Below are 72,089 nucleotides of genomic sequence, written 5' to 3' on the forward strand. Positions count from 1 at the left end.
ACAAGAGATTATCCACCCTAGAGGAAATGTTCCAGAGTTTGATGCAAAGTCAGAAAAATCTAGATCAAAAGATGGATCAAATATGTGAGAGAGAAAAGGGTAAACTTCCGAGCCAACCCCAACAAAAATCCAAAGAGGATATTTCAAACAGGCACAACATCCTGCACTGAAACCTCACCTGATCAAATCCATGCCATTACCACCCTCCGAAGTGGTAAAGTCATCGAGAACAACGTGGGCGAACCTAATGAATCTGATACAAATTCCACGCTGTCTCCACAACCCCAGAAAACCAAAGAATCTGAGCAAGTTGGAAAATCTGACAATTCTACTGCTGTGAATGTCCCTTTGCCAACTCATCTTCCTGTTGCCCCATTTCCTCAAAGATTGATCTATCAACAGAAAAGTACCCATTACAATGAGATGTTAGATCTGTTCAAGAGAGTCAACATCAACATTCCTTTTCTTGAAGCAATCAAGCAAATCCCTGCTTATGCCAAATTCCTCAAAGACTTGTGTACTCAAAAGCGCAAGCTCAATGTGCAAAAACGTGCTTTCTTAGCTGAGCAGGTGAGTTCCATCATTCTGAACAAAACTCCACCCAAGTTTAGGGATCCAGGATGTCCAACAATTTCTTGCACTATAGGAGAACACACGGTCAATAAAGCGTTATTAGACCTAGGTGCAAGTGTTAACCTACTGCCATATTCTGTTTATGAGCAGTTAGGTCTTGGGGAGTTGAAACCAACATCTATCACTCTACAACTGGCAGACCGATCTGTCAAGATTCCTCGTGGAGTGGTCGAAGATTTGATCAAGGTTGACAAATTCTATTTTCCCGTAGACTTCATTGTCTTAGACACTCAACCTGTACAAAACCCAGACTGTCACATTCCTGTCATCTTAGGACGTCCTTTCTTGGCTACGTCCAACGCGATCATCAACTGTCGGAATGGAGTGTTAAAACTGTCTTTTGGTAACATGACGGTAGAATTGAATGTGTTCGATATTAGTCAACAACCTGTGAATCTGATGATGATGATGATGTGCATGAAGTTAATATGATTGAAGGATTAATGCAAGATTCGTTGACTAACATTCTATCCGTCGACCCCTTTCAAGCATGTATGGAGAACTTTAACCCTGATTCCTATGATGATGCATACTGTAGTGACGTCCTATCTCTGCTCGAATCTGTACCTCAAATGGACGTCACTGAAAGGAAATATGAAGTGGAACCACCCTACTCTCTGATTCCAAGCTTATTCCATCCATTGTTGAGCCACCCAAGCTTGAATTGAAAACATTGCCTAGTACGTTGAAGTACGCATTCCTAGGTTCTTCTGATACTTTACCTGTCATTATTTCATCATGTTTAGACACGGAACAGGAAAGTAAGCTTTTAGAAGTACTTAAGGAACACAAAGAGGCCTTAGGATGGACCATCTCAGATCTCAAAGGAATTAGTCCCACCATTTGCATGCACCACATTAACCTTGAAGAGAATGCCAAACCATCGAGGGAAATGCAAAGGAGACTTAATCCTAACATGAGAGATGTAGTCAAAGGAGAGATCCTGAAACTACTTGATGCGGGTATCATATACCCAATTCCCGATAGCAAATGGGTTAGTCCCATTCAAGTTGTGCCTAAGAAGTCAGGCATTACTGTAGTTCAGAACGACAAGAATGAATTAGTCCCTACTCGTACAACCACAGGATGGCGAGTATGCATCGACTACAGGAAGTTGAACACAGTAACAAGGAAGGATCACTTCCCGCTCCCTTTCATTGACCAAATGCTAGAACGTGTGTCTGGACACAGTCACTACTGTTTTCTAGATGGCTTTTCCGGTTATAACCAAATTCACATTGCTCCGGAAGATCAGGAAAAAACTACATTCACGTGTCCATTTGGGACGTTTGCTTATAGACGTATGCCCTTCGGGTTGTGTAATGCACCTGCTACTTTTCAGCGTTGCATGAGCATTTTTTCTGACATGATAGATAGTTTTCTCGAGATCTTTATGGATGATTTCTCTGTTTTTGGTTCCTCGTTTGACGAATGTTTGAAGCATCTTGCCCTCGTGATATCCAGATGTAAAGAAAAGAACCTTGTTCTAAATTGGGAAAAATGCCATTTTATGGTGAATTCAGGAATAGTTCTAGGACACATCATCTCAGAAAAGGAATTGAAGTGGATAAAGCTAAAGTTGACCTCATTCAACATCTACCACAACCTTGCTCTGTGAAGGAGATCAGATCATTTCTAGGTCATGCTGGTTTTTACCGGCGATTCATCAAAGATTTCAGCAAAATCTCCAGACCTCTGTGCAGTCTTCTCTCCAAAGATGTTGCCTTCAATTTCGATGCTGCTTGTGTGAAGGCATGGGAGGAATTAAAAACCCTTCTCACCACCGCTCCTATAGTCCGACCACCCGATTGGAAGCTTCCGTTCGAACTTATGTGTGATGCCTCTGATTATGCTGTTGGTGCTGTTTTAGGACAGCGAGTTGATAGACTACCATATGTGATATACTATGCTAGCAAAACCCTTAATGATGCCCAACTCAATTATTCAACTACCGAGAAGGAATTGCTTGCCGTCGTTTTCGCATTAGACAAGTTTAGATCTTATCTGATAGGGTCTAAGATCATCATATACACAGACCATGCGGCTTTGAAGTATCTTCTTTCCAAGAAGGATGCTAAAGCTCGCCTTATTCGATGGATACTCTTATTACAGGAATTCGATCTCGAAATCCGTGATAAGAAAGGTTGTGAGAATGTGGTTGCTGATCATTTGTCTAGATTAACTTTAGAGTCTATTGATGAATGTGAGCTGATTAGAGAATCATTCCCAGATGAACAGCTGATGTCTATCTCAGACCTTCCTTGGTTTGCTGATATTGTTAACTACCTCGCTACAGGTAGGATGCCCTCACGTTGGTCGAGACAAGACCGCTCTAAATTCCTGGCTGAAGTCAAACATTTCCTTTGGGATGACCCATATTTGTTTTAAGTACTGCCCGGACCAACATTAGGAGATGTGTCCCCAACACTGAACAGAAAGATGTGATATCTTTCTGTCATGACCAAGCATGTGGAGGCCATTTCAGTGCCAAGAAAACTGTTGCAAAGATCTTGCAGTGTGGATTCTATTGGCCATCATTGTTCAAGGATTGCCATGATTATTGTGTTGCTTGTGAACGCTGTCAAAAGCTAGGAAGCATTTCGAGGAGAAACATGATGCCATTGAACCCCATTTTGATTGTGGAGATTTTTGATGTTTGGGGGATAGACTTCATGGGTCCATTTCCCATGTCTGACAGCAAGTTGTACATCTTAGTCGTCGTTGATTACGTTTCTAAGTGGGTAGAAGGAATAGCAACCAGAACAAATGACCACAAGGTGGTACTTTCATTTCTAAAGGAGAACATATTTGCACGTTTTGGTACCCCTAGAGCTATCATCAGTGATGGCGGTTCACATTTTCGTAACAAGTACTTTGAGTCTTTAGTACGCAAGTATGGCATAACTCACAAGGTTGCTACTCCGTACCACCCTCAGACTAGTGGACAAGTGGAAGTGTCTAATAGGGAAATTAAGCACATTCTGGAGAAGACGGTCAACCCGTCCAGGAAAGATTGGTCATTGAGATTGAATGATGCTTTGTGGGCCTATAACAGCTTATAAGACACCAATTGGCATGTCCCCCTATCGTCTAGTGTATGGAAAGCCGTGCCATCTACCTGTGGAATTAGAACATCGTGCCTACTGGGCAATCAAAGAGCTGAACTTCTCTCTGGACGAAGCTGGAATTCAAAGGAAACTTCACTCAACGAGTTGGAAGAATTGAGAAATGAGGCTTATGACAGTGCCAAGCTGTACAAGCAGAAGATGAAGATGTTTCATGACAAGCGTATTCTACGCAAATCCTTCACTCCTGGTCAGAAAGTCTTGCTGTATGACTCCCGATTACATCTTTTTCCAGGAAAACTGCGTTCTAGATGGAAGGGTCCGTACCTAGTACGCACAGTTTTTCCTCATGGAGCTGTAGAGCTGGAGGATGTCTCCAACAAGAACGTTTTCAAAGTCAACGGGCAGAGATTAAAGCCATTCCTTGAGCCATTTCCACCCGACATTGAAACAACCAACCTGGAGGACCCAGTCTATGTGGACTAAACTGGTCCACTCTTTCCCTAAATAACCAAAAAAAAAAGTTTTCCAAATCTTTCCCTAAAAACCAAAATTTTTCGTTTTCCCAACAAAACCAAATTTTTTCCAAAAAGTCCAATCCCATTAAAAACCAAATTTTCTTGTAGATAATGTGTTAGTTAAATTTCCTTTTGTGTATATTTTGTGCTCATCCATTGTAACTCCTAATATGATGGATTTTTGCCTTGAATAACGGAGTTTTAATCGAGCTGCCACCGTACAATCGGGTATTCTCTCTCCTTTTACTCTACTCAGCATGTTCTTCTTCATATATTGTTTTATAATTCTTTCCATATTTTGAAACATTGAGGACAATGTTTAGTTTAGGTTTGGGGGTATAGAGTAGATACCATGATAATATGCCATAATTGAAAACGAACTCCTTCTTCTTTTTGAAAAAAAAATTGATTGAAAAAAAATTCAAAAAAAAAAAAAATTGAAAAATCAAAATTCAAAAAAAATTAAAAAATGAAAAAATCATAAAAATGGAGCTCATTTACCTTGAAATGTTGACTCTTGTGCAAATATGTATTTTTATTAGGAGTCTTAGTCTAGATATTTAGGCACCCTGATTCTAGCACAATTCACATAGTGATAAGAAATTTGCACGCGCACGATCTACCAATACATGTATGGCCTCGATCTTCAAGGTGTTTGATAGGAAGTTACGATTGCCAATCACTTTAGAATACTGAACGAAACTTGACTAGCTTGTTCTTTGGTTGGTTGGGATAGAAGGTGGAGGTTACATTAAGAAAGACAACCATCGAATTTAACTGGGTGCATCAAAAAGGGCTACCACTTGCAAAGTGTCATGTAATTTTTGTTTCCTTTTGTATTTGTATCAAAAGTGTTTCCTATTGCTAAAAAAAAAAAAAAAAAAAAAAAAAAAAAAATCGATGTATATATTAGAAAAAAAAAAAAAAGAGAAAAAAATATCAGAAAAATACAAAAAAATCAAGTATTTATCAATTCCATCATCTCTTGTTCCAAAAATAAAAAGAGAATAGTCAATGTAAATAAGAAGTCATGTAAAGAGTCATCTTTTGTTGTTTTTTGTAATAAGCAAGGAGGGTGTATGCCATTGATGTACAACGCGAGTAATTGTGAAATACCTCCAACTCATTCACAATTTTCGTAAAGTCCGGACAGCTAGCTAGATTTCGACCTCAGTTCTTAGCCTGAGAAACTATCTCTTGGTGATTAGTAGTCATGACTTCAGATCTTTCTTTACACATGTGTAGATACACTTTACACTCTTATCACATGTCTTTTTTTGTTATCAGTGCTAGGATTGTGCCTTCGATAGCTAGATTGACATCTCCATTTTGCTGTGAGCTTAAACTGTTTTGCACATGTCACGTTTGATGGAATCTGAGCTTATATTTTGACCTAGAACTTTGTAGGTACGTTCTAAGCAAACCTTCACGAGACTTCAACTCGTCCACTAGGGACACTTAGTGGTTTAAAAGGCTTAGTGCATATGCTAAATGCATTCGAGAGACCAGCGACAGTGGTATAGTTAGGATTTCCTTAGTTTTGTTTTACTTGAGGACAAGTAAAATTCAGGTTTGGGGGTATTTGATGAGTGCCAAATATTGTATATTTTTTTCCCTTTTTGTTGGCATTTAACTCATCTTTTATGCATTAATTCTACATTTTATTCCATATTCTGTATTTTCATTGTTTTCAAGAATAAATATTTTTCTTACTTAATTTTGCATTTTTAGGTAATAAATAAAGATTGGATGAATTGCGGAGCGGAATAGAGCAGAAAAGTAGTGAAAAGCCAGGAGGAATTACGCAAGGAAGCCGCAAAGAATGGAGCGCACGTCCAAAAAGCTGGAAATGGGCTCAAGAAGAAGAAAGTTGTTCTCAAAGAAGAAGTGGGCTCAAGGTTTTCCAAGCCCAAACTCATTTCCCAAACCCATATTCTATACCCAAAAGCCTAAAACCCAAATCCATACCCGCTTGCGTCTTCAGCCGTCAGATCAGTTCTCAGAAGCATCCGACGGTCGCTCCCTTGCTGTACATCGAAGTTTGATATCTCCGCCTAACACTACAACACCTAACTCCATCTGGCGTCGTTGATTTTGTTGTATTATATAATCCAGCGGTCGCTACAAGCTTCACTCCATCTCGCCGTCAGATTGTTCTGCCATCTTCCCATCCATCGGTCCAGCTTCGCGAAACATCAAAATCCTCTACACCTGCTCAACACCCTAGCAACCTATACCTATACCCTAAACTATCGACCCATTCTTCTCCTCTTTCTTTCTTCTTCCCCCCCCCCTCTCTGCAACAGTACCACCATGTCCGTCTCCATCACCACTACCTTCCCCCAAATCACTCCACTATCTTCTCCCCAAATCACTCTACCACCACCACACCTAAACCCATCATCACTATCACGTTTTACCTCTTTTTCATCAACTAATCTCCTCAATTTCTCATCTCTCATCACTAAAACCCTAGGTGAGAAATTGGGGATATAAGTTGGTGTTAGAGCAGCAATTGGAGCAGGAGATGAACGAGAAGAAGTAATTGGAGAGTGGGTCGACGAGATGGAGCGAGTATCTCATCAACATTAGGTAAATCAATTTCACCTGATTTTCTGATTTTGGGGAAAAGGGGCTGTGAACCCTAATTCTGATAGGGGGGGTATAAATTGGTGTTATGTGGAGTGTGTGAAAGACACTGTGTATCTCTCTGGATTAGCCAGTAGAGAATTGAGACCATTTTTAGTTAATGAATTTCAATTTCAGTTGCTTATCAGTTAACAGTTGAAAGTTGCTTATGCTTTTAGTTATCTCAAATGTTGCTAGTTGTGTCTGAATTATCACATATGATGAATGTTATTGCTTTATCCATGTTTAGCATGAGCTAAATAGCACTAAGCTAAGGCTCAGTTGAAGCCTTGTGTACTGTCAATTGACAGGTTGCTAGGATAGTTCTTTTGTGCCCTGTTTTTCTTGAGCAAATGGGAGATACCAATGCACATAGTGCCTGTGATTGGCTGTGCTGTCAAAAGACAGCCAATGCTAGGGGCAGACTATTGAGCAATTTAGTATTCTTCTATTTCTAGATGTATGCATAGGATCAAACTCAACCTAGAAACATGTCATTTGATTAGGACACAAGGTGGATCCTAAGCCTTGGCTTACCCACCAATTCCTTCTCAGTCACTTACATTTTCAGTTCTGTGTGCTTTCAATTCAGTTATTTTCCTTGCCTGTTTTTCTTGTTTAAATTCCTGAAATTTGTAGCTGTTGTGCACTGAAATCAGTGCACAATCCTCACCTTGCCCTTGGCTTCCAAGCCTTGGTTCTTTGCTGATTTACCTTGCTGTTTTCTTAGCTGTTTCTTTGCTGCTTTACCTTGCATCCTTGGTTCATGCCATTTACCTTGCTTTGCTCACTGCCATAGTGCATTGTCACCATTGTTAGCTTAGGTTTCTTCTTGTATGCTCCCACTCCCTGTGGACTGACCCCCTGCTTACCTTCTATATCATAACTTGGCCTTGTATACTTGCAAGCTTTTGTGTGTCTTTGCTTGTCACACCACATATGCAGTTCATTGCTCTACTACCATTCCACTTTAACGCTTCAAAGACAACCAAACTTTCAGCATACCTGTGGTTCCATGAACTAGTTTACATCCCTTGTAGTTACATACCAAATCAAAACAAACAATACCAACATCGAACTGATGAGAGAAAGTATCAAATAAAGCATCACAACATACCAATATATAATCACTAGGTAACCCCGTATCAGAAGGAGACTCTATAGCTTTAGTGACAAGTGACTCCAAAGTACTATTGTTGTTGCTAAGAGACTGAACAAACTTATGGTTGCTAATTAAATCAGCATATATATTGGGCACCACTCATTTTTGGAGGGGGACCATGATCACTAAGACTATCTTGGTTACACTTATAAGGGGTATCATAAAGTTCGAAAATGACTAACCTACCCTTTACCTATTTTAAATCAATAACAAAACAAAAACAAAATCAAAATCATACCCATCACCTAGCCGAATTTCTGTGTTTGAAACAAAAAAGTCTCATTTTCTTTTGTTCTTCCCTCTTTCAACCATTACTCGTCGTAGTTGGATTCCCGAATTTGATTTTTTTTTCTCATCTTCTTCTCTTTTTCCCACGAACTCATTACTTTTAATTCGTTTTTGGTTGTAAAATTTGAGTAGTAATCATTAAAATATGGTGAAGATGGAAGATACAGATAGTAGTTCGGTTAAGAGACTTATTAGAAAATCCTAGTTTTCCTAAAAAAAATTTTGTAGATGAAGGAACAAGAAGAACACATCGGTTAAGAAAAAAATTTGCTCCAAGTTGACTCGCAAACTTTTTTTCTTAACCGAACTCCTCTCTGTATAGGCAAATGTTGGATTCAGTTAAGTCGCAATTTTTTTTTCTTAACCGAACTCCTCTCTGTATAAGCAAATGTTGAGTTCGGCTAAGTCGATATTTTGTCTACTAAACTGAACAGAAAGTTCGACCATATAGGCAAATTTAGCACGCCGAACAAATATCTTCCAGAGTGCGCGTGGAAAAGGTAATCGAACCTAACACTGATCAGGTAGTGAAAACTCCATTAAAGCTAAGTTCGGATACTTGCATTAACTGAAAAATTATTCGAACTACACTTATAGATAAGTTCGGATGCATGTTCTTCAGATATTGTAGCCGAACTTTCTTAACCTAACCGAAATCAATTTGTAATTTTTTATTTTTAGGAATATTTTGGCCAATTCAAGCATCATTAACTAAATTTGAAGTATCACCGAGTACCTAAAACATTATACCCTGGTTGTGGCTCGTAAAATAACAGATCTAAATATTATTTTTTTCCAAAACCTTCTTGTTCTTTTTCTCCCTCTCAATAATTCTACTTTTAAGCAAAAATCAACTTATTAATTTAATCTCAATAATCATTAATTAGCTATACCTTAACTCACTACTCACTACACTAACTTAATTAGAAAGGCTAGTTTTAGCGTTAAGGTAATATTTGGATAATGGGTGCTATACTTTACTTCCAAATGACCTACTAAGAAGAAAATCATGGTCCCTCTCCAAAAAGGAGTGGTGCCCAAAAAAAAAGAACCATAATTTTGGGCGTACCAAAATCTTTCAAGGCATACTGAATGAAGACAAAAAAGGTTGTTGAATAGCAAAATCAGATAACCCCTTAACCCAAATTTTTTTTAATGGCAAATCTGCCCTTTACGTATTAGTTTTAATAATCTTGATTAGTGATTAAATATTTTGTTTAGAGATTAAGATAATTTTCAGAATTATAAGAGTTGTTTAGATGAAAAATATGAGGAAAAAAAAAATCAAAGTTTTGGTTTGATTAAGAAGGAGAGAAAGAGAAGGAGAAAGTGAGAAAATTATAATTCTTGATTCAATGGAGGATGAGGAGGGTCATATATCATCTAAAAAACCTAGGAAAATACACATCAACTACACCAATGATTCCCAAATGGCTGATTTCTTAGATTATGAATCATGGTTCGGCGAAACAGGTTGAGGTTCGGCTCACATCTATGAGCCGAATCTACCAATTGATGAACGGTTCGGCTTACTGAATCTGTTTACTGCATGCGCCGAACCTATAATTTCCAATTCCCATCCTTTTTCTAGACACTAGTTCGGCTTATATGAAAGTTTCATAGTAAGCCGAACAACATCCTGAATAGCCCGGAATAGAATCATTACTAATTCGGCTTACATATCCAAATTCTTATGTGCCGAACATAATTTTTTAATTTCTGGGTTGAAATATTGTTACTGGTTCGGCACATATGGAGAATATCGTATCAGCCGAAACCTCTTATGTTCAAGGTTCGGCACATAATATGATTATCGTCTGAGCCGAACATGAATTTGTTAATTTTTGGGTTAAAATATTGTTCGCGGTTCGGCACATATTGAGGATATCGTATAAGCCGAAACCTGTAAGTGTTCATAGTTCGGCACATAATGTGATTATCGAATGCGCCGAACCTGAAGAACAAATAATTCGGCGTGTAACTAACATTAGAGGATAATCCGAACTCTGTAAATTCGGCACATAACTGTTAAGCTATTCATTAAAACATGAAATTGACGGTGTCCATAACCCAATCCCAGCACCATTAAAAACAAAGTTCAGCACCTTAAAGCAAAGGTGTTTGCAACACCATAAAAGTGTACTTAAAAGGGCATTTAACCACGACCCCTCTTCTTAGTTCCACGACCACCTCTTCTTCCACCTTGGTCTTCATCTTCCGACGCATCATTACCGGGTTGGACGGTAGCACCAACTTGGCTTGTACCTTCACAAACTTGTCGAGACCTCTTAGTGGTAGGCCTTTGTTCGGGTTCCTCGGGTCCTTGTCCTTTGTTGATGATTGCATCCCACTTGTAGATGAGGTATTTTTGTTCTTCCACGGTCATTGTTGTTTTGCAACCAAGTTTGGCCTTCATTTTCTTCAACATCTCCCTACCCGCGGCAACCTATTTTTCATTTGAGAACAACGTATAACCATGAGGTTGAAGACATTTTTACCATAACTAATATATGAAAACAGTATAAAATGAAGTCATTCTTACCATAACCTTGAAAGCCTTGACTACATCTTTGGAAGTAGACTTGTTGGTGATCTTGATTGGCCTCGCCTTCCCCTTATCAGATATCTTTTTCCTTTTCTTATTGATAATGAAGGGATGAGAAATTTGGTTATACCAATCCATATAGCCCGGATCCTCTTCACATGGATCATCAAGTAAAGGTGTTAACTTGGACGCATCTAATGTGTGATTGTCTAAATTATTCCAAAACTCAACGGTGGGATCAGGATCATACTTTGGTTCCCAAGATGAAGTGGTGATTTTAGTTCCCTTACCACTCTTTGGTAACAACCTGAATTTCTCGTCAAATAAAGGAACCTTTTGGACACATCCTAATTGACGGAGTACTCACCTAGGATCGTATATAACATAACCACCGGGATACCACAATGGCCCATGATACATACCTACCGGCATATCCTCATCTTCAACAACTTCATCTTCTTCATCTTCATTCTCATATGGTTGAAAAGCGACATCATCAACACCAAGACAGTCTAACGTCTCTCTCAAACTTGCCACCAACTTATTTTTGTTCCTTTTCTTGGAGTCCTCGTACACGTACCGTGCTGCAGTTGGCTCAGTATCAACATAATCGACATCTTTCTCAAATACTTTGGCCAAGTTCAAAATTGGGAAATGGTCATATATCCACACCTGCATCCAAAGAACCACATTAAAAAATCAAAGGAATTGAATTGATAGAAACAAGTTTTACTTGGAAACATCAAAGTAAGACTAAAGTTTGCAAACTCAGAGAACTGTTCGGCTTATATGGATCAAGTATTATAAGCCGAACCAAGTAAGAAAAAACTTCGGCTTAAAAGGTTTTATGGTTATAAGCCGAACCATACTCTGAACTCCCGAAAGTTACCTGGAGCAAAGTGAAGTTCCCTCCGATGTTTGTACTTGTCAACCTAGACGCGGTGGCAAGTTGGTCCAGCAGGTAAGCGAGCGTAGCCGTTCCCCAAGCAAACTTGTTACCAGTTTCAAGATTCTTTACCGATTGGAGATAATTAGCATTTACCTTGTTTCCGGTAGTGTCGGGAAACATGTCTCTACCAGGTACAAATTGTATAGCTCATCCCAACTCATGTCATAAAAACCAGCACATGCAAAATTTCTGAAATTCAAAAAACATATTCGGCACAAAACTAACACCATCGAATAAGCCGATCCTAAATATAAGTCTCTGTGTTACCAAGTTCGGCTCAAAACGGATTTCAGATATACGCCGAGCCGTTCATATGCACTTTCAGGGTTCAGTTTCAAGAACAGCTCGGCGCACATCTAAGATTTTTTTGCGCCGAACCATACCCTGTAACCGTCGCAGAAACATGATTTTGACGAATTAAATCAATCAAACCAATCAAAAACATCAAATACGAGATGGGTTTGTAATACTAACCTTCTTATTCTCATTTGTGGAGTTGGTTCTTCTTCAATCTCTTCTTCCGGTTGATTTTGTGGTTGATTTTGAGTTTCTTCTTCACTCTCTAAATCTTCTTCTTCTTCAATGGGTTGTTCAATCGCTCGATTAGAACGAGATACTGGCTTACGGCGAACCATTATATAGATGAGTTTAATCGTCGACTAAATTTTCACGAATCGACGATTAAATTTCGGCGATGATACGATGAAAAAAAAAGAAGGAGAAGTTGTGTTCGGCTGTGGAGGATGAGGAGGAAGAAGAAGGGGTTAAAACTGTTTTTAGGTTTATGATTATAGATTTTTGTATTAGGGATAGGGATAGATTAGTAGTAAATTAGAGAATTTAAGGGTATATAGGTAATTGAACCACCCCATAGGTACCCCTTATAAGTTCACCCAAATTAGGACTAGTCCTTTGTATGTCTTGAAAGTTTTAGGCATGCCCAAAATTAGTGTTCGAAAAAAAAATGGTTCCATATTTGGTTGCTTTTTAGTGTTAGCCCAATAAGTAGAGAATAATCCATATTAAGCTCATACAAAAATTATGTTATCACTGAACAAGCCCAATATAAAAAAATGCAGCGCTGTCAGCCGAATAATATAGCGCTGCCCGGGGAAAATTCTCTACTCTGTCCACCCTTTTTTAACATCCATAATTGGACGCCGATTGACTTAAATCCGGCAGATGTCATCATTTCATCGATTGCTCACACTATTAACCGTGGACAATGGTAGAAGATATTTTTTTCTCTGGATAAGGTCCAAAATTTTCAACCGAACAACGACAAAGACAATCCACTACTTTTGGCAGGCATTCATTTCAATATTAAATTTGCCACTGTTTGACACATCTAGTTTCCAAACGTCGCCCATCTCATTTGACTCATTAAATCGTTCACTCTAACAGTCTGACTAGATATTTGCATAAAAACCTCATACTTCTTCGCTTCTTCTGCATTCCACATTTTCATTGCTGGTTATTACAATGAAAACCAAACAATCTTCTTGCAAATTCCATGGCTTCATATTCTTCATTTTTCGTGTTTCTTTTTCAGAGTTTCCTCTTGCTCTCTGTCTCTAATGCTCAGCCTTCTTCTTCTTCTTCCCGGCCTGGAGGGCTCTATTTTACTGTTGCCAGAGATCCGGCTACTCTCCAGTATGTCACCAACATCAGCCTAGGAAAGGTCCCCACAAAACTAGTCATCGATCTCGCTGGTAAGCGCTCCTGGATCTATTCCAGTCGAGGTTGCGCATCCACACCGATTTCAAGTGTCGTGACTGCTCGATCAAACAATTTGAAAAACGGGGAATGGATCTCAGGTCCAAATGTTACGGCTCGTGGGATTTCATTCGGTTGTGAAACACCACCGGCATGTTACGCGGACTTGCTAAGGGTGCTAACGGAATCGCTGGTTTTGGAAGATCATCAGAGCTTTCTTTAGCTTCTCAATTTTCAGCTGCATTTCGGTTCCCTAAAAAGTTCACTTCGGAGTTATCCTCAACTGACAGCGGTGTCATGTACTTCGGCGACGGACCTTACACTGACCAACAGTACAGGCACCAACTAGTGTACACCCCACTCATCACCAATCCTCATTTTTCCAGTGAATATTTTGTCGATGTAAGGTCGATCGAAATAGACGGTGTAAATGTCGCAATAAATAAAGGATTACCGACCATTAACAAGAAAAATGGAGTGGGAGGAACGAAATTTAGCACTTTAGTTCCTTACACTACCATGGAGACATCAATATACAAGGCTTTCACAAGTGCTTATATTCAGAGAGCTAAAACCATGGGTATCTCTCTGGTTGCTCCGGTTGCACCTTTCACTGCTTGTTTTAATTTATCGACGATTGTAAACCAACCGGACGGACTTGTTGTGCCAACGATCGTTCTTACTTTGCCCAACAAGGTAAACTGGCAGATGATTGGGCCAGGTACATCTTTGAAGTATGTTAAGCGTAGCGTGCTTTGTTTGGCGTTCGTAGATGGAGGTTCAAAGCCGAAGACATCAATTGTTATCGGTGGTCATCAGATGCAATTTAGTATTATAGAATTTGATATTGCAGGATCAAGATTAGGATTCAGTCCACCAATTCAAGTTTAATCGAAACGCAGATACGTTATCGCTAAGTTTAATGGGAAGGGATAAATCTAGTTTCTCGTATTAATGTTCTAAATGTAATCATGTCCCTTCATCATTTTTTGGTGTGTTTATTTCCCACAACATGGTCTGTAAAATCATCTTGATAAGATTATTGTCAAAAAAGTCACCGGATTATGCTGCCAAATACATAATCTTAGTTGAGCGCCAGATTGATACATATATCTTGATGGGCAAAGGTCAAATGAGAATCATTTAAAGAAAAAAGTGTTGGTTAATCTTCAATATAGAAATCACTAACAAGTTGGTTACGATAAGAATAGGAAATACATGAAGTTCTAAGAATTAGGAGCTAGCTAAATTCTAAGAAAAGGAAAGACATGTAATAAGGTAATAGGACTAGGAAAAGGAATTCATAGTTCTATATATATATGATCACCAAAGTTGTGGTTGATCATATGAGCAAGATTAGAGCTCGTGTTTAGTTTTTGAGAGATTTTCTAAACATCAATAAAGAGAGTAATCTTTATATAAGCTAAGTTTCATCTTGCAGTTGCCATTAATTGGTATCAGAGCGTGTTTCTGAGACATGGAAAACGAAACCACCGTTGTGGGTGCAAAACAGTTCACGCCACCATCAATACAAGTTCCAATCCTCAACGCCACAAACTACACAGTATGGGCCATGAGAATGAAGGTACTGATGAAAATCTACAAAGTTTGGGAAACAATTGATCCTGGTACATTGGACCCAGACAAAAACAATGTTGCCATTGGATTACTCTTTCAAGCAATACCAGAATGTCTTGTTCTACAAGTTGGTGAACAGGAAACTTCAAAGAAAATTTGGGATGCAATAAAGGCACGTAATCTCGGAGCTGATCGAGTTAAAGAAGCCCGTCTGCAAACCTTAATGTCTGAATTTGAAAGAATGAAGATGAAAGACACTGATACTATTGATAGCTTTGCAGGAAAGCTATCAGAGATAGCCTCAAAAGCTGCGTCACTTGGACAATCCATTGATGAAGATAAACTGGTAAAGAAGTTTCTCAATAGTTTACCAAGATCCAAGTATATTCATATCATAGCTTCTCTCGAACAAGTCTTAGATATAAAGAAGACTAGCTATGAAGATATAATTGGAATATTGAAAGCATATGAAGAGAGAATCCTTGATGAAGAAAACAATAGAGAACCTCAAGGAAAACTCTTGTACACAAACTCTTACCAACAAAACTCTGCGACAAGAGGAAGAGGTGGTAGAGGAAACATAGGCCGAGGAAGGGGAGGAAGGTTTAACTCACAAGATAGAACAACAAGTCAGAATGATCAAAACCAAGGGAAAGAAAAGAAGGATAGATCAAACATTATTTGTTACAGATGTGATAAACCAGGACACTTCTCATCTGTATGCCCTGAAAGAATACAAAAAATGGAAGAGACAAACAAGAATGAAACAAGGGAAGCAGATACAACTCTTTTCATGCACGAAGTTGTATTCTTAAAAGAAGGGAAACTAATACCAAAGAACTATGAATCAAAGGATGGAGAAGAAGGAATCTGGTATTTAGATAATGGAGTCAGCAATCACATGATTGGTAAGAGACACTACTTTTCTGAACTCAATGAGAAAATCAAAGGACAAGTGAAGTTTGGGGATGGATCTTCTGTAGAAATTGAAGGGAAAGGATCAATTCTATTTCAGAGCAAGACCGGAGAACAGAAGCTTGTCACAAACATCTACTTCATCCCAAACTTACAAAGCAACATTATAAGTTTAGGACAAGCTACAGAAGTTGGGTGTGATGTTAGAATGCGACAAGATTATCTAACAGTTCATGACCCAAGTGGAAGACTTTTAGTTAGAGTCTCACGCTCACATAATAAACTCTACAAGATAAGTCTCATGATTGGAAGGCCATTGTGTCTGAATATGAGACTGGAAGATCAGACATGGAAGTGGCACGCAAGGTTATGACACATAAGCTTTAGAACTTTAAATACAATGTCTCAGAACAAGATGGTTGGAGGGCTACCACAGATAAACGATGAATCAAGGATCTGTGAATCATGTTTAGTTGGGAAACAAACGCGTCAAGGTTTCCAAAAGCAACAACATTCAAAGCCTCAAAGCCATTAGAGCTTCTTCATGTTGATTTATGTGGTCCTATTACACCACAAACCCTTGCAAATAACAAATACATATTTGTTATTATAGATGACTTCTCAAGATATATGTGGTCTATTCTTATGAAAGAAAAGAGTGAAGCATTTGACAGATCCAAAGCTTACAGATTATTCAATCCAACAACGAAAGGAGTAATAGTGAGTCGAGATGTGGTATTCGATGAAAAATCAAACTGGAACTGGAAAGAAACTAATGATGGACCAAGTAGGGATCCAGGAATGTTTCACATGAGATGGGGTCAAGTAATTGATGAAGGCGAAGGACCCATAATCATCAATACCAATGGAAACAATGATGTTAATCAAGAAGAAGAAGAGAATAATGAAAACACTGAGGATAACGAAGAAGTAGAAGAAGAAAAAGAGGAGATCGATGAAATAACTCAACCCATTCCACTGCGAAAATCAACAAGACAGATACAAAAGCCACAGTATCTGGAGGATTATGTTCTTCAAGCTGCAGAAGAATGTGAGATTATGCTACTTTCTGTTAATGATGAACCAAGGAATTTTCAGGAAGCAAAGGTCTCGACTAAATGGACACAAGCATGTAGAGAAGAAATTATTTCAATCAACAGAAACAAGACTTGGTTTCTATTTCATAAGCCAGGTGGGATAAAAGTGATTGGTCTTAAGTGGATATTCAAAATAAAACGGAATGCTGATGGTACTGTCAATAAATACAAAGCAAGGCTTGTAGCTAAAGGATATGTACAAGAATCAGACATAGATTTTGATGAAGTTTTTGCACCAGTTGTTAGAATTGAAACAATACGTTTATTAATTGCATAGGCAGCATCAAACTCATGGGAAATTCACCACTTAGACGTTAAGACAGCATTCTTACATGGTGAATTGCGAGAAGATGTGTATGTTGAACAACCAGAAGGTTTTGAAGTAAAAGGACAAGTGCATAAGGTTTATAAGTTATTAAAAGCTCTATATGGTCTAAGACAAGCTCCTCGATCCTGGAATACAAAGTTAGATCAAATCTTAAGAGAAATCAGATTTGTTAAGTGCTCTAAAGAAACATCAGTATACAGAAGAGAAGAAAAGGTAACACTTCTTGTGATTGCAGTCTATGTAGATGATCTATTTTTGACTGGCAACTCCCTTAAGGTGATCAATGAGTTCAAGAGAGAAATGTCATCAAAGTTTGAGATGTCATACCTCGGAATACTCACTTATTACCTTGGCATAGAAGTCCATCAAGGAGTATATGGGATTCAGATTAAACAAGAAGCTTATGCAAGGAGAATTCTGAAAGAAGCAGGACTTGAAACTTGTAATCCAACAAAGATACCAATGGAGTTTGGACTTAAAGTTTCAAAGGCACAAGAAGAAGCTGAGATTGATCCAACGAGTTATAGAAGAAATGTTGGATGCCTTAGATACTTGTTACACACAAGACCAGACTCGGATTTCTCTGTGGGAGTAGCAAGCCGTTATATGCAGAGTCCACGCAAGTCTCATGGTGATGTAATAAAGCAGATATTGAGATATCTAAGAGGAAGAATCAGCTATGGATTGAAGTATAGTCGAGGAGGATCAAAAGGAATTGTTGGGTATAGTGACAACAATCATAATATTGACCAAGATGATGGAAAAAGTAAAACTGGTCATATATTTTATCTAGGAGAAGCACCTATTACATGGTGTTCACAGAACCAAGACACTGTAGCCCTCTCATCCTGTAAAGCTGAGTTTATGGCTGCAACAGAAGCAGCTAAACAATCAATATGGCTTCAAGAACTGTTGGGTGAAATCAAAGGAAGAGAACCTGAAAAAGTTCTCATCAAGATTGATAATAAGTCTGCAATTGCACTCACTAAAAATCCAGTGTTTCATGGGAAGACGAAACACATTCACAAAAGGTATCATTTCATACGAGAATGTATCGAGAAGGAGATCATCAACGTTGAACATATACCAGGAACTGAGCAGAAAGCAGATATATTGACAAAGGCATTAGCTCGGATCAAGTTTGAAGAAATGAGACAACTGATTGGAGTACAAGATATGTCACGGGTAAGGTTGAAGCTTAACGGGGAGAATGTTGGTTAATCTTCAATATAGAAATCACTAACAAGTTGGTTAGGATAAGAATAGGAAATACATGAAGTTCTAAGAATTAGGAGCTAGCTAAGTTCTAAGAAAAGGAAAGACATGTAATAAGGTAATAGGACTAGGAAAAGGAATTCATAATTCTATATATATATGATCACCAAAGTTTTGGTTGATCATATGAGCAAGATTAGAGCTTGTGTTTAGTTTTTGAGAGATTTTCTAAACATCAATAAAAAGAGTAGTCTTTATATAAGCTAAGTTTCATCTTGCAGTTGCTATTAAAAAACCCTCATTTTTTTTTCCAAAGAGTTTGACGTGGGTAAAACTTAATCAACCAACCAACCAACCCAATAACAAATATTGTTCATCCAAGAGTTTAAAATGTAATGCATACTGCATAGATAATTTTACATTTCCCACATTCTTAGAGTTCTTTGTAGTTACATAGATGATTATGTTTGTGTAGCATTTACTTCCCTGCCTCCATTATTACATGTTCACTTGAGAAGTTGAGGTAGAGTCTTATTCATCAATATATTGGCTACTATGTTATACACCTTTTCAGTTGGGTGTACTGAATCCCAAAATACGTATTTACTCGGGTCAGGGCAAGGTAATGCAATTCCCGCTTTGCAAAAAATTCCAGTCTCAAATATTCCCGTTCCACAACATCCTTCCTCTGTGTTCTCAAATCCTGTATGGTACACCATGCACAGTTAATAAATGAAATGAAAAAAGTTAGCTCAATAAGAACAACCTGCAGAGCAGTGCTTTAAACTGTTATCTCTGTGACCACGTTGTATCTAAGCATAAGTTCAAAGATTGGTTGAAACATCAAAAACAAGAGTTTACCGTAAAGATTTGGATTATGAATGATATGTAGAGTAGGATAGTAGTTATCTGTATATACTAACTTGATCCCCCTAAGCTCTGTGCTCAAACTCGCTACCACATTTTGTAACTTGAGATTAAAGTCTTTACTAGCTTCATTTAGCTCTTCCAAATTCGGTCTATCAGAAATGTGATTCAAAGTTTTTGTTATTGGTAGGTAACCACTAGGAGGAAGCCCGTTCATTACTATTTTTCTAGCACCCAAACTGTAAAGCTCGATAAGGAAACTTCTGGCAATACCAAGGAGAAAATCCGCGTATTCATCTACCGTAAAGTGAGATGACCGTATAGGCAAGGCGAAGTAATTCAGAACGAAATCATTCGTTCCAATGCTGATAAAGTATAATGACTCTCTTGCTCTCTCTACTGCGCCATCCTTCCCAAGAAAGGATGTTAACTTTTCCAGGTACTCTTTGAAGTATTTCAATTCATCGGATAGAGGTATCACAGCCTGCGTGCACAAGAGACATGTAATTTTTAAGATTAGGCGTGTATATATATGTGATATGCAAGACTGATTTTGATCAACTTACTAACAAGTCTGAAGTAACAACATCATAACCAGTTGCAGCTGAAGCAAAGGTAACTCCGGTAGCAAAATCTTCAATACCAAATGCTGGATCAAGATATGCAGGTACCGACTTTTTAATCCCTAACCTCTCCGCCAGGAAATCGGTGCCCAGACGACCATTGCAAAACCGTCCAGTGGGTTTTCCACCTTCGAAATCTTGTCCGTAAGGTAGGAAGTTACTTTTTGCCAAGGTTAGGATTTGATTGTTATTGCCTGCATCTACAGTTGAGTCTCCGAACACGATAAGTGCAGGAATTTTATTCGTTCCCGTGATCTCCAGAACCGAAAATACAAGTACTTTAAAAACGCATAGTAGTAGACTATATTGGGTAGACATTGCCTACAATTAATTAAGCTTACTTGAATTGAACAAAGTCAATCCCTTTTATAGGAAATTCGAAAAGCTTTGACGTCCCATACGTGAAAAGTGAAAAGCAGCAAAAAATCAAGCTCGCAAGCCACCACCATTGTTCTTTTGAAGTGAGACCTCTACTGTGAACTTGTGATGATATGAAGATACAACAAATAAGCTTGCTTTAAATTTAAAAAGACATTTAACTCTTCAGGGGACCTCCACGTGAAGTCTATAGTGTATTGTTAGTAGATGGATTACAGTTGCTGTTTGTGTGGACTGTAATGTTTTCTCAAACGTGTTTTCAATAAAATAAGTGGTAATATCACATCATTTATAGCCTACCGGCCCCAAAACAGGTCATAGTGTTGTTAGTAGGTGGTTAACTATCATGACGTTAATGGATGATACTGTAAACCAAACTTCTAGTGAGTCAGAGATGTTAGATTTGGAATTTAACACCATCTCGGTAGCTAGGACATGAGCTTTATTAAGGAGCAATCGGAGTACATCCAAAGGCATATATCAATAGTTTCAATACGGTATGTAACTTTCATGATCCATAGCTGTTGTATGTAACTTTCACTTATATAAAGTTTGACCTTTGCCCGACTATCTACGGATTTCATATCAGTTATGGTTGAATTAAACTTAGGCCAACTACTTGAAGAGTCCACTAGAGTGTTCACATTGAAAATCAGTCAATAAGGCCTATTCCTATATGCACATGTCAAATCATATACATTTGTCACTTTTGCACCCATTATGGGTATGACAAAATGGCAAACATATGTGGCTAACTAACAAATATACCATTTAGGCATACGCGATGGAGTTTCTAACGAGCGACAGGGACTCTATCACCCGACGGTCTTAACAACGCTCGTAGGTCTGAAAATCACCAGCGCTAGTCTTTCTATCGCTTGTTGTTATGAACTTCGCTTAGTTATTTTGCATCCAACGGTCAGGAATACCAGGTTAATTGTTATTCCTTTTGTTGACGAAATCTCTAAGATTGTCAAGGAAATGGAAGGGGACAAATCGTCAGGCCCTGATAGGTTCAATGTGCAATTCTTTCAGCGTCAGTGGCACATAGTTGAACCTGACATTATTGCTATGGTGCAACACTTTTTTAGTATAAAACATTTGTCAACTTTCCTTACTTTCATCCCGAAAATTTACATTCTTCTAACTCCTAAGGAATTTAGAGCAATTATTCTTTGTATCTCTACTTATAATTTTATTTTGATGCAAAACTCTACTTATAAAATCATCTCAAAAATTTTCGCCAATAGAGTAAGGCATCTTCTTTCTAAGATTATCTCACCCTTATAATCAACCTTTATATGAAGAATATGAAAATAACCGATAACATCGTCCTTGCCTAAGAAATGATTCATTCTATGAAGAATCATAAAATCAAGAAGAATAAGGAGGATACCTTGGGACTGAAGCTTGACATGGGTAAGGCGTTTGACCGGGTAAGCTGGACTTATCTCATGCTAGTGTTAAGAAAGCTTGGTTTTACCCTCGACTAGTGTGATATGATCTTAGAGTGTATTAGTACCCTATGAATTGTTGTCATATGTAATAGGGTACCAGGTACCTTCTTTTAGCCCTCTAAGGGTCATAGACAAGCGGACGCGTTCTCCCCCTATCTATTCCTTCTGTGCATGGAAGGCTGTCCAGACTGCTCAAGCAGGCCGAGGTAGATCATAAAATACGAGGTATAAAAATCCCTAACAGTAGCATCTCCATGTTTAATCTTTACAAAGGGACCCTGTTTGACGTTGGAAATTTGCTTGATACCTTAAATTGGTTCAGTGCTTCCTTTGGGCAAATGATCAACTTTCAGAAATCTGGAATCTTTTATTCCAATAAATCCATGCCAAACAAATTTGGCAAAATGATCATGTGAATACTTAAGGTTCGAAGAATTGTAATTTTTGAAAAATACCTCGGTACTACAACGTTCATTGGTAAATCTAACGTGAAGTGCTTTGATTCTATAATAACTAGATTCAAAAACTGACTTCAAAATTGGATGAGAAGACTACTCTCACAGGTAGCTAAGACAGTGATAGTTAAGTCGATTTTGGAATCATCATACATTTACCAAATGAGTTTTTATATGATTCCAAAATCAATAATTAACCAACTTACTTCCATCCAACGGGATTTCTGGTAGGGAAGAAGGAAGGTTGTAAAGGCGTATACCTAAGAGTTTGGGATGCTTTGGATAAACCAATTCACTCGGGGGAGTAACATGTAGCTACCTACATATAAACAACCAAGCAAAACTAGGAAGGTTAGCTTAGAACCTTATTACAAACCCGGATGCTTCATGGAATGTCATCCTTAGAGCCATCAACTTCTGCAAATGTCCGCTTGCTAAACATAACCAAGAATGGTTCATGGATTTGGAATATATCCAAAAAGGTTTAATTAGAGAAGATTAGGGCTCATTGTATATGAGAAGCCGGAAGTGAGGAAATTATTCACATTTGGGAGGATAAATGGATCCCATCTATTCAGATAGTGCCCCCATATAGGAATACAAACTTTCTTGGGGTCTTAGTTAAAGACTTAATCCTTCGAGACTCTTTTAAATGGAACATCCCTTAATTTACTCAATTTCGTGTTTGACCCTCTTACTGTTAACGCCATAACCATTATACATATTAATAGTTCAGGTTGGGATACATCTAAATGGAACCCCACTATCTCTGGTGCATTCAACATAAAAAGTCCTTATTATTCTATTAAGAGATTTTATTACAATGGACCTAGTCAATGGGAAAACATATGGAGTACGCAGGCATCCCGTAGAGTCAAATTATTTGCTTTCAAATGTCTACAAAATATGATTCCTACCAATAGTAAACTTGTATATTTCATACACTTGTGCCCTATGTTCTCATAAAAATGAGTCTTTGGAACATATATTCTTCACCCATCCTTTTTCTAGGAGTGTGTGGTTTTCCTCCGATAACAAACCTTTTCCACCTAATTTGTTTCCTTAATCCGTATAGAATTTGATTCTCCAATGGCATACTAACCCTGCGGTGGGAACAACTCCCTAGGACAGTGAAGCGCTAAACGTGTCACTGTCATATGGTACATTTGGAAGGAAAGATGTGATAAAGTATTTAGAGGAATCAACCCAACTCCGAAAGATGTCTGCACAAGAGCCAAAGTGGACTCGAAAGTTGATGCTAACCTAGGGCGACCTCTAGACAATGATTGAACTAAAATTTCTCATAAACTATACGTCATTTGGATAAGACCCCCTCCGGGAATCCAGAAAATTAACTTTGCTGGCACATTTGACAAACACAAGAAGATTGGAAGCACTTCCCTAATTTCTAAGAAACTCTATTGGTTAGTGCAGGGAAGTCAAGAAACTGGAGTGCAGGGTGCAAAGTCATGATGAAGTGGAGGTGCATGCGACACTGGAAGCAACAATATGGTCTTATCAGTTGGATACCATAGTCGTTAAAATTGAAGGAAGTTGTATCAATACCATCAAAGCAATCAAAGGACAAGACTTTCATCTTGGAAATCTAGATCTAGAAGTAAAGACATTCATTAAGAACTCGTCACTATCAGCATGAATGTAGAAGGAAAAAACTTATATCTTTTTGTATTTTGGGAAAAAAGAAAATCAGGTTGATGTTGCATTGGCTTCCAGGGTAAATTTGAATGCAACCTGTGACATTATTTTCCCCCCACCTAGTATGTTGTTTGATGTTTTAAGATTGAATAGTCTGAGTTACCGAGTCTCTCAAGGCAATCAGCCTCCACAACTCTTGTCAACATTTTAACTTTTTATTAATCTAAGGCTTTATTATAAATAAATAAAATCATTTCAACTCATACCATAATTTCTCAAACTCACACATCTTCCATACTTTTCATCACTCTTCCAATTTTCCAAAGAATCCGAAAATATGAACATGGATGAGTTCATAAAAAACCAACATGCTGTGCTGAAAATCAAATAGCCAATGTGCAGAATCAAATAAGAAGTCGGAGTCCAAAATTTACTACTGCGGAAGATGAACGTATTTGCATGTCTTATGTAATGATCGTCTTATCGTTGGTGCTACACCAAGCCTTGACATTTTGGGAAAACATATTTGGGAGATTTGAAGAAGAAACAATGAGCCTCTAGAATCGAGATGCGAGCGCGTTGAGTCACCCCTTCAATGTGATCAGCAAGGAAATTACTAAGTATGTTGCTTTAGTAATATAAGCGGGTCGAAACATGAGGGGTGGCGAAATCATGATGATCATTGAACAAAGGTGTCGGGCGTAGTGGCACTGCATCAACAGAAAGACTTTCAATATGGAAGTTGTTTTGAGATTTTAAGAGTGTTGCCCAAATATAATCCAATGTTTATGTTTTAATTTCTTAATTGTCAATTTTATTAGAAGTTTAATTTCTAAATCGTCAACTTTATTATAAGTTGTAATATTTTTCATACTTTATTAGTTAAAATTAAAATGTAAGACTGAATTAAGAATAAAATATAAGCTTAATTTTCAACATTACGAGTCAAACTTATAAAACAAGTATGCTTTTTTAACATAAATTTCGAATTAATCATTAAAATAGTCATTTTACAAGATATAAAACTAAAAATAATAATTTAAAAATAGACTTTAAAAATAAAAATCAGATAAAATGTTTTTCATCTTGTTTATCTTTTTCATTTCACATAACTTCCAATCAATGCGCTCATGAACTGAGTTTCCTTTGTTTGTCTTCTTATTTGCGTTCAAATTTGCTTTGCCTTGAATTCTTCTTTTCCTTTTCTTACCTGCAGGTTTGAGTTGGTTAACATCCAAAACTTACAGATTTCGTTGCTTTTTACCTATTTCTTTATAACTATCACATATCTTCTTAACAACACCTTCAAGTACTACTCCATAAAAGTCAAGCTGCATTGTCGAATGAAGTTGGGTTTGAAACCCTGTCATACGATAAATTTTGAAAAATAAATTAATTGAGATATAGAAAAATAACGAAAAATTTTATGTAAAAATTTTGGCGTAAAAATTTAATCCGAAAATTACCTGAAAATAGGCGAGAAAAAAATTAGCCGGCGGCGCTAGTCATTATATCGAGTGATATTAAAATTATATCGAGCAATAGAGTCTTTATCGCTAGTGCTATTTACAATATCGCTTTCTAGGAATTCCATCGCTTAACACTTTTACTATAGTAGCACAACTCAATTTCCATGCCACCTGGTATGTTAAATAAAATATTTTGACATGGTGTATAAGAATAAGCCGGTGTCAAACGAAAAGACACCCCCTTTAAAAATATAATATGTTGTGTGCAATTTGCACCAATAAAGTCTATTTGACTCCAGAAATTACCTTTTGGATGAAACTACTAACTTTTTTTATTTTTGATGCATAGATCGGTTATGGCGAAGGTTCCTGGTCAACCAGAAATGTAGAGTGCAATCAGAGATGCAGTGGTATTGAAAATATTTACGAAATTCGGAATGGCTAAGGCTAACAATGAGTCACAAACATGGGACGGAAAATGTATTAAAATCAACAGGGAGAATCAAATCTCTAGGAGTGATTGTCCAAGAACCTATTCAAAAAAAAAAAAAAAAAAGGAAACAACATATCATCTAAGAGTGAGTGTCAAATAGATTTTGACCCCAACGCCAATGAAAAGATGCGAGAGTGGATGAAAAAAGTTACATGACAGTTCGAGGTTTTACAACTTTACATTAAAAATCTGAGGCGATCCTTCGAAATCGATTACTTCCACTTGTTATCAAATTATTATTGATACTAAAGATTGAATAGAGGGGAACAGACTGAGTTGAGGAGAGAGAAAGTTTGAGGATCGATGATCGACTCAACACATTTATTTCTTCTTCGATGTTCTTTTTCCACGGAAATTGCATCTTTATTTCGGGTTTCTTCATTTAAATCAATGATTGGTGTTAGTTTTCTATTGAATCTAGACATTAATGATGTCTGAAACTTATTCTTCTAATTTTGATTCTCGATCTGGATTGAGAATAAAGAGATTTTTTTAGTGTTTCCTTTGTTTTCGATGAGAATACATCTAAAGGTGCTAACAGTGAACATCTATCAACTTCTTTATATATCTCTGATGAGGATATTAATGAAATCTTAAATGAATGGAAGTTTAGTTTGATTGGCAGTTGGACTTTGTTAAGTTGAAATTTGAAGCTGGTGCATCATCTTTAAGAATTCAATGAAAGCTTACATGTAAAAATCAATTGATTACTCTTGGTAAAGTTGTTGTTGTTTTTTTTTTATTTTTTTTAGTAATTAAACTAGATAATTGATATGAATTATATCTGGAATGGTTTTTGGATTGTTAATGGTCAAACCCTTAAGTTGAGGGAATGTGAACTAAATTTTAATCTTGCTACCCAAAAATCATCTACAACCTTTGTTTGGGCTCATTTTCCTGGTTTGTGGATTTACTATTGGAAAGAAAATATTATTATGGCTTTGGAAGAAACAGTAGGTAGGCCTATTAAAGATGATGAAATAACATTGAAAAGAGAAGTTGGCTACTATGCCAGTGTTTTAGTGGAGGTAGATTTAGCTAAGAACATACCAAATCACGTGTCAGTAAAAACTAAATAAGGTAGTTTTGAGCAAGAGATCCCTAAATTCCGCAATCACTACAAGGTGGTGGGTCATTTAGTAGCTGAATGCATGACCAAAATGAAGGAACCTCGGGTGGAGGGTGCTAAACAAGTTAATCCTGTGCAACATAAGAATGTTTGGAGAGTTAAAAATAAAATAAAATGACTATTATTGGTTTTGATATATGCCAGACACCTAATAAGGATAATCAAGTTAAGCATGAAATTTTCATTGATGAAGGAATTGTTGAAGCCAATTTCCCTCCATTACCTAAACAAATTCATGAAGCTATAATTAATAACCTTTCAGATCCTGAGAAGGGTTTTGCTCCAGTAACTTCAAAAGGTTCAGTTAATGTACTTTGTCCTTGCAATGAAGTTGGTGAATCTAGTGGAGTTATTAAAAAAATCTACAGGTTAGTTTCTTAAGTATAAGTTCAATGAAAATTATTTCCTCCAACAAATTTGATCCTATCTCTGAAGTCGAGGAATGTGATTACTCAAGCTCAGGGGATGGAGAAATTAAAGAGTTGAATTCTATTACTCTTTTACAACTTGATTCTGTTTCACAACCTGTTACTATTTTGAAGAATAACCAAACATCTGATAAAGTAGTACATACTAAGAGTACTGTCACTGAGAAGAAAAAGCCTCCTGCAAAACCTAAAACTATTTCTATTACAATGACTAGAAAGGAAAGTAGAGAACTTATGAAACCTGTGTCAGATGTGAAGATATCCACATCTCCTCATCTTTCTTCTTAACATGAGGATGATCTTTTGGAATGTCATAGGCCTTAAGAGACAAAATTCCAAAGACAAATTAAGAATTTTAGTTCTTCAATATAATCCTTCTTTAGTCTGGGTAGCTGAACCAAAATTTTTATTTTAATTCTCAAAATAGGATAAAGCTTCCTGGTATGAACCATAAAATAATTCACAATACTTGTGATGACAGGAAAGACAATATTTGGTTATTTTGGGTTTGTTCAATAAATACTCCTAAAGTGATTCATTCTTCTAGAAAAAGTATAACTATTGAGGTGGGTACATGGTAGGCTCATTACTGGAGTTCATGTTGAAGTTTTGACTATTAATAGAAGAGAATTGTGCTCTAACTTAGTTGTTATTAGCCAGTTAAATAAACCTTGGTTAATTATTGGTGATTTTAACACTATTTCTACTTTAGATGAAAAAAAGGTGGTAGATGTCCTCTTACTTCTGCTTTAAATAAGTTTAATGAATGGGTTGATAATTGTGATCTGTTGCAATCTCCTAAAACTGGTCTTCAATTTTCTTGGTCAAATGAGAGATGTGGTAGGAAGAGAATTCTTTCTAATCTTGACAGGGCCCTTTTCAATTTACAATGGTTGGAGAAATATCTTGGTTGGACATATCAGGTAACTTCAAGAGGTATCTCTGATCATAGTATTCTTATTGGTTTTGATTTAAAAATCCATAGACCTACTAATTATCCATATAAATTTAAAAAAATATGGATTTCTCATCCTGGATTTTGGCAAGTGGTTATTGATGCATAGAAGGTGGTTTTGGTGGGTAATCCTGTCTTCATTTTCATGAATACATTGAAAAATCTGAAAAATATTCTTAAGAAATGTAATTGGGAGGTATTTGGTAATGTTCAGGTTAATCTTAAAGAAGCTGAGAAGAAAGTTATTGAAACAAGATTCTGATCCTAATAATTTGCAAGTGCTAAATAATTATATTACAACAGGGGGGTTAGGGATGTAGTCGCACAAAATTATCATACAACGCTGACCCAAAAAGCAATAATTAATTGGATTCAATATGGTGAAGCAAATACTTCCTTTTTTCAGACTTCCATCAAGTTAAGACAAACAAGAAATGAAATAGCTGAACTTGAAGATGAGTCAGGTACCATTAATTGTGACCAATCAGAATGAGATTGCTTCTATTCTTATTGATCATTTTAAAGGTAAATTTGCTGATTATCCTCTGGAAATCTCTGATACTATTTTGAATGGTATTCCTCATGTTAACTGATGAAAAAATTCAATCTTGGAATGCATTCCCTCAAAAGAGGAAATTATAAATGCAGTTTTTGACTTAAATCAAGATGGTGTTCCCAGACCAGATGGCTTTTCTGGTATTTTCTACAGAGTTGCATGGGATGTTATAAACGAAGACTTGGTAGCAGCAATCAGGTACTGCTGGCAATTTCAAGTGATTCCACCTGGAGTTAATTCTAATTTCCTTGTTCTTATTTCCAAAATTATATTAAGGTGCAAAAAAGTCTAAATAATTCAGACCCATTGGATTAAGTAATTTTTGCTTCGAAATTATTACTATGATTGTCACAATAGTAATGAGCTCTTTACTTCACAAATCGATATCTCCTCAGCAATGTGCCTTTATTGAAGAAAGAAATATTCATGAACAAGTGCTTTTAACTTCTGAACTTGTTAATGAAATGAACATAAAGAGAAGAGGATCCCAAGCTTATGACACTCTTAGTTGGGAATATTTCATTGTTGTTTTGAGAAAATTTGGTTTTTCTGAGTGCTTGTGTAATTGGATTATGGTTATTCTGAATACTATAAAAATATCCATAATGGTTAATGGAGGTCCTGTGGGATATTTTGGAGTTGGAAGGGGACTTAATCAAGGAGATCCATTATCTCCTATTCTCTAAGTGATTGCAGATGATGTTCTTAGTAGAAAGATTCTTCAACTTATTAAAAACAACAAGATGCAACCAATGGTTATCAGGAAAGGTATTTATCCCTCCCATTTATTCTTTGCTGATGATATATTCATTTTCTGTAATGGGTGCAAATCATGTTTACAACTCTGATAGCAACTACTTACAGAATATTAACATGTTTCTGGACAATCTGTGAGTGCTACTAAGAATAAATGTTTTGTAGGAGGTACTTCTCTCATTAGGTGTAATCAAATTGCTGACTTTATGAATATGTAGTTATCCCCATTTCCTGAGAAATACTTAGGTGTCATGCTTGTTCAAGGTAAAGTTAAATCTGAGCTTTTATGGTCTTTTGTTGAAATGTTACAAAGTAGATTGGCTACATGGATTGGCATTTTTAGAGAAAGAATTACTCTCATCAAGTTTGTTTTGAGTAGTATCCATTATATAAAATATGTCTATCTACAAATGGCCTAAGAAAGTGGTTGAAGCTTGTGAAAGAATTATAAGAAACTTTCTGTGGAGTGGGAATGCTGAAGACAGGAAATGCATAACTACATTTTAGGACCAAGTTTGTTCTCATGTGGAAGAGGGTGGTCTTGGCATAAGAAAATTTGAAGACATTAATAAAGCATTATTGATGAAACTTTTATGGGCTAAATTCTTTCTTGCAAAGTATAAAGACGAATATGATTGCTGGATTTCCTATTACAAACAATCTTCTATATGGTCTGGAATCAAATGGATAATGCAGGAGTTTAATGATCATATTCGATGGATAGTGGGTAAAGGTGATCAAATTTTAGTATGGGAGGAAACTTGGATTCTGGAGCATAGCATTATTATATCATTTCCTGATAATGATTATATCAAGCAGCATATCCACTTGAAGGTTAGTAGTTTGATTGTAGATAAGAATTTGGTTATTCCCGAGGAAATGCTGCAATTCTTCTCCATTTCTGACTTACCTGTTCTAGCTTATGAAGATGATAAATTAGTTTGGACTGCTTCTCAAGATGGTAGGTTTTCTGTTCCTAGTGCCAAATATGTGATTAGAACTAGTTTGCCTAAACTGAGATGGTACAAGCATATTTGGAAAAAGAGCGTTCATCCCACCACTGCAAGTAATATATGGAAGATCACTAGAGGATCTTGCTCTACAGATGAAAATATGAATAAAAGAGGTTTTCAGATAGTATCTAGATGTTTCCTCTGCAAACATAAACAAGACTCTATGGAACATCTTTTACGGGAGTGTGATTATGGTCTGATACTATGAAAGTGGCTTGGTGGTATCTTTTCTTTTAAAAATCCTAAATCTTTTGAGGATATTTTGTATTGTTGAAAACTAAGAGCACAGTGGTACATGAAATTTGGTTCCTAGCTGCTTTCAATATCATGGTGGATATCTGGTTCACTAGAAACAAAGTAGTTTTTGACAATATCACTCCTAATGTGGTGAATCCTAAAAAGAGAATAATCAGGTCAAGGACTGTGAGGTGAGATTTAGGGGATATATGAATAACTTTGATTATGATCTTTATACACTGAAATGTTCTGATATTAGCTACAGAAAGATGAAGATCGTCAGAATTATTGAGTGTTTCTTTATATTACTTGATGAGAATACTCTTATACTTTGCTATGTGGAGCATCTAAAAGTAATCCTGGAATCTCTGGTTATGGTTTTATTATTAGAGATTACACTGGTCAATATATTTTTGCTGAAAGTGGTGGTCTGGGAATCACTACAAACTTCATTGGTGAAGTTATGGGTACAATATGTGCTATAAAATAGGCAGTGGACATCAAAAATACCAGGTCATATTCCATATTATCATTTTGATAGATTCTCCAGGTTCTTGTACTCTTTTCAGTCTTATGTGGGCTTGTTACATGTTGTCCAGTTGCGTCCTTTATCTGTATTTTTGTTTTAGGAATGGTCATCACATTTGGCCTTTCATGACTTTTAGCTTTTAAAAAAACAAAACTAGTCATAAAAATCCAAGGTGACCAAACTTGTGGTACAAAAACCCCATTCAAATGTTGGGATCCATTAAAACTCCATCTTAAACAAAATTGATACAAAACCCCAAATTTTTAAAAATTGATACAAAAACTCCGAAATTCAAAATTGGTTTCATCATAAAAATATGATGAAACCTTGATTTCATCAAATTCTATGATGTTTCATCAAATTTTATGATGAAATCAAAATTGGTTTCATCAAATTCTTCGGGGTTTTTGTGTTACTTTTGTTTTGATAGGGTTTTTGTTTTACTTTTGTTTTGATGAGTTTTTTGTGGATGGATAATGACACCTTTGGGTTATAACTAGTGAGGACCGTTTTGAAAAAAGAAAAAAAAATCAAATTATTATTGATCAATATTGATTTTCTCCACAATAATTAAACTAGTTATCAAAGAAAAATGTATCCACGTTTCCGCCCTGCATTACTCTAACTCTGGAAGTGGAAGAAATGAGCGAAGTTTGAACATTGATGGTGCCCGTAGAATAGGAAACTCCAAATGGCAGTTTACATGCTAAAACCTGATATCGGTCTCCGGGATGGGCATCGAGTAATTTGAGGTTTGTAAAAGGCAATCAACCAACTTGTTCCGACCCAATAATTTTACAAGAGGTTATCCAAGAGTTCAATTGTGATGCATAAATAATTTCACATATACAAATTGGTTTTCTTGTGGTTTTGTTCAATTTCTTAGAATCGTTTGTAATTGCGCACATGATTATGCGTATATATATATGGATGTACGTTATAGCTTATGTTTCTTAAGATTTGCTTCCCTGCCTCTCCATTATTACCTATTCACTTGAGAAACTGAGATATGGTGGTATCCATCAATACATTCGCCATTATGTTATAAACCTTCTCGCTTGGGTGTACTGAATCCCAAAATACGTATTTACTCGGGTCGGGGCAAGATAACGCATCTGCGGCTTTGCATAAAATTCCAAACTCAAATGTTTCTGTTCCGCAACATCCTTCCTCCGTGTTCTCAAATCCTTTATGGTACAGCATGCACACTTAAAAAAGGAAAAACAAAATAAAGTTAGCTCTATAAGGACAACCTGCAGAGTGGTGTTTTAAACTGTTATCTATGTGACCACGTTGAATCCAAGTAGTTCAAAGAATTGTTGAAACATCAAAAGCAAGAGTTTACCGTATAGATTCGGATTATGAATGATATGTAGAGTAGGATTGTAGATATCAGCGTACACCAATTTGATCCCCTTAAGCTCTTTGCTCAATTTCGCTATCAAATTTTGCAACTTGAGATTAAGGTCTTTACTAGCTTCATTTAGCTCTTCCAAATTCGGTATTCCAGAAACGTGATTCAAAGTTTTTGCTACTGGTAGGTAACCACTAGGAGGAAGGCCGGTCAATACTATCTTTCTAGCACCCAAACTGTAAAGCTCAATAAGGAAATTTCTCGCAGTACCAAGGAGAAAATCCTCGTATTCATCTACCGTAAAGTGAGATGACCGTCCAGGCACGGTGAAGTAATTCAGGATGAAATCGTTCGTTCCAATGCTTATAAAGTATAATGACTCTCTTGCTCTCTCTACTGCGCCATCCTTTCCAAGAAAGGATGATAATTTCTGCAAGTACTCTTTGAAGTATTCTAATTCTTCAGATAGAGGTATCACAGCCTGTGTGCACAAGAAAAAGGTAATTTGATAAAATTAGGCGTGTATATATATGTTACATGCAAGACTGATTTTGATGAACTTACTAACAAGTTTGAAGTAGCAACATCATAACCAGTTGCAGCTGAAGCAAAGGTAACTCCGGTGGCAAAATCTTCAATACCAAATGCTGGATCCAGATATGCAGGTATGGAGTCTTTGATCCCTAACATCTCTGCCAGGAAATCAGTGGCTAGCCGACCATTGCAAAACCTTCCAGTAGGTTTCCCACCTTCGAAATCTTGCCCATACGGTAGGAAGTTACTTTTTGCCAAGGTTGGAATTTGATTGTTGTTGCCTGCATCCACTGTGGAGTCTCCGAACACGATAAGTGCGGGGAATTTCTTTGTTCCCGTGATCTCCAGAACCGAAAATACAAGTATGTGAAGAACACATACTAGCAGACTATATTGAGTTGACATTATTGTCTAATGCTTCCTATTAATTATGAAGCCTATTAGAATTGAATAATGTCGAACCCTTATATAGGATATTTCAAAAACTGTCCCATTTGTCAAAAGTGAAAAGCACTAGTATTACACTACTACTTAAAGGAAATGAAGCTCACAAGTCACCACCATTGTTCTATTCATCTCTTGAAGCGAGACTTCTCCTACTGTGAACTTGTGATGATACGAAGAAGAGACAAGAAATATGGATTATAATTGTTGTGTGGACTGTAAGTGTTATCTCAAACGTTTTCAATTAATTAAATTTAGGGCCAATGTCACATCATTTGTAGCCAGACCGGCCCCAAAGAGGGGCACAATGTTGTTAGTAGGTGGTTAACCATCCTGATGTGAATAGGTGATCAAGAATTCTAGTTTTATCGAGTACTGGAAGTCTGTAAACCAAACTTCTCAAGAGTTAGAGATGTTAGATTTGGAATTTAACACCATCTCAGTAGCTAGGAGTCTAGGACATGAGCTTTATTAAAGAACAACTGGGTACATATCCAAAGGCATATATCAATAGTTTCAATACGGTACATAACTATTTTCCCTCCATGATCCATAGCTGTTGTATATAACTTTCCCTTGTACAAAGTTGACTATCTACTGATTTCATGTCACCAAACAATTTACGTACAGTATCAGTTATGATTGAATTAAACTGAGGCCCGACTTGACATTATGGAGAAAGAGGCTCTCCAATTCCAATCATCAGCGTTGCAATTAAGTGTGTTGTATGATTTTTTCCATGGACGTGATAACCGCAACGTGGTCAATGAATTGTTCACGAACTCTCTAATAAATTCTTGAAAGCGTCCGTTCCCTTTTGTGCATCCCCTTGATATTAAATAGGACATCGTGTGTCGGGAGCTCAAAAATATCAAAACACCTGGCACTACACAAAGGTCTCGCTACAAAAACCAACGACTGCTCTACTATTTTATTTTATTTTTTTGATCGGTCGAAGAGAAAATTCATTGGAAAAAAAGGTACTTAAAAAAAAAAGGTAACTCAACCCAACGGATGCAAGCGGAACAAAAAACGACAAACCCAAAGCAACGGAAAAACAAACAAAGGCCGGAACAAAGAAACGATATATGAACCCAAAGGAACGACTGCTCTACTAATATAGATCGATATGAAAAACAGTGATTGAGATTGGATCCAACTGTAGCTTCGCTGTTGTTCTAAGGTTTGGTGGCTAGCTTTATAGACCAACCCATTTTCTCCATAAATGTAATCCCACACAATAATGCTAAATTAATAACAAATTATAAATTTTCTTAAACAAACTTGATAATAAAAAAGATAATCCCAATTTATTTATTTTTTGCACAAATTCATTTCGACTGAAAAGAGCAAGGTCACAAAACGTTACAAGAGTAGGAAGCTTCGTCAAAAGCTTTGATTAGAGCAAAAGAGAAACACCAAGAGACTAACTGTCGAGAACATCATTCCAATTACCACCAATCACAGTAGTTAAAGAAATCCTTTTAAGCAATTTTGTATTGAGAGTCCAATTATATAGGGTACATTTTGCTTCAATTATTTTTTTCAGCCAAATCCAATACATATTTCTCCGTCTCAGCACCCATAATAGTACTGTCTCATACGAGAACGGAGTTTCAGTTATCTCGTATCTTTTCTCAAAACATCAGCAACAACCACCAGATATACCAAGATATTAACTAACTACCAACAACCTCCTTTATTACATTAATGTTACTCTTTATGCATTACTTGCTCGACTACAACTTTACATTAAAATCACTATCTGCTTTCCTCTTCAAAACACTACACATTTTATCTCCATAAAACTGGATGAAACAAACCATCTCAACTGGAGTCTATACTTTAGCGTTTTAGTTTTTGAACACGATAGGCGCCATGGCATGATCCTTTATTCCATAGCCTTGCTCTTGGAAAGAATGCTATTAAAGTAAAGGCATAAATGAAAACTTATATACTCAAGAGAGATGATAGACACACCCAAATTTTACACTTCGTTGTGTCCCGCAGAGGATCGAATGGCAAGTATTTTAGCGTGCTTAGCATCTAGATAGGGAAGGGCAGTAATGGACCCCCTTCCCTCTTACACGGTGTATTTGCGGTACACTTTTTCGGTTTGTTAATCATTTTTGTATACTCAAACGTAAAGCCTTATTAAAACCATAGCCACCTACCTATAGGATGGTGTTACAAGTGGTGTTGTGCAAATCATTTGTCATTTGTGATGAAATTCAAATGGTGTAAAAGAATTAAGGCCCATTTTCTCTAATCATAACTTCTGAGGGAAAGAACAGTTCAAAATTTTCCCTATCTCGGAGATTGCTCATCAGTCAAACTGTTACGCTCTTGAAGTTGAAGCAACTGGTGGAGTTTGAACATAAATGGTGCTCCTAATTAAAATATAGGAAACTCCAAACGGCTTTCACATGGCAAAGAACCGGTACTGGTCTTCGTCCATATGCCCATCGAGGAGTTTGACATGGGTACTAAAACGTAATTGACCAACTTGTTGAGACAGGGTGGAGGCAGATATTTTATTGGAACCCATATTGATAGTGTTACACTAACAAATTGGAATGCTTCAAAAAAAAAAATGGTTTTCTTGTTGTTTTGTTCTTAAACCCTTTATAGTTACGCAGATAATCATGTTGATATATATGCGGATGTGTTTTGTTTCTTTAACATTTTCTTCCCTGACTCCACTGTTACCTGGTTAATTAACAAGATGAGACATGAGTGTATCCATCAGTATATTAGCTAATATGCCATACACCTTTTCACTTGGGTGTACTGAATCCCAAAATACGTATTTGCTCGGGTCGGTGCAAGATATAGCATTTCCCGCTTTGCATAAAACCCCAAGCTCAAATGTTCCTGTTGCGCAACATCCTTCCTCCACATTCTCAAATCCTTTATGGCACCCATGCACAGTTCATAAAAGAGAAAAAGGAAGAAGTTAGCTCTACAAGAACAACCAGTGCTTTAAATTGTTTGCTCTATGACCACGTTGAGTCTTAATAGTTCAAAGTTCGGTTAAAATATCAAAAACTAGAATTTACCGTATAGATTTGGATTTTGAATAATATGTAGAAGAGAATTGTAGATATCTGCGTACACCAATTTGATCCCCTCAAGCTCTTTACTCAAACTTGCTACCAAATTTTGTAACTTAACATTGAATTCTTTACTAGCTTCATTTAACTCTTCCAAATTCGGTCTCCCTGAAACGTGATTCTCAGTTTTTGCTATTGGTAGGTAACCACAAGGAGGAAGCCCGAGTAATCCTATTTTTCTAGCACCCAGACTGTAAAGTTCGATAAGGAAATTTCTCGCAATACCAAGGAGAAAATTCTCGTATTCCGCTACTGTAAATTGAAATGAACGTCCTGGGACAGTGAAGTAATTCTCGATGAAATCGTTCGTTCCAATGCTGATAAAGTACAATGATTCTCTTGCAGTCTCTGCTGCGCTATCCTTTCCAAACAAGGATGTTAACTTCTTCAGGTACTCTTTGAAGTATTCCAGTTCTTTTGCTAGGGGTATCACATCCTGCGGTCAAAACAGACAGGTAATATGATAAGAACAGGCGAATATGTATTTATGCGAGAGTGGACTGAATTGATGAACTTACTAACACTTTCGATGTAGCAACATCATAACCAGTTCCAGCTGAAGCAAATGTAACTCCGGTAGCAAAATCTTCAATACCAAAATCTGGATCCAGATATGCGGGTATCGAATGTTTAATCCCTAACATATCTGACAAGAAATCCGTTACCAACCGACCATTGCAAAACCTTCCGGTGGGTTTTCCACCTTCAAAATCTTGTCCGTATGGTAGAAAATTACCTTTTGCCAAGGTTGGAATTTGATTGTTGTTGCCTGCATCAACTGTAGAGTCTCCAAATACAATAATTCCAGGAATTTTATTTCTTCCCGTGATCTCCAGAACCGAAAATACAAGTATGTTAAGAAAACATAGTAGTAGACTATATTGGGTTGCCATTGCCTAATGCGCTTACTATTAATTAAACTTATTAGAATCGAACAATGTGGATCCCTTATATAGAAATTTTCTAAAACTGTCCCATATGTGATAAGTGAAAAGTAATACTAGTACTACTACAAGGAAACCAAGTTCACAAGTCACCACCATTGTTCTATTCATCTCTTGAAGTGAGACTTCTACTGTGAACTTGTGATGATATGAAGAGTAAGACTAGATGCCAACAAATATATGCTTTAATCAACATTTAACTCTAAAGGGGACCTCCACGTGAAGAAGTCCTTGATGCATTATAGTTGATGGATTATTGGTGTGTGTGGACTGTAATGTCATCTCAAAAGTTGTCAATCATATAAATTTAGGGGTAATGTAACATCATTTGTAGCTAGACTGGCCCCAAACAGGCAGTTGGTTAACTATGAAATTTGAATGGGTGATTAAGGATTCAAGTACTTTTGGTAAGTACTAAGAACCAAAATATTGTTTTGGGTGACTGAGGTCTCGAGTCCTGGACTCATCTGAGCAAACCTATGTACTAAAAAAGTATATGACACTTGTCCATCATAGGAAGGATCCCCTCACACTTTTATTATCACACTATCTCACATGTTGGGCGTCATTTTTAAGAATAAAAATTAAACGGTAACGGATTTGAAACTCATATTTTGGGGATATGTTCCTCTTACCAAGTTCTACATGCCTGCCAAAAATGAGCGTATTCCGAGACATATAACACCATCATCTACCACTTTGAAAATGAGCCGTTGAAAATCAACGGATTTCTGGCCGTCGAAATTAGGACCGGTAGATTGTGAGGATATTTCGGAATATGCTCATTTTTGGTAGGTATGTAGAACTTGGTAAGAGGAACATATCCCAAAATATTAGCTTCAAATCCGTTATGGCTTGATTTTTATTCGTAAAAATGACGTCCAACGTGTGAGATAGTGTGACAATAAAAATGTGAGGGATCCTTCGTCATAGTTGAAAAAGTACTGTGCATATTGTTTTCACTTTTTACTTCCACGCTATTGGTTTGGCTGTACAACAACATATTTTTCCATTGAAAATCCAAAAACTTGGAAAAAATTCCCACCCGATAAAACATTTGGAGATGTTGAATTTGGAGTTTAACACCATTTCAGCACTGACAATTTATTAGATAGCACTTAAGAGTACGTACATCTAAGGGCATGTCATTAGCATGAGTGGGTAGATGTTGCTATTTTCAAATTAATGATCGAAGATGTTTTTCGAATTTACTGTATATATCCGTAGCTTAATGAAGTCTACTACTCATTAACATAAGTGGCCATGAATAAATACGGTGCGCTGGTTTACCGTTGAAGCCTTGCTGACCATTCTAAACTACGTATGTCCAAATAGATCATGTGGTTTGATATACACAAAATTCGTTAAAAGGACCAAAAATAATAATTTTTGGATGAAATAGATAGGTAAATTTTGATAATGTTTAAATGGACAGGAATAAAAAAAAATACTTTTCAATTATCCATTTTGGATATTCCACCCAGAAAAAGAAAAAAACTTGTTACCTAAATTACTCCTTATTCACAGTAAACAACCAGCTTAATTAATATAATTAATTACACATTAACTACTACTTATTCAAAGTAAACAACCATCTTGTTTGTTAATTACACTACTACATGTGCTAAGCTACAACATTATATATATTCCAATTTTAATCGCACTACCACATGTGCTAGCTACAACGTTACCTGGAATGAAAAGTAAATGTACCATCTAGTGGTCCACCACCAATAGCTTTGTCTTCTACGGACCTGAAGTCCTAAACCGTTCATGTAACTTATGTCAGGCATCTTGTTCTTCTCCGGTGGTGCCTAGTCAAGTACCAATACAAAAGAATAAATTGCACAGGCCACACCACCAATATAATATAGTGAGCTCATCAAACTAATATATTCAATGTTATAGCAGACTTAGCTCCTTGGTGGAAAGGCCTGCAAATTCAAAAATAGTAGAAGTTAAGTTGAGGTAGTTGCAAAACCCAGGCCAATTACTTATCCCACTCACATTTCCCATTTTCAGGTAATTGCAAGTTCGTTTTTTTTTAAACTAAACAAGATAAGAAAAAAATTAACTGGAAATTAAAGCTTGTATACTTATTGTTGCTTATATTTCAGAGCACGAGCACCACAGAAAATGGAATTTTTTGTACGAGTTAATTTGGTTTCATTGGTAGCCTCTGGATTGACGATCCTTTATAAGTTTCCTAACCAAGATACCAGCTATCAAGGTTTGTTGTTCTCAACGTCATCCTACTTATTGTAAGTGCCCCTGCTGTTCTCAGTCCAATCTCCCCATGCTGCAAAGAATTAACATGACTGAATATGTTACAACAAACTTATATCTCAGCAGTGTTTACAATGACCATAATTAGAAATATGAGAAGTATGAGGTGACACATTCAAATGTTAGAGTACTTAAAGTGAAAGAAATACATTAAACCATACATTAGCGAACTTAAACACGTACTCACACATTAAACCTGGATGAAACCAATTTCATCCTAGTTTAAACGTGCTGAAACAATATACACCAAAAATTAAACCTAAATAGAACTGATATCATCCTAGTCTGTACTATACTAAACCTGGATGAAACTGGTTTTCATCCTAGTTTAAACATGCTTAAATAATATACAACACAAATTAAATCTAAATGAAACGGGTTTCATCCTATTTTATATTATATTAAACCTGGATGAAACTGGTTTTCATCATATTTTTCATATGATACATCCTATTTTTATGCTAGATGAAAACCAGTTGCATCCTCCTTATTATCATCTTTATTAAACTTCAAATATGCATGTATCATATGAAAACCAGTTACATCATATCTTAGTGCTAGATGAAAACCAGTTACATCCTATAACATTTATCCATAGAAACGCACTCGGGCTTTTCTTACAAACACTTGTTGTGCATGACTTCGATAACCAGATGCAAACCATACAATACACATAATCAGATGCAAACCATTTTCATCCACAACATAAACTTTAAAGTCATTACAATAACTAACTAAAATCCAGTTACATTCCCATTCAGTGAAATGAAAATAAAATCAACCAATTCAACAAATCAATCATGCAATTCTGAAAATAAAATCAAAACAAAATTAGGGTTTGGAAACTTACGAGTTCTAGGAGAGATTTTATGAAATGATCGATTCAAACCCTAGAAATCTTTCATGCTGTAGTTGGTGTTGGTGGAGAAACCAATTTCAGTTTCAATTATGATGATGATTTTACTGTTGATGGAGCAGACAAAAAGATGATGTTACTGAATTGTGATGTTATTGTTGATAGTGAAAGATGATGATACTAAAAGAGTGAACAAAGATGTTAATACTGTTGATGTCGTCGACGGTGGATAAACCAATTTCAACGACGGAGAAAGATGGTCGCCGTGGAGAAAGAGAACGATGATGGAGAAAGGGAAAATTTCTTTTAAGATGCTGGAGGGAAAAGAATATCGATGTTTTATAGGTATTACGAAGCTATGTTAAAGGGCAGTTATGTAAGTTTCATATTAAAATATCTCATATTCATTTGAACCATGTCCAAAGTTTACTTGTCCATCTGAAACGGAGATCGTACTTTCTAGACAAATGACCTATTTTCTGTTTGATATACCGTTAGGAGGTCAAGCAATCATCTTCTTACTGATTCATGCCAACGAATACAAATTTCAGAGAACTTCCTTTATTTTTAGTCATTGACTCTGGCACTCTGCATTGTTCCAGTTATGACTATATTGTATCTTTAGCCATGGATATACGATACATCAAAAAATCGAAGCCTATAGATAAAAATATATGTCAAGCCTATGAATTTACTACTTCCAAATGGGATATTATCACAGTTTATTTTCATGCTTCAGAAAAGAAAAAGAAAAATGACAGAGTCCAATTGACTCTCATGTTTTTGCCCTCTTTCCTTTCTGCCTAACCGTGTTTTCTAAAAAATATCCAGAAACTTTCTTATTTCAATTTCTTCATCTTGTTTGATTAGATTTGCTTGATTGTGGATCTGATTTTCAGATCTACCGAGTAGATCTAGTTGAAGTTATTAGTATCCTATTAATTAGTATCTTATAATTATTATATATTAAATAAATTGTAATTCCTATTTTGGGTGATTATCAGGTATGTTAGGTTTCTTTGTTTATATTTCAGTCACAATTCCATATAGCCTTCAGGGCGTTTCTATCGATTGCTACAATAGCTTCAATTATGTTTTCGAGGGCAATCTACACTGGCTAAACGTAAATCCAAATTCTTATGGAGATCCATCACTACTGGGTTTGATTGCAATTTCGAAACACTGTGCAAATTACTCCTTTTTTATAGGAGCATTTAATCTTGATGAAGACAAAAAAATCATTCTTGAAGAAGAAGAATTCAAATGGTGGAATCTGAAAATTCACACCATCCCTCAAATATTGTCGATCTCCTCACAAAATTACATGTACTACTTAATAATTAGGTTTTATTGCATTTGTTCATGTATTTCAACTTTGATATTCTTGATCGATATATGCACCCTCTTATATAATATATGAAATCGGGAGACCTTCTCCTGCTCCTTCAAAAAAAAAAAATTAAAAAAAAAATCACAGTTCATTTTAACCTAATAATATCTTTTTCCAGAAACAAAGAAAGTATTTCTTAGCAAATTTGACATACGACAAACCTAAACTTAGACGGACAAGTTTGAGGCCACTTCAACCTGCAGCATATCACGATAGAAGGAGATTGCCAGGTTGTAGTGAAGTGTCTAACTGAAGTTAACTATCGCGCTCCGTGGAAGTTATGGAAACTCAAGGATGACACTAAACATCTGCTAGATACTCTTAGCTCAAGCACAATCAAGCATATCCCGGAATCAGCTAACTCTGCAGCTCACTCTCTGGAAGATTATGCTTTGTTACACAAAGTCCAAGCTATGTGGACAAGTTCTCAACTCCCAACTGATTCTCTTTGAATTGAAGCCACGTAAATCAGTTCCTCTTTCCCTGTTTTGTTTCCTTTATTTTTCTCTTTTGTGTACCCAAAAAAAAAAAAAGTTTGAAGCCACTTAACAAATTTTGAGTAAAATAGAAGATTCTAGATCACATTGACAATTATTTTTGTTACCATGCAAACAATAGGTGGCTGAACAAATTTAGGTTAGGGGCATATATATATATTGGGTTGTCTAAAGTTTTTAAGTCACAGTGGCATATCCCGAGTTATACTACGAAGTTCTATAACTTTTGAATCATTTAAACTACACATAACTGATCAGAGATTATCCATTTAAGTTAATCCAAACCGTTACAACTACTTGATCACCACGATTATGCAGTTTTTAAAACCATTCATGTTCCCATTACGATTATGCAGTTTCTAAAACCATTCATGTTCCCACTACAAAACCCAATTCATCAGTTTCCATTTCGTTTTAAATTTCCTTATCCGAGTTTCTGTTTTCTGCCTATATATTTGTGTATAAACCAAGACGCTCAAAACCCACAAAAACAACGATGAGTTCTTTCTGTGATGGAGATGAAGTAGAAATAATTGGTCATGAAGATGGGCTTTGGGGTTCATACTATGAAGCCAAGATTATCAAACAAACTGAAAAAGAAGATGAACTTTTGATTGAATACAAGACGTTAATAGAAGATGAAATCACCGAGCAACAAAAAGATGGAGCCAAGGTTTTCTTACAAGAAACAGTTAATGTGAAATACATAAGACCAGCACCACCTAAAGTTGAAGTACCAAAGTTTAAGATCAATGATGAAGTTGATGTATTTGATAATGATGGATGGTGGGTTGGTCGAGTTACACGTGTTTCGGAAAATCGAAACAAATATACAGGTAGGGTTTTTACACGATGCTATGTTTGGTTTGACTCTACAATGGAAGAAATTGATTACCAGTTTTGTAAGTTGAGGATTCACCAAGAACGGACTAATGGTAGTTGGGTTGAACAAGAGAACAACAAGACAAAGAATAAACGCAAACTCGTTAATGATTCTTCTGTTTTACACCAAGAAACGAAGAAAATCCATGCAAGCATGGGGATGGAAGTTGGTTCTTCTTCTTGGACAGTGGAAATATATTAGCAGGAAAGCAATGGATGCAGATTATGAATTTATCAGGGGACTTTAAAATCTTTGTTAGGTTTAGTTATGACAAGTTGTTGCTTTCTAGTTTGGAATTGTTTAATTTCGTTATGGTATCTTGACAATGTAGTTTGTGTTTATGTTTCGTTATGGTATTTTGACAATGTAATATGTGTTTGGATTGAAATAAAACAGGTAATTGATGATCTTGAATTTGAAAATTATTATTGTTAGTGCGCCCATCAGAAAACAGAAAGTTATTTTCCTTTGTACCGCATAGTGACACCATTACTGTTAGCATATTGTTTTCACCGTTTCCACCATCATAGCATAGGTTTTGCTAAACAATAACATATTTCCGTTGACAGAGCTGGTCCATAGCCGGTGCAGAGTGTGCGACGCACAAGGCCCGATTCGGGGAAAAGCCACGTTCTTACTTATTATTGAACCATTTTTCGGGACTACTCAAAAATGTTGGGGGACTACTTTGTGATAGGAATGTCTACCATATACTTATAAGGAGTGTCCTAAAGTATGGAAATGACTAACCTACCCTTCACCTATATATAATCACCTCCTCCCAACACCACCACCACTTATATATAACCACCTCTACCCATCACCACCGCCGCTCACCACCACCAACCACCACCGACCAGCACCACCACCGACCACCTCAAATCACCACCACCGCCACCTCTATATATAGCTTAATTTGAATCATTAACAAAACAAAATCAAAATCAAAATTATAACAAACCCATTACTTTTCATTCGTTTTCCTTTGGAAAAATGAGAAGTTATCATCAAAATGAGTTGAAAATGGAAGTTGAAGATAAAAGTTCGGCTATGAATTATCTGAAAAACTTTGTCGAACTAGCCGAACTCAATTTTAATGGAGGTTTTTCCTTTCAGAGAAAAGTTCGGTTACGTCGCAATTTTTTTTCCTACGTCGCAATTTTTTCTCCTAACCGAACTTTTCTCTGAAAACCTATATATTGAGTTCGGTTACGTCGCAAATTTTTTCATTTTATTTTCCCAGCCGAACTTTTAGTTCGGTTAAGTCGCAATTTTTTTTCTCCTAACCGAACTTTTCTCTGAAAGAAAAAACTCCATTAAAGCTGAGTTCGGCTACCTGTGTTTTTAGAAACATTAACCGAACTACACTTGCAGAATGAGTTCGGCTACCTGTTAATCAAATGTTGTAACTGAACTTTGTTAACGAAACCGAAATCAATTTGTAAATTGTTCATTTTTAGGAATGTTTTGGGCAATTCAAGCACCATTAACTAAATTTGAAGTATCCGTGAGTACCCAAAACATCATACTCTTGTTGTGCCTCTTAAAGATAAAGATCTAATTTTTTTCTTCCAAAACCCTCGTCTTCATTATCATCTTCATCTTCTTCTTCTCCCTCTCTATGATTCTTTTTTTGAAAAAAATCAAATTATTAATTTAATCTCACTAATCATTAATTAACTCACTAATCATTACACTAATTTAATTACCAAGGGCAAGTTTGGTATTAGAAGAAAAGTTAGATAAGGGGGGACTCATTATTACTTCTAATATCCACCCAAAAGAATGGAGATTAGTCCCCCACCATTTTTGAGTAGTCCCCAAAAAACTGTTCTTATTATTAGGGCCTTTTCTCCAAGCCGAGACACTTTTTACTCAATCCATTTTGGGTTTTTTTTGTGTGTAAGAATTAACTAAGAGGCTTTTTTGGGGAATTATGTTTTAGGACATACTGAATAAGGACAAAAATGGATTGCAGATAGTAAATTCAAAAGCCTCTTAACCAAATATTTTTGTAATGACAAATTTGTCCTTTTTTAGTATTACTGTTAATAATAATGATTAGTTGTTAATCTTGATTAGTTAATATTTTTTATTTGAAGTGAGTAGAATTTTATTTATATTAATCCTCGTTGAAAATGAGGTGTTGCATAATACAATCAAGTGGTTCATCATGATACCACCACTGTTTAAGGAGTTTGATATTGTGTATTGAACTAAGTCACGCGCAATAGAGTTAGCGTGTCTAGGAACAACTACAAATCTAATTTCGCTAATTTCCTTGACGCGATCACGAATTGATAAAACCGTAAAGGGAATACTCCATGGGATTCCATTCGTGATCTCTGCTACAAATCAACACAAAATTTTATAACTTAATTATCTTAATCACTAGTCATTAATACAAATGATTAATATTAGTGACTAGTGATTAAGATAATTAAGTTATAAAAGTTTGTGTTGATGATAAATTTGGGGGGGGGGGGGGGGGGGAGTTAGGTTTTTTTGGAGAAGGAGAATGGGAAGTGAGGAAAAAACTTTGATTCAAGTAATCCCAATGGATGAGAAGGGACAATCTTCATCTAAAAAACCTAGGAAAATACACATCAACTGCAATAATGATATGGAAATGGCTGTTTTCTTAAATTATGAGAATGGTTTTACACAAACTCAAATTCAAGCTCAAACTCAAATTCATGATGATGATTTTTATGAGCCAAATGTAGATGATTAATACTTCGATGAGTAACCCGATGCTAGTAATATACAGGTATACTTCTTGATTATGTTTCATTTTATTTTTGTAGGTTGAAATCATCTAAAAATTGTATTTTTTCACCATAGTTCGGCGAACCAGGTTCGGCTTATAATTATCATCCGAACCTACCTGGTTCATTACAAATAATGAGCAGTTTGGCTTACTGAAATGTTTAAATTTATCGGCCGAACTTGTATTTTAAAACTTCATGCCTAATTGCTAGATCCTAGTTCGGCTTATTTGAAATTTTCATAACAAGCCAAACCTATTCCTGAGAGTTGTTCAAAAAAAACTTGTTAATGGTTCGGCTTATGTAATGAATATCGTAAGAGTTGAACCTTCAAAAATAGTAGGTTCGGCTTGTTAGTTAATTAGTATATATGCTGAATCTTATCATTAATTTTTCTTCGTAATATCTCACCTTGTGATAATTTTGTAGATCGTGCTTGGTGAACCTGTACCGATGGATGATCAACTGGATCCTATAGACGTAATTCACGAAGACATGAAGGATCACTTCCAAAATGATTTGGTATGTAAGAATTTGGTGTTTACCTTCATGTTGTCAGAATATTCCGAAGTTTTTCTTACTAATTATTTGTTTTTGAATGAACGTATACATGGAAAAGTAAACCTGAAGCAAGGGCTTGGGCTGAGGAACACGCAATGAAAATAAATTGCGTACTAGTTTGTGGGAAACAAAGTCGACAGGATCGGTTTGAAATGATTTGTGAGTGAAGTGGAACCGGCGATAATAAGTCTAGAAAAGGTTATGTATATATTGGGAAGACCGGGAGAAAGAATAGGGAAAAAAAACGAGGAAAAGAAAGTGCCCTTTCAAGATCGTTTTCAACCTCAAGAATAAGTCCCTCAACAAAGATGAAGAATATTTGGTTATGAATAAAACTATGGATTATTGTCATCACCACCCACGTCCACTTGACCTTCACGGCCATGCAAAAGTCGCACGACTCAAATCCAATGAAATGCACGAAGAAGATAAAACGACACGAGCACATATGGCACCGTCTAAGATTCTTAGTAAAATGAAGGAGGACAACAAAAATAACAAGTCGACTACGCAATCTATCTATAATGTAAGAATTACTTTGAGAATAAATAATTTGCAAGGTAGGATGGTGATGCAACAATTAGTTAGGGGTGAAGCATAACTATGTTTTTCGAAAGAAGTTGGATGACTCCGGTCAAGTCACACACCTTTTTTCTTGCACACCCGGAATGCGTCCAATTGTCTCTCTACTTCCAATAAGTTATTATATTGGATCGCACCTACAAGAATAACAAATATGATATGTCGTTGATGAAGATAGTTGGGCATACGTCGACAAAGGCTCCATTCACCGTGGTTTTTTGTTTCTTGAAAAACAAGAGGGAAAAAAGTTACTTTTGGGGGTTAGAACAATTGAAGTTAATCTTCCGGGTGGGTGCTCTTCCTAAAGTGTTCGTATCCGATAAAGATTCATCGTTGTTGTATACTATTAATAAGGTATTTTCGGATGCAACTAACTTTCTTTGTACGTATCATGTATGGAACAATGTGAGGAAAAAATGTCAACCGATAGTTCAACCACTTAAGTTGAAATAATTACAGAATATTGCTAAACTACCGGAAACGAGTAAAGAAAAAGAGAGAATTCATGAAAGAGTATGACCAGAATGAGAGGTTGTGGGAATATTTCTTCAGCGAGATGGAATCTTTGGTATGGTCAATCACCGAGGAAGTCTACAAAGAAAAGGTTGAAATTCTTATTGATCATTGGAGGACCGACTACCCCGGCGTCATTATTTATTTTCTCAAAGATTTGGAACCTCATAAAGAAAGGTTTGTGTCTTGTTTCACCAATCGACACAAACACTTCGACAACCAAGCAACAATTATGGTAGAGTCGTCTCATTATCGGTTGAAGACGAATATTTTTGGTTACGTTGATACGTTTGTCACGATAATTGATGCAATGAATGAATACTTCAAAAGTGATGTTGTGAGAATTAAAGCGGCATTTGAACATAACCTTATGTTCAAACACAAATATTACCATAGTAAATTACTACGAGAATTAACTTATAGAGTCTCCCATCTATGCATTGACAAAGTGATGAAAGAAGAGGAGTTGATTGAGACATTTTCCGCTAACTTGGAGTAAGAGTGTCTTTGTAAAATGAAGACATCTATGGGACTTCCATGCCTCCACGACATACTTCGATACAAGGATGGTATCATACCAATTGAGAATATTGATCCTTTTTGGAAATAACTATCCTCTCCCAACCGAAGATGACGAGGATGATCTAGAGATTTGGGACACGGTAAATGGGAAAACGTTTGTGGACATGTATGTGAAAATTTGCTATATAAATAAATTAACTATTAATTACCGACTTAACAGGTTTGCTAATGAGTACAAATCGTTTAACCATTATGATGCAACTGTTAAATATTTTTTCTGAGTTTCCATCATCATTTTTATATTTTTCTAGTTGATATTTCTTTTTATTAATTGTATAAAGGATATGCCTTAGATAATGTTCAATGGATGCACATTATATTTATATAGATACTATTATACTTAAATTAGAGAGACACATGACCTTTAATCTTGTGGTAATTGAATATTTGTCCCTACTTTTGATGGTCTATACAAACATCCTTATCACACAATAAATATGTTCCTCTTCATCCCTAAGCCCATCAGGGGTCCAATAAGGTTCTTATTTCTTCCAAATTTGTCCTCTTATCTATTGTTTTTATCTAGGTCTATCCCTACTTACTTCTTATTCTTCTTCTTCATTTAGCAGCGAACCCTCCATTGCTCCACCACCACCAGCAGCATCTCCATCGTCACCACTGATCGGTGCCTAATAATGCGTATTTATAGATCATTTTGTTGTATTTTATCACATCTCAAGTGCTTTAATGTCCTGTTTTATACCAAATCATGTATTTTATTGTTTTTGAGTAAATATGTTTGTACTGAGTTATTTTTGTAATTTAGGTAGTTAAATAAAGCTTGGAAATATGGAGAAGCAAGAGGAGCAGAGAAATGGGTAGCTAGTAACAAGCCAAGAAAAGAAGTAGAAGGAAGTGAAGAGTAAAAAGAAGAACCTGTGTTGGCGCACTCAAGCCGTTGGCACCAGTGAACACGTCAATCACATATTCATGTCTTACACCAGACACTACTTCTTTCCCTAACACCAAACTTAGGTATTACTGAGAAACACCCTAGCAACACCTCTTTTCTTCCCTAAACTCCTCACGACCAGAAGCTTAAGTTTTCTCTCAATTCACCCCATGTTCTCTACTGTGTACTCTTAACCACCACGACCTCACCCCTCTCCATCCACTCCACCTTCGTACCCAGCTAAGCATACATTAAATCTCCATTTCTCTCTTTCCCTCATTCAATCTTGTCAACAATAGTGACCTAGGTTTCATTATTCAAACAGTAAGATGAAGATGGATATAATTGAGCATGAAATTTCGCTTCAATCTGTGAAAACTAGGTCAGTAAAAGGCAGTGCCATATCGAAGACAGCGAGTGGTAAAAATGAAGTGGTTCAATTTTGATTAGACAACTAGTAAGTGATAGAATTCTTATACCTCATTTTATGGTTGTCTACTGTTGATATTGAAAGGGAACTTTATGTATAAGTAGAGAGGAGGGTTGTAGAGAAAAATCATGCCCGGAGTAGCCGGTGCACCAAGCTCTAGTAGTAATTTAGGTTTTCTATCTTCAACACTTTCAATGCTTTAATTTTCTCTTTGGGTTTAGATGAAACCCCTAAATAAATAGATTATCTTTGTTTGATTTTACTTGTTCTCCATGGATTTTTATTGAAAAGTATGATTAATCTCTGATTACATATCAAATTACTTTCACCTTGTATGTCTTGCATCCTTGGTAGTTTGATCAATTCTTTGTTATGTTTTCAAGCTCTATGTAAATTGATTAGTTCAATTTGTGATTACCTATGCCTTAAACAGATAGGTAATTCTAGGAATTGACAACTTTTGTTGAGATTAAATCATCATATTTGTTAGTGATTATATCACATCTTCAAGGTAGTTTGAGGCTAGAACTTCTATAGCTCCTTGATTGAAGGGAGAGCTAGTATATCAAATTAGGGATTTATATGCGTATAAGAGGTGGATTCGAAGCCCTAGTTTACCATTTATTGCTCTATAATCTTATTTCTTTTGTATAATCATCCATCACTTTGTCGTATCGACGCAAACAAAACCCTTTTTTGTCACTGTTTGGATTGAATCAGTTGTAGTAAGGCCATAGTTTCAACTCTACACCCACCAAGTCCCTGTGGGAACGATCTGCACTTGTCGTGTATTACATTGTAGACATCGTATACTTGCGGTTTAATATTGTAGGTTTTTAGTCCTACCAAGTTTTTGGCGCCGCTGCCGGGGACTCGGTAGCGGTGTGGTTGATGTTATTGGTTCCACTTTACTGATTTCCAGTTAATATTATAAATATGTGCTAGATTTTCTTTTGTTGTAGTTGTGGATTGTTCTTTAGCATATTAGTTGTAGTTTAATTTCTGTCATGCTGTTCACTTGCATTCTCATATCATTTCATTCTTAAAAAAAAAGAAAAAAAAAATCGAAACATGTAGCTGTGCTGTTGTAATGTAGTTTAGTCAGTCCATTTGTTCACATATTTTGCATCATCTTAAATATTTCTATCTTTGCATTATGTAACACATTTTCATCTTGCGATCTGTAACTGACTAATAGTTGCATCACATGATATTTTCGTGCCTGTAGCTTCTAAATCAGCCTGTTGTAGCTTTGTAGTATTCTTCCATTTGTTATTTGTAGCGTAACTCTGTAGCATATTAGTGATAGTTGTGTTCAGTAGCTTAGTTTGTGCATTTGTCTGTAATTCGTAGTTTAAAAGAAAATACCAACTGTCTATATCCATCGATAAGTTCAGGGTCTTGTAGGATTGCATTGTTTAGATGATCATTGCCACAGTGTCAACACCTGCTATGTCATTTCAGTAATAGACTTTGTACAATTGTTAGAATTCAGTTGACAACATTCGAGCCTGAAAACGAAAAACCTGATCTTTCCATATCTCAGCTGCATTGTAACATCCATGTTTTGATTGCTAAAACCCTTATCTGTGCTAGCTGACCCTTGTGTAGTGGTAGGTGTTACTTAAGTCTGCATTAGTTCAGTTCTTTTTATTAAGCTAGGAAATTTTGCATCATTATCTTGTAGTGTAACTTAGTATAACGTGTGCCATTTCAGGCCTTCTGTCATCATCATTTGTAGTTGTATCTGTAATTTTAAATCTCAATCATTCTCATCATCTGCATCTCATAGTAGTTTGCATCTATTCGTACTATGAACTCGTATCCTGCTATTATAGTTTATTCTAGACATAGTAAACCATTTTTTAGATACACTGCATCGTGTTTCATCTCCAATCTGTAGCTTGGTTTGTACATTAGTTAATTCTCTTGGTTTTGTAGCCTTCAGCATACTGCCATCTGAAAATTTCAATTTAATTGTGTTTCTGTAATTTGTAATTTGTATCTTGTCACTTTGTACATAACTTAGTATAAACATTCTTGCATTCTCGCATCCCATCCCCTTTCCATCAGTGCACCGCTTGTTAGCTTCATCTTACATAATAAACATTCACCTTTTTGCCTGCCTGCAACATATCATTTTAGGTTCAGTGTGTAGTAACAGTTCCATATTTGCTGTGTGTTTACATTCCTGGGTACTGAGACTCTTTCTGACTAACCAGGTACCTGCAAGGCTGAAATTCACAATCAAAGGAGAAGAACAAAAAGGAGCAGCACAATTTGTGGAAGTGCCTAAATCCAGTTTATACTGGAAGTATCATTCTCGAACCTTAAAGTTATTATCTCTGATAATTTCCATGATCGCTTGTTGAACTATAACCCCATGGTTTAGTGTCAAACCTCTGAACTTTTGATGATTTTGTCTTGAATGATAAACCATGTTCACCCGATAAACTAGTTGCCTGAAAGTGCATTATCCATAATCCTGGAAAGTTGAATAACCTGTTGGAATACGTGTTGAACTTGTTCTTTTGTTGTGCGCCCCCTTAATCTCAGCAGAACTCGTGCCTGTGTGTGTTTAGCCCTGAATCTTGTTGTCATTCCTATAAGCATTACTTACCTGGTTTGCGTACTACTGCTTGTCTGAAGTGCAGCATTGCAAAGCTATATACACAAATTCTAGGGCTAGCCTTTTAATTCTCACGAGCATTGTCTTCCTGTATTTCTTGGTTATCTGATTGTTATCTGTTGAACCAGTCGCCTTGGTACCTTTGTGCATGAATCAATGATACTTGAAATCATGCTACATGCTAAATCTGTTGTGTTCTGTGTGCATAATTCTGAAAACTAGCTTTTGGTTCATATGAGCTTAGCTTCCCTGTTTTGAAAAAATCGTTGGTTGTCTGAGTGTTGTAACATGCTTGATGTGTGCTAGGCTAAGATTGTTGCTTTTTGTGACCAAACTGATGGTCTAGATAGTCTTCATCAAGACTGCCTACTTCAAACCCCATTTCTCATTATTGACACACCTGTCCAAGTTGATAAAATGGGTGATGATATCAGTCGGCCCCGTACTCTCCATGAGTACATGTATCCCACAAGAACAAGTCAGTTCTCATGTATTGTCTTGCCCCAGACTGATGGTCCATTTGAATTGGATGCAAGCATGCAAATGCTTCCAATATTTCGAGGGGTTGAATCTGAAAACCCCTATCATCATGTTAGAGAGTTTGAGAAATTATGTCGGACTATGCAGTTTGAAAATATGTCCGAGGACTCTCTGAAGTTGTGTTTGTTTACGTTTTCGTTAAAAGAAAGTGTCAAATCATGGTTTTACAGTCTGAGACCGCAGTCAATCACCACTTGGGACCAACTCACAACAAAAAATTTCAAAAAGTTCTTTCCATATCATAGAATCATCAGCATTCGTCAAAGTATTAATTGTTTTGTCCAGTTAGATGGAGAGACACTTTTTCATTATTTTGAACGGTTTGATTTGTTGTTTGAGTGTCCTCACCATGGCTTTGAGAAGTGGAGACTGGTTGCAATTCTTTATGAAGTATTAGACTTTAATTCTCGAGTCATGGTTGAGTCTATGTGTAATGGAGAATTCTTTGATAACCCATCAGGGGTCCAATAAGGTTCTTATTTCTTCCAAATTTGTCCTCTTATCTATTTTTTTTATCTAGGTTTATCCCTACTTACTTCTTATTCTTCTTCTTCATTTAGCAGCGAACCCTCCATTGCTCCACCACCACCAGCAGCATCTCCATCGTCACCACTGATCGGTGCCTAATAATGCGTATTCATAGATCATTTTGTTGTCTTTTATCACATCTCAAGTGCTTTAATGTCCTGTTTTATACCAAATCATGTATTTTATTGTTTTTGAGTAAATATGTTTGTACTGAGTTATTTTTGTAATTTAGGTAGTTAAATAAAGCTTGGAAATATGGAGAAGCAAGAGGAGCAGAGAAATGGGTAGCTAGTAACAAGCCAAGAAAAGAAGTAGAAGGAAGTGAAGAGTAAAAAGAAGAACCTGTTTTGGTGCACTCAAGCCGTTGGCACCAGTGAACACGTCAATCACATATTCATTCCTTACACCAGACACTACTTCTTTCCCTAACACCAAACCTAGGTATTACTGAGAAACACCCTAGCAACACCTCTTTTCTTCCCTAAACTCCTCACGACCAGAAGCTTCAGTTTTTTCTCAATTCACCCCATGTTCTCTACTGTGTACTCTTAACCACCACGACCTCACCCCTCTCCATCCACTCCACCTTCGTACCCATCCTAAGCATACATCAAATCTCCATTTCTCTCTTTCCCTCATTCAATCTTGTCAACAACAGTGATCTAGGTTTCATTATTCAAACAGTAAGATGAAGATGAATATAATTGAGCATGAAATTTCGCTTCAATCTGTGAAAACTAGGTCAGTAAAAGGCAGCGCCATATCGAAGACAACGAGTGGTAAAAATGAAGTGGTTCAATTTTGATTAGACAACTAGTAAGTGATAGAATTCTTATACCTCATTTTATGGTTGTCTACTGTTGATATTGAAAGGGAACTTTATGTATAAGTAGAGAGGAGGGTTGTAGAGAAAAATCATGCCCGGAGAAGCCGGTGCACCAAACTCTAGTAGTAATTTAGGTTTTCTATCTTCAACACTTTCAATGTTTTAATTTTCTCTTTGGGTTTAGATGAAATCCTTAAATAAATAGATTATCTTTGTTTGATTTTACTTGTTTTCCATGGATTTTTATTGAAAAGTATGATTAATCTCTGATTGCATATCAAATTACTTTCACCTTGTATGTCTTGCATCCTTGGTAGTTTGATCAATTCTTTGTTATGTTTTCAATCTCTATGAAAATTGATTTAGTTCAATTTGTGATTACCTATGCCTTAAACAGATAGGTAATTCTAGGAATTGACATCTTTTGCTGAGATTAAGTCATCATATTTGTTAGTGATTATATCACATCTTCAAGGTAGTTTGAGAATAGGACTTCTATAGTTCCTTGATTGAAGGGAGAGCTAGTATATCAAATTAGGGATTTCTATGCGTATAGGAGGTGGATTCGAAGCCCTAGTTTACCATTTATTGCTCTGTAATCTTATTTCTTTTGTATAATCATCCATCACTTTGTCGTATCGACGCAAACAAAACCCCTTTTTGTCACTGTTTGGATTAAATCAGTTGTAGTAAGGCCATAGTTTCAACTCTACACCCACCAAGTCCTTGTGGGAACGATCCGCACTTGCCGTGTATTACATTGTAGACACCGTATACTTGCGGTTTAATATTGTAGGTTTTTAGTCCTACCAACCACCTCTCCAAATTCTCCTACCTTCGCCGCCGACAATCGAGATGTATCAGCAAAATATGAAACCTTCTTCTTCTTCTATAATCGATTTTTTAAATCATACCCAAAGAAAACGAGATATGATTTTTTAGGTTTTGAAATCAAGTTTTGAGCAACGTTTGCGAACGATTTGGTGGTTCGATTCGATTAAGAAATGGGGATCTGAGAGCTGTTGCGATAAAATTGATTTCGAAATTGTTATGGTGTGTGAATCAATATGATATGTTGAAGATAATGAACTTGTTGTTGTTGAGAAGTAATGGGTGTGTTCGAATCTGAAGTTGTTGATGCTTCTAATGGATTAACTGTGATTAAAATGAATAGATGAATGTGTAGGACTTACAGGGAATATAGAATTATGAAGAGAGAAGTAAGGATGATAATGGTAGCGGCGGTGGTGGTTCTTGTAGAGACGGTGGTGGTGGTTCGAATTGGTGTTGAAGCTTCATTGAAAACAGTGACGGTTGCTGTTATGGATTATAAATGGTGGATGGTTTTGTTGGTGGATCTGAAACTGCAGCTGGTGAAATGGTAGCATTTTTCCATCAGCATGGATAAACATCCATTGTTGATCCAACTAAATGGATAAACTTGTAATGTTGATCCAACTGCAATGGATAAACTTCTACTGTTGATCCAACTGAAATGTATCAATTTCAGTTTTATGCCACTTAATGTTGATCCATCATCATGGATAAACATCCACTGTTGATCCAACTAAAATAGATAAACTACTGTTGTTGATACAAAATTATCTGAACCGACGGTGGCGGCGGCGATGGTGGCGGTGGTTGCTGCTATGGATTATTAATGGTGGTTGATGGTTTTATTGGTGGATCCGAAACTGCAGCTGATGAAATGGTAGCATTTTTCCATCAGCATGGATAAACATCCATTGTCGATCCAACTGCAATGGATAAACTTCTATTGTTGATCCAACTGCAATGGATAAACTTCTACTGTTGATCCAACTGCAATAGATAAACTTCTACTGTGAAATGTATCAATTTCAGTTTTATGCCACTTACTGTTGATCCATCATCATGGATAAACATCCACCGTTGATCCAAATGAAATGGATAAACATTCATTGTTGATCCAACTAAAATGGATCAACTATTGTATTTGATACAAAAATATCTGAACCAGTGGTGGTGGTGGCGGCGGCGGCGGACTAGTGGTGGTGGCAGCGACGGACTAGTGGTGGTGGAGGACTGTTGGTGGTGTAATGGTGGTGGTGAAGGAGTGGTGGTGGAATATTGGTGGTGGTGGCGGTTGGTAGGTGGTGGTTGTTGAACGGTGGTGGTGAAATGGTAGTTGAATGCTGGTGGTGGTGGTGCTGGTGGTGGTGGTGCTAGTGGTGGTGGTGAAGTGGTAGAGGGAGAAATTTGTTCCATTTTGAAATAAAGAAAAATATTACATGGGTGAGGGTATTAAGGTAATGTAATATTAAATGGATAAGGTTATAAAAAAGTAGGGACATATTTATTGTTGAATAAGGATATATTTGTTGGGTTTGAAAAGGAATGACATATAATTAATATACCCCAATATAAATAAATTAACTATGAATTACCAACTTAACATGTTTGATAATGAGAAAAAATTGTTATGATATAACTGTTAACTATTTTTGTGAGTTTTTATCATCATTTTTTATTTTTTTAGTTGATATTTATTTTTATTAATTGTATAAAGGCTACGGCCTCACATGATGTTCAACGCATGCACACTATATTTATATAGATACTACTATACTTAAATTATAGAAACACATGACCATTAATCTTTTTCTAATTTTATATAATTAATTAACTATGACTTACCGACTTAACATGTTTGATAATGAGTACAATTTATTTTACCATTATGATATAACTGTTAACTATTTTTTTGAGTTTTCATCATCATTTTTTTAGTCGATTTTTCTTTTTACTAATTGTAGTTATTGTTACGAAATTATGGGAGGAAAAAAATTAGTTCAATAAGGGCCCTCTAATCAACTTCGCACAAGGCCCTTCAGGATTCAGAACGGGCTCTGTCCATTGAATATCCTAAACGGAAAATGGGTCATTTGTCCAAATATTTTTAAATCACGGTTCAAATGGACGAGTAAAAGATAGTTTGGGTGAAATGGCCAAAAAAAAAATAGTAAGGATGAAACTGGCTTAAATTTAAAAAATAGGAAGGATGAAACTGGATACATCCTGTGTAAATTAAAAATAAGAAAAAATATTTGAAAATGGGCACGATGAAACTGGTTACATCCTACCTATTTTTACATTTTTGTCCATTTAAACAGTATCAAAATTTAACTGTCCATTTCACAAAGGAATTGTTAATTTTGGTCTTTTTAACCAATTTTGTGTATCCTAAAACTTAGAAATTTGTAACTCGATAAAACATTTCGAGATGGTACATTTGGAATTTAACATCATTTCAGTCCAAAATTTCATTAAAGAAAACTTCTAGACTGAGTTGACGTAAGTCTATGGGCGTGTTATCAGCAAAGTGGCTAGATGTTGCTACTTTCAAGTTAATGAATGATGTTGTTTAGATTAATGAAGTCTACTACTCAATAATATAAATGACTATGGATAAATACGGTACAATGGTTTACTGTTGAAGCCTTGACGACTATTCTAAACTAGGTACGTCGAACTAGGACATGTGGTTTGATATTCCGTTACGAGGTCAGGAAATCACCTTCTTATTGATTGATCATACCACCAAACAAATCATGTATAGCATGTCATTACTAAATCAAACTCTAGGCCCAACTTAATAAATCATCGGCATTACTATATTGAAGTGTGTCAAGTAACCTTTTATGGACGTGATACCTTTCATGAAAGTTCCCGATCCTTGTTTGCATTCCCTTGATATCGAATAGGACATCTAGTATTCAGAGCAAGAGACTGCATATGAATATAAGATTTTATTATCCGACAAATAAATGTTTCTCTTAGGAAATGAAAAGTTAATAAATTTTTTATCTTACTTGGAGGGTTGTGTGCCTTGGGTAAGTTGTGTTTACCAAAATGATGATATTACTTCCTAGCGAATTTGGTACACAACAAATTTAAACTTAAAGCGACAAGTTAGGAGTCACTTAACAAATTTTTTTATTTTTCGGAGAAACTTAACTATATTAATCATACTGCCAAAGATGGTCGGAACCGTTACATTTATTACCAGATAATACAACAAAAGAGATCAACAAAGTTACAGAATTTCTCATGACACGAAATCAAGGAATTAACCTTCACAACTATTGCAAACATTCTAGGTAACCAAACAGACAGGTTAAATGGCCTGGTTTGGTTTGTTTGAAACAAAACCAAAACCATGAACACAACTACAAATTGTAGAGGTGTTAGGATCGCAAAGACATCCAACCATTTTTCAGGGTTTTTAATAACAAATTAACTTACTAAATTGTGGTAACAAAGATCACCAGAATCAGTGTGAATAGTATAAAATCGGTCTGAATCGATTCGAATCTGGTAACGAGTCTTATGTTTATAACTGATTTGTGTTGTTGTTGACGTAGCTACTGATGTTGTTGAAAATATCCTTGTTGTTGTTGGATGTGTTACTTCTGCTTTGGTTATATAAAAAACATAGTTAAAGATGAAGAACAAACCAGAAGTTGAAAAAAAATAATCAGGGGAAACAACTAAGCCGATTTCTAATAAGATAACGGCTAAAGTAAATCCTAAAAAAAAGATCTAAGACTGAAAATAAGAAGCAAAACATGAGATCAGAAGATTTTAGAGGTGTTTATCTACTAAGATCCGCTCTTAAGAGCAGATCTGAGTAGGGAAAGTTTCTCTGCTGTTAGGGTTTGAATATTTTCTTTTTAGAGAGAGAAATAAAATAGGTAGTATATTAAAGTAAACTTGTAGGTCACATAAAAAAATAAGAGGAGGGATCCCCTCACACTTTTATTGTGAGACTATCTTACACGTTGGGTGTCATTTTTGCGAATTAAAACCAAACCGTAATGGATTTGAATCTAATATTTTGAGGATATATTTTCTCTCACCAATTTCTACATGCCTACCAAAATTGAGCGTATTCCGAGACGTATAACATCATCATTTATTAATTTGAAAATGAGCCGTTGAAAATCTGTGGATTTCTGGCCGTCGAAATTAAGACAGGTAGATTGTGAGGTTTTATATTTCGGAATGTTCTCATTTTTGGTAGGCATGTAGAACATGGTAAGAGGTACATATCCTCAAAATATTAACTTCAAATCCGTTACGGTTTGATTTTAATTCGCAAAAATGACATCCAACGTGTGAGATAATGTGATAATAAAAGTGTGAAGGGATCCTTTCTCAAAAAAAATTTGAGTCACATAGAAAATTTCGAATCACATTAAAAAAATTCTGATTATCGTGTAATAATGCATGGATTTGGATTTGAGTCAAAACATGGGCCAGTTGGGTAGGCGTTGCTCGTTGGATAATGAAAAAGTTGTGGTTTTCGGCCGAGATTATGTCCCTGCCCATGAGTCCACCAACTCAGGAAACTCAGGTCATTATATGGACCATATGGATAGGTGTTACTCGGATAAAAATTCGAGTTCCGGCCTAGTTTTTGTCCCTGTCTATGATCAAAGTTCTCTTGAACCGTCAGATATCTTTTCGAACAGAGAGATCTCTGTGTCGTTAGGTTTATCATCGAGTCCTGTCTTGAATCATAGTAATGAATTTTTGTTGTCGGATGATTGTGTTTTAAACTCTCAAAATATAACATCTAGTAAAAAAAAAACACTGCTATTTCAATTGAAGATCAAAATGGTTCATGATTCCCTGTTTACTCCGAATATTGATATTGAGAAATTGGTAGATTATGATATCATGTTCAACAAACGTATGGGAGTCAAGGGTGAGGACTAATTTTCAAGATATTTACGTAGAGATATGTTGATTAACATCTAAAATGATGAGCTTCAAATTGAGAAGGTTCGTCATGATGGTTTAGATACATATGATGCAGACTCTGTTGAGGAAAATTGGGTGGCTGAAGAGGAGAGAGAAATTAATTTTTTGATAATAAATCTGCTAATTGTTTAAATGATCAGCCTAATTCTTATATTTCTCCAGCCTCATTAGATTCAATTTCTAGGGATTCTAATGGTGTTAATGGGTCATAGAATATTATCCTGGAATATTAGGGTTTTGGGAGATGAAGCTAAGGTACTGGGATTCAGATGCAATTGGAAAAAATAACCATGAATTGTTACCATTCAATTTCTAGGGATTTAATAAGATCTTTATGAGGTAATAATGGATGTAAATTTGTTTATTTACCTTCAGAGGGAAGGTATGGTGGTATAATTGTAATGTTGAATCCAACAGTGTTATCAATGGAAGATCAGTTGTTAAGTGCTTTTTTAGTTACTCTCAAGTTCATAAATGTTCATGATAGTTTTGAGTGGCTTTTTGCTTCAGTTTATGGCGCTTATGATCCAGCAGATTATGAGCAGTTTTGGCAAGAACTATTTGATATCAGAACTATTATGGATGGTCCATAGTGTTTGGGGGGACATAGGAATGCAATTCTGTATTAATCAGAAAGGAATCAAAGTGGAGGTTATAAGAAGAACAAAAATAATTTCATAAAGTTCATTAACTCTCACAACTTAATGAATATTCCAATGTCTGGTGGTGCTTTCACTTGGAAAAATTCTAAAAAAATCCACCTCTTCTGAGCAGAATTGAAGGTTTGTTTTTAAATTAAGTAAATTGGGAAGAAAAGTATATTTATTTGGCTCAATTCAGATTAATAAGACCTATATTAGATCACATTCCAATTTTGCTAGGCTGCAATTTTTATGGCAGACCTGGTTATGACTTTGCTAAGAAACTTCAAAGGCTAAAGTTTTTTTTATTAAAAAGTGGGGAAGGGAGGTTTTGGGGTCTTTGCAGAAAGAAGTTGATAAATTTGAAGCAAAAATTGATATTCTGGATGGCATTGAGATCAATGGTCTTTCTCAAGATGATTTTGTGGCAAGGGAGGTTGCTAAAGTGAATTATAAAAAAGATTCATTGAATCTGGCAAGGAAATGGTTTCTAGAGCAAAAAGGCAGTAGTTAGAATATGCAGAAAGGAATTCAAGGTGTTTTCATAAAAATGTTTCATATAACCAAAAAGTCAATATTATCCATCTTCTGATGATAAATGGTAGTATGTCTCATGATAAGGACTTGATAAATCAAGAAGAAAAGATAACTACTGAGAATTGACTAATAGACCTAAATTTGAGGATCTTGAATTGCCTTCCTTGAGTCTGCAACACACTATTATGCTTGAGAACTCATTTGATGAGGATGAGGTTAATAAAGTGATCTGAAATTTCGGCACCAACAAATCCCCGAGTCCAGATGGATACGTTATGGAATTTTTCAAGGAAGTTTGGGAAGTTATTGAAGTGTACCTCATGGTTGTTATCAATGAGTTTGAGCACAATGGTAGTATTGATTGGAGATTGAATTGCACTAACATCATTTTCATTCCAAAATGTGACGATGTTACTTAAATGAAAATTTTTAGGCGAATAAGCTTTGTTGGTGGTGATTATAAAATAATCTCTAAGTTGCTGACATACATAATGATTGTGCTTCCTACTATCATTTTAGAGTTTCAAGCGGCCTTTGTTTGGTGTTTGGGTTAAAAATCAACTTCAAGAAAAGTGTTATTACATCTGTTGGTAATACTAGTTAATACTGCTGAGTATACAATAGACAAATAGCAGATAGTATACTCATTGCTTTTGAACTCATAGACTTTAAAGACAAACTGAATCTTTCTGGTATGGTGGTTAAATTTGATCTTAAAAAGGCATTTGATAACATCAGTTGGAGTTGTTTAGATTACACTCTTGCAAGATTTGGCTTTGGAAATGTCTGGAGAAACTGGATTAAACGGTGTCTTTCTTCAACAAGGTTTTCTATGGACATAAATGGTACTGCTTCATCTTTATTGATTAGTGGCAAAGGGGTTAAACAAGGTGATCCTATCTCATCATTCCTTTTTATTTTGATTGTTGAAGTTTTATCTTTATTGATTAAAGAATCATCTTCTCTGCATCTTAGTTTTGGTTTTAAGCCTGCTCAAGAAGCAAGCCCAATTAATCATCTGCAGTGCATATGATCTTATGGTGGGTTTAGATGCAGAATTATAATGGTGGAATTCATGGGCCAACGGGATTTGGTTGAATCACGATTACCTTGGTACGTTCGGTTGCCAAAAAATTTTGGATTCACGTTTCCCTCGGGATTTATAATTCCACCAAATCCCCTATTTTGAATACCACCTCCACCCATAAGATTTGCTGGAAAAATTAGTAGGGATTCATGGAACCACCTTTTTTTTTTAACCTTAAAAACCATATGTTCTCCCTCTAAACATTCTCCGAACATTGCATGGGATATAAAACAAACAAATGTTAAGAATTCTAGGAATTTTCACTTAGCTACCAAGCACACGAGGAATTTTCATGATTCCTGGTATTTGTAATCCCATGGAAATATATATCCCTTGTAATTGTAGTTTCTACAAACAAACACACCATTATTGTCTTTCTAGATGATGTGCAGCAAATTAGCAACTTGAAGAATGTTCTTTTGTCTTTTTATTTGGTGTCTGGGTTAAAAGTAAACTTCAAGAAAAGTGTTATTACATCTATTGGTAATACAGTTAATGCTGCTGAGTGTGCCAAAAATTTTAATTGTCAGACGACTTCTTTTCCTATGAAATATTTGGGCATACCATCACGGAGTAAATCCAAAGTTATGGGTGTCTGGGATGTCATTATCTTGAAGTTTTAGAAAAGTTTAAGCTCTTGGCAGAGAAGATACTTATCCAAAGGTGGGAGATTAATTCTCATCAAGCATGTACCCTCAAGTTTGCCTATATACTACCTTTCTTTGTTTCGATTGCTTGTTTCTTTGCTCTACCTCTTAAAAGGAACATATGTGAATTGATTCCTTTTGGTATTTGGTGGGAAGTATGAATCCAAAGAAATAACATGGTTTTCAATATCATATATGATAGTTTTAATTGTATCATTGATAGTGTTAAGACTCTCATATATAATTGGTGTGTGGGTTCAAAAACATTTGAGGGAATTACTCTAAAAATGGTTTTAAGTAATTGGAATGATACAATGGGTTCTTTGTAATATGCAATACTCTGCTATAATTGAGTTATTTATTTATTTATTTTGATGCAAACGAACTATTTTATTAAAACATAATATTACATAACTTCTGCAATAACTTCTTTTCATCCCTTACCAGCATTTCAATTTTAGTTGGGATGTCACCACCAAAATCAAAAGAAGTTTTCTGAGATCTAGCTTCATGAGCTATTACATGAGATATATTGTTTGTCGTTATTTTTACATAACCAACACCAAAATACATAGCAGAAGACAACATATGTCTTATTTCATCTACATAGCTCTGGTTTGTCCATTGAACATTTGAGCTGACATTGCTGATAATAGTAACTACATTTTTACAATCTGTTTCAAAGAGAACATTGTTGAGATTGAGTTCCTTGGCCCACTGTATAGCTTGGATCATGGCCAAGCACTCATCTTGCTCCGGATTTACTCCTTCATTGAAGTACCTTCCCCCGATTCATTTGGCTGAACCTGCAGAATCTCTAATTATTTGACCAACTCCAATTTCCTTTGTATTATAACCAAATGAGGCATCAATGTTAATCTTAAGACAGTTATCTTTAGGAGGATACCAACTTTGCTTTTCTCTTTCAGGAGAGTTCTCATCTATCTGTTGATTATCTTTCAAAAAATTTTGAATTAGGTTTCTAATTTCGTGACAAGCAAACCAACAACTAACACGTTTATCTTGAAAGACTTTGTTACACCTGCTTTTCCAAATGTACCAAGCTGTGCACATTAATGTGTACAACCAAATCAAGTTATCCGGAAAATGAATTGCTTTTTCAAACCAACTGGAAATCCAGGTCAAAACATTGATATTTTGTCCTTGAATGTTACGAACATTAATATTCATTCTTAACCATATCGATCTTGCATGCTCACAGCTGATGGGATTTACAATTAAGTTGTAGTAAGATGATTTGTTCACTCAGACTTGTTGAAATTGTTTTTAGGATTAATAAAGGAAAAACACTAAAAATATACAAATTATGTCACAGGATGAAGAGAGATCCGGACTCGGGATTTCACTACTTTTCATATTGTTGTGGTTCAGTCATTAACTCTAGATAATATAGCTCAAACAAAAGAAGTTGTGACTCTAGTTCTTTGCCAGAAATAGATTTCGTAAAATATTATTTGTAAGTTAAAAGCATGACGCATCTAAAGTAATTAAAACTAAGCATGCGGCATCTAACAAAATAACAAATAATTAATAGAAATCATAAAACAATTAAATCTATGCAAAAAGTCAATAAAAGAATTAATTCATTTACCACAATCATGAAAAGTTGCTTCCTCCGTTGTCCCAGTGATGGGGTCTAGCTCCGCATGGTGAAAACACACTCAAAGGAATTTTTCATTGCTCAAAAAGGTGTTTAAAAGGAGAAAAGGTATAAAACAGGGCCTTTGTAACAGTTATATGTGTTTATGTTTCTCTAAGACCCACGGCTCTATGTCGCAAACGCTGTAGCAAATAATTCTGCCCCTGATGTACGACCCTCGCATGTGAGTCGTTATCACTGTAGAAAAACGACTGTGTTTGGAAGTCTGTTCTTCGTGTTCTAGGGTTTCTGCAGCAGCAGAACCAAATCTGCAACTCGATCAAACTCCTTTCTTTTCTTCCCCTAACTCTCCATCCCCTCTTACTGACTCCCGTAGACCCTTTATAACTCCATATAATCTCGCCAGAACTCGGCAGTCAATGAAAATATTCTAGAGAATTTTTTTTTTCCATTCTTGCCTGCGCCATGCATATGCAGTTGTCAATTATTCGTACACTATCTTTTCTTTACTCTTCAATGCCTCTGTCTCGATTCATCACACTCCAACACACACAGAATATGTTATCAACATATACCCGTGGAGAACTCGTGTACTCTGTAGACAAATTTAGACGAATCCAGCTGGCATACAAGTCCTGTTTGGTACGTCCAATTCATCCCGGAAAATCCCATCCATTGAGTCTCCTTGTTTCACGACCAAAATGAAAACCCTAAATTATGATGCCATGAACATGTTTTGCCAGTGGCCTGATTTCTCCTCGCGGAATATCCATCCAAACTGGATCGAAAATAACTCTTATACCATCCCTGTCTATCCCATAGTAACACACCCAATTGATTCTAGCCCTTTAGTCTCACTGCAGCAAGATTAAAGTCGCAACCCTAGTTCTGCCATTGATGGACTTAGAATTCCCGACAAAATTCATTTTTGAAAATGAAGAAGATGGGTAGGCCTTATCTAACGTTCTGGGTGCCGAATAACAAATGGGTGTTGTGGACAAAAATGGGTGTTGTAGACAAATGGGCTACACATAGTCGTGGGTGACACATAGCAAAAGTGGGGGTCCGTATCGCAAATGTTTTCCGGGGGCGCTCCGAGCAACTTCTCGAGCCGAATTTTCCAACAATATTTATTTTCAAAAAATACCTACAAACACACAAAACACCATAATAAGGACGAAAACGAGTATTAACAATACGAAACATTGAGGACAAAATAGACACATAAATGCGCCTATCAAATACCCCCAAACTTATTATTTGCTAGTCCTCGAGCAAAACTAATAAAAATAAAACCGAGTTAATCTCGGGAGGGTTTACCAGAGGTGTACCCACAAAACCATTACTTCTAATTGGTCACAAGTATCCAAAGATCTATGAGGATATACATATTCTCAACCTATCTCCAAGTAACTAGAATGCCAGAGAAATTAAAGGTGACAGCTCTAAAGCTGACTGAAGAAAAGGGGAGACACATCCGCAACACTGCTAGATAAAGAGATATCCGCTACACAGCTAGATAAACATTGTAAGATGCGTCCGCTGCTTTACAGCTGGATAAGATTAGGAGAGAGATAAAGATGAGAGGGACATCTGCTACACAGATGGACTAATTACGTGTGATGAGTTGAACCAGTGCTGGAAAGATCTTGTGCCGGATGGAAAGCGGACTAACAAAGCAACCAAATGTATCTTTCTTCGACTCTCTCATAGTGCTCAGTAAAAACAACGTCTTCTTCGGTCTTCAACTGTTTATGATAAACTATCGAACCTCATAGAACCTTGACAATTAACTCTCTTCGATTTCTTGTTTGACTTATAAATCTCTACTTCCCTTTGGCCTTATTGAACAAAACGTAACGATGATTTTTCATTTTTTTTTTCATTTTTTTCATTTTTCATTTTTTTTTCATTATTATTATTATTTTATTTTATTTTCATTTTTTTTAGACAAAAATAACAAGACAAAAATTTAAATGGCCATGAGAGAAGGACTTTAGAACTTGGATCTTCGTAACTCGTGATGTCTTGTATCATGAACTTCAACAACTTATATCATTTGTTCTTATAACTTTTTGTAACTAAGCCTTCACCTTTGATTTTTGAAATATTCTTTTCTATTGTTACTTCTAAACCTTAAACGTCTTCAACTTTCTTCATATATTTTGATGTCGCTCCGCTTGTTGATGATGATAAGTTTCTACTAAGAGAGAGTCGTAACAATCCAGTAACTAAGACTACATTGTGAGGTTGCTTTGTCTTTCTGGAATTTCCTCCTGACCTACTCGCCTTTCCATCATGGATGGTTAGGTCCATCACGGTTACCCTCTAAAAGGAACAAGTTCTATCCTGAATTTCAAGGATCTCAATGTCCTTTTCTCTAATGTCTCAATAGGTTGTTATCTCTAGCATTCCAATTTCTATCTTTTCGGTGAGAAACAGTATGTAAACTTAGATAACCGGGTACTATGTGACGCTAGAAGTTTCAAAAATGCGACTAAAATGTTTCTCCCATACCCCCAAACTTAAATCTAACATTGTCCTCAATGTTCTAAAGATAAAATTAAAAGCATGAACAAGGAGAAACTGTTACCACTTGAAGCAAAAGAGATAAGGAAAGGTATTATCGTGTCGCAAGAATATTGGGTTACCTCCCAAGAAGTGCTAAGTTTAAAGTCTTCAGCCAGACATTGGAGGAATTAGTCACCTCATAGAATCATATAGAAGTAGCCGGAATAACTGTGGGTCATCTGGATCAAAAAGTATTACCCACAAGAAGAGGAAACTGCAACAGACCAAAAAGATACCGAACATACCCTTGTTTAAGACAACTACATCTAGTTGTGGCTCAGGTTCAGGTTCTATAACTGGGTCTAGATAACAGTTTTTCATCTGTTGGATTTCCTCAAAGCTAAGATCCGGTTCAGGTATTAGAGTCTGGAAAAACTCAACTAAGAACTTGAAAGCACATAACAACAACCTGAATAATTGGGGATCCTCTAAGTCAATTAGATTTGACTCACACAGCTGACCACAATGAAAGAGGCGGTCTTCCTTAAGAAAATGTGTCGACCCTAATATCCTAAAGTGATTAGGTTTAGTCTCAAAACTTAATAACCGACACATCTTAAAATCAAAAGTTCCCACAATTGGAAGAAAAGTTTTTGGTGGGAAAACAAAGTCAATCTTGGTATCATAGCCTGGGTTAACCACATCAACCAGAGGATGGGTTTCTAACAACTGAGCTTCTTTCTGGACATCATTAGGTCCGGGAAAACGTGTATGAAGATAATCTTGTAATATGGTTGAGGCACAAATGTGAAGTCCTACAGGAGGGTACTTTCTAAGAGTTAAATCACACGGAGAATGATAATCACCCCCAAACTTAGAGTTTTTTGTGTCTCTAGAAAGACTAGTCACAACTTCCCTAATTTCTAGGTCATCAGATTCCTGAAAATGGTCAATCTCTTCTTCTAAGTCTGGTTCATCCTCACTCATCTCTACGAGTTTATCATCTTCTAAGACTAGTGGTTCTAAATCGCTAGATTCTAAAACAGTATTCTCAAGGTAAACTCTTTCCTCTAAACCATCATCACAATCATGTAAAGGATTATCAGAGAAAGTTTCATATAAAGGCTCATCAACTAAGGTTTTAATCATAGTTACCTCCTCCGATTCACTGATAGGCACATCAAATAATGGATTATCCAACATACTGCAGGCTAAAGGATCATGAACTACACCGTCTAAAACGGTGGTATCTCTAGTCAAATCCACATCCTTTTGAATAGGTGAATAATTATTAAAATTATTTGGATTTGTATTAGAAACAACACTATCATTATAAAGCTCAATCGGAGTAACAAATTCCTGATCACTATGCCTACATATTTCATGTTCTTCATCAATACTATCCTCATCATAATCATCACTATGATAACATGAAAATGATCGAACCTTATCAAAACAAGTAGTGTTACCAATTCTAACCTCGTCATCTTGATTATGTGAATAAAAACTATCCTTATTTTCGAGGGTGGTATTGGGAAAACTACACTGGAAATTAAGACTATCCTAAGCAAGTTTTTCCACAATCCTATTTGTATTCTCAGTAAATTGCTTGAGGGTCTCTTCTAGAGATATCTTAGTTGACCGTTCTACGGACTCTTCTGGGAGAAAAATATTATAAGTATCTTTCATAAATAACTTTCGTGATGACTCATTGAAACTCTTGAGAGACTCTTCTAGAGAAATAGAAGGATTGTTTTGCTCGTATGACCTGTGGGTATGTGGATAGTAATTGGGCTCAAACTGGTATGGACCATAACCTTCAAAGGTTTTGCGTTCCCAATCACTATTCACACTATGGTCATAAAAAGGATAATGTCTAAGCTGCTCAGTCGGATACTCATTGTATTGGCTATTATAATACCAGTTCGACATCCTACTTGCAAGGGAATTCTAAAAAAACACAAAGAAGGTTGACTCGACCACAACAAGCCTATTTTATCTAGCAAACAAAAAGCATGATGGCTCCACTTAGATTGTTTCTAGACCAGCTTCTAATCCTTCGAAAGGGAATTCGTTAAAATTTGAGCAAACCCCTCTGGAATCCATCCGAGTCAAAGTAAGTTGAATAGAGGCGAGGGAAGCTGCGTGGAGCTTTGATACCCAAGGCCTCACCGCATTACAAGGCGGTGCAGTCACGCATTCAACTCACAGAAACCATCATGAACTTCGGAGTATGCTTAAAAGAGTAACCAATATTTTTCGAATGACTTTCCTATTAAGCTCGTTACCCTATCGGTCTCGTTCTAGTCCAAATTTTAAGGCTTAGGTATGCGTAGGTTACGTGCTCCTAAGACGGGAAAGAAGGAAACAGTGATGAAATCCGAGTCCTTATCTTGATTTGGCCAGGCCTTGCCCTTTACTAGAAAATTAAATCCGATTTCAGGTCCTCAACATATATGCATACAAAATCATCCAGTAAACCCGCTGACAGGGGATTCGCGGGTGTTTAGAATTCTTGCCTCCCGTTCCAGACGGGGGATGAACCGTTGAAGTCGACTCGGGCCACGACTCCTATGTCATGTACGAACTCGAGGGGCCGAGGCGATATCGTAATCGCCGTCCTTCTCTGCACACAGTTTATTTAAAAGTACCCTTCTGTAGGGTTTTAAGAAAATAATAATAAATAAAAATTTCCAATTTCCAAAAATAAAAATAAAAATGTCCAAAAATAAAACTTTACAAAAATAAAAAAAACTTAATTACAGTTTCTAAAAAAATAAAATAAAAATTATTTACAAAATCTTCTTCTTCACTCCTTTTGGATTTCTCTTTTTCTTTCCTTTTTGGGCTTCGCCTTTCTTTTCAGCACTTCCCTTTTTCTTTAGCTTAGCTCCAAATCTGAAAGCAAACAAAAATACCAAAACGCGTAAAAAAGAACAAATAAAATAAAACCTAAAAACAAATCTATAAACAAATCTGCGTCGGCGGCGCCAAAAATTGATGGGATTTACAATTAAGTTGTAGTAAGATGATTCGTTCACTCAGACTTGTTGAAATTGTTTTTAGGATTAATAAAGGGAAAACACTAAAAATATACAAATTATGTCACAGGATGAAGAGAGATCGGGACTCGGGATTTCACTACTTTTCATATTGTTGTGGTTCAGTCATTAACTCTAGACAATATAGCTCAAACAAAAGAAGTTGTGACTCTAGTTCTTTGCCAAAAATAGATTTCGTAAAATATTATTTGTAAGTTAAAAGCATGACGCATCTAAAGTAATTAAAACTAAGCATGCGGCATCTAACAAAATAACAAATAATTAATAGAAATCATAAAACAATTAAATCTACGCAAAAAGTCAATAAAAGAATTAATTCATTTACCACAATCATGAAAAGTTGCTTCCTTCGTTGTCCCAATGATGGGGTCTAGCTCAGCATGGTGAAAACACACTCAAAGGAATTTTTCATTGCTCAAAAAGGTGTTTACAAGGAGAAAAGGTATAAAACAGGGCCTTTGTAACAGTTATATGTGTTTCTGTTTCTCTAAGACCCACGGCTCTGTGTCGCAAACGCTGTAGCAAATAAGTCTGCCCCTGATGTACGACCCCCGCATGTGAGTATTTATCACTGTAGAAAAACGACTGTGTTTGGCAGTCTGTTCTTCGTGTTCTAGGGTTTCTGCAACAGCAGAACCAACTCTGCAACTCGATCAAACTCCTCTTTTTTCTTCCCCTAACTCTCCATCCCCTCTTACTGACTCCCGTAGACCCTTTATATACCCAACTCGACCGAGAATATGACCTAATAACTCCATATAATCTCTCCATAACTCGGCAGTCAATGAAAATATTCTGGAGAATTTTTTATTTCCATTCTTGCCTGCGCCATGCATATGCAGTTGTCAATTATTCGTACACTATATTTTCTTTACTCTTCAATGCCTCTGTCTCGATTCATCACACTCCAACACACAAAATATGTTATCAACATAGACCCGTGGAGAACTCGTGTACTCTGTAGCCAAATTTAGACGAATCCAGCTGGCATATCAGTCCTGTTTGGTTCGTCCAATTCATCCCGGAAAATCCCAGCCATTGAGTCTCCTTGTTTCACGACCAAAATGCAAACCCTAAATTATGTTTCCATGAACATGTTTTGCCAGTGTCCTGATTTCTCCTCGCGGAATATCCAGCCAAATTGGATCGAAAATAACTCTTATAGCATCCCTGTCTAGCCCATAGTAACACACCCAATTGATTCTAGCCCTTTAGTCTCACTGCAGCAAGCTTAAAGTCGCAACCCTAGTTCTGCCATTGATGGACTTAGAATTCCCTCCAAAATTCATATTTGAAAATGAAGAAGATGGGTAGCCCTTATCTAACGTCTTGGGTGCCGAATAACAAATGGGTGTTGTGGGAAAATGGGCTACACATAGCCGTGGCTG

The 72,089-nt window shown here is 36.2% G+C and overlaps 4 protein-coding genes across 5 annotated transcripts; 1 reads left to right on the plus strand and 3 right to left on the minus strand.

Moving 5' to 3' along the window:
* Positions 1 to 13,657: 13,657 nt before the first annotated feature.
* LOC113352057 (basic 7S globulin-like) lies at positions 13,658 to 14,395 on the plus strand. Its single transcript, XM_026595933.1, has one exon. The coding sequence runs from the start codon at positions 13,658 to 13,660 to the stop codon at positions 14,393 to 14,395; it is 738 nt and encodes a 245-aa protein (XP_026451718.1).
* Positions 14,396 to 19,143: 4,748 nt separating this feature from the next.
* Positions 19,144 to 20,445, minus strand: LOC113352058 (GDSL esterase/lipase At2g04570-like). The gene is made up of 3 exons (XM_026595934.1): positions 20,071 to 20,445; positions 19,499 to 19,988; positions 19,144 to 19,340 (listed from the first exon to the last, which is right to left on the minus strand). The coding sequence occupies exons 1-3, from the start codon at positions 20,443 to 20,445 to the stop codon at positions 19,144 to 19,146; spliced, it is 1,062 nt and encodes a 353-aa protein (XP_026451719.1).
* Positions 20,446 to 32,445: 12,000 nt separating this feature from the next.
* On the minus strand, positions 32,446 to 34,105 carry LOC113349254 (GDSL esterase/lipase At2g04570-like). The gene is made up of 3 exons (XM_026593187.1): positions 33,557 to 34,105; positions 32,984 to 33,473; positions 32,446 to 32,846 (listed from the first exon to the last, which is right to left on the minus strand). Exons 1-3 carry the CDS (start codon positions 33,929 to 33,931, stop codon positions 32,629 to 32,631), a joined length of 1,083 nt encoding a protein of 360 aa, XP_026448972.1. The 5' UTR covers positions 33,932 to 34,105; the 3' UTR covers positions 32,446 to 32,628.
* A 1,379-nt stretch (positions 34,106 to 35,484) lies between these two features.
* On the minus strand, positions 35,485 to 38,114 carry LOC113349255 (GDSL esterase/lipase At2g04570-like). 2 transcript variants are annotated; one of them, XM_026593189.1, is made up of 4 exons: positions 37,820 to 38,111; positions 37,602 to 37,729; positions 37,030 to 37,519; positions 35,485 to 36,880 (listed from the first exon to the last, which is right to left on the minus strand). In XM_026593189.1, the coding sequence occupies exons 1-4, from the start codon at positions 37,974 to 37,976 to the stop codon at positions 36,684 to 36,686; spliced, it is 972 nt and encodes a 323-aa protein (XP_026448974.1). In that variant the 5' UTR covers positions 37,977 to 38,111; the 3' UTR covers positions 35,485 to 36,683. The 2 variants fall into 2 exon arrangements, with proteins under 2 accessions (XP_026448974.1, XP_026448973.1); XM_026593188.1 differs by having other exon boundaries at positions 37,602 to 38,114.
* Positions 38,115 to 72,089: the final 33,975 nt, after the last annotated feature.

Source organism: Papaver somniferum, chromosome 2, assembly GCF_003573695.1.
Source record: "Papaver somniferum cultivar HN1 chromosome 2, ASM357369v1, whole genome shotgun sequence".
Taxonomy (NCBI): domain Eukaryota; kingdom Viridiplantae; phylum Streptophyta; class Magnoliopsida; order Ranunculales; family Papaveraceae; genus Papaver; species Papaver somniferum.

Excerpts from the sequence above, each read along its gene's own strand:
- LOC113352057 (XM_026595933.1), top strand. The coding sequence starts at position 13,658 with ATGTTACGCGGACTTGCTAAGGGTGCTAACGGAATCGCTGGTTTTGGA.
- LOC113352058 (XM_026595934.1), bottom strand. The coding sequence starts at position 20,445 with ATGTCTACCCAATATAGTCTACTACTATGCGTTTTTAAAGTACTTGTA. Across the intron at positions 19,989-20,070 it reads TTGTTACTTCAGACTTGTTA|GCTGTGATACCTCTATCCGA; the intron begins GTAAGTTGATCA and ends TTGTGCACGCAG. Across the intron at positions 19,341-19,498 it reads TCATAATCCAAATCTTTACG|GATTTGAGAACACAGAGGAA; the intron begins GTAAACTCTTGT and ends TGTACCATACAG.
- LOC113349254 (XM_026593187.1), bottom strand. The coding sequence starts at position 33,931 with ATGTCAACTCAATATAGTCTGCTAGTATGTGTTCTTCACATACTTGTA. Across the intron at positions 33,474-33,556 it reads TTGCTACTTCAAACTTGTTA|GCTGTGATACCTCTATCTGA; the intron begins GTAAGTTCATCA and ends TTGTGCACACAG. Across the intron at positions 32,847-32,983 it reads TCATAATCCGAATCTATACG|TGTGCATGCTGTACCATAAA; the intron begins GTAAACTCTTGC and ends TCCTTTTTTAAG.
- LOC113349255 (XM_026593188.1), bottom strand. The coding sequence starts at position 37,976 with ATGGCAACCCAATATAGTCTACTACTATGTTTTCTTAACATACTTGTA. Across the intron at positions 37,520-37,601 it reads TTGCTACATCGAAAGTGTTA|GATGTGATACCCCTAGCAAA; the intron begins GTAAGTTCATCA and ends TTTTGACCGCAG. Across the intron at positions 36,881-37,029 it reads TCAAAATCCAAATCTATACG|GATTTGAGAATGTGGAGGAA; the intron begins GTAAATTCTAGT and ends GGTGCCATAAAG.